The sequence below is a fragment of the Notothenia rossii genome, assembly GCF_949606895.1.
Source record: "Notothenia rossii genome assembly, chromosome: 8".
Classification (NCBI taxonomy): Eukaryota; Metazoa; Chordata; class Actinopteri; order Perciformes; family Nototheniidae; genus Notothenia; species Notothenia rossii.
In genome coordinates this window covers 55,073,610-55,145,698 of record NC_136906.1, presented here as the reverse complement: position 1 = coordinate 55,145,698, position 72,089 = coordinate 55,073,610, and the positions used below count along the sequence as shown (strand labels likewise).

At 40.7% G+C, this 72,089-nt stretch overlaps 1 protein-coding gene and 2 long non-coding RNA genes across 3 annotated transcripts; 2 read left to right on the top strand and 1 right to left on the bottom strand.

Moving 5' to 3' along the window:
• Positions 1-17,137: 17,137 nt before the first annotated feature.
• Positions 17,138-19,290, top strand: LOC307016114 (E3 SUMO-protein ligase ZBED1-like). The gene is made up of 4 exons (XM_079645146.1): positions 17,138-17,518; positions 17,663-18,170; positions 18,380-18,566; positions 18,714-19,290. The coding sequence occupies exons 1-4, from the start codon at positions 17,155-17,157 to the stop codon at positions 19,185-19,187; spliced, it is 1,533 nt and encodes a 510-aa protein (XP_079501272.1). The 5' UTR covers positions 17,138-17,154; the 3' UTR covers positions 19,188-19,290.
• A 2,687-nt stretch (positions 19,291-21,977) lies between these two features.
• On the bottom strand, positions 21,978-24,234 carry LOC307015317. The gene is made up of 2 exons (XR_013801469.1): positions 24,090-24,234; positions 21,978-22,117 (listed from the first exon to the last, which is right to left on the bottom strand). It is a non-coding gene; the product is annotated as an uncharacterized lncRNA (long non-coding RNA).
• A 9,330-nt stretch (positions 24,235-33,564) lies between these two features.
• Positions 33,565-43,646, top strand: LOC307015985. Its single transcript, XR_013801704.1, has 3 exons — positions 33,565-33,906; positions 34,366-34,506; positions 36,235-43,646. It is a non-coding gene; the product is annotated as an uncharacterized lncRNA (long non-coding RNA).
• The last annotated feature ends 28,443 nt before the right edge of the window (positions 43,647-72,089 follow it).

Genomic DNA, 72,089 nt, shown 5'->3' with positions numbered 1-72,089 from the left:
CATTCTTAAAATGTATAAACGAACAATAGTTAGATTAATATTGATTAGAGTGCACAATAGAAATAAAATAATTGAGAAAAGAAAAAGAGATATGTTAACTATCAAGACCCAGTTAGATTAACATTCATTGGATTGCACACTTTGTTTAAAATCAACATTTTAAATAGCACTTAATGACTGACTGAATGGAAATGACAAAAATGAAAATGTAAAACCAAAAAAGCGATCATGAAAATGTTTCCAATAAATGAAGAAAATTATTTTTGACCACTTTGTTGTTCAGATATATTGCATATTTGTTACTAAATGATACATTAATTGAAACAAAACACAGTATAAACTGAGGAGTGACTCTCGTGAGTTTAATGTATTTTCTTCACTCCGCTGGGAAACTGCTCTCATGTCAAGAAGCATCAGATCAGTGCATGCACTGCATCGTCCAATCAGTGAGCGATACACAGTAAGGGGGCGGGGCGAGTATCTGGATTTAATCGGAGGATGGTCTGGTAGTTACTCCATTATCGCTCCTCCATTATCGCTCCTCCTTTATCGCTCTTTGATCCTCAGTCCTCCGGCAGAAATAAGCGCCATGGGACGCTACTCAAGATGGCCCAGACAAACAACTTCCGGTGATACCGAGGAGCGAGGAAATGAAAATAACCGACTTGAGATGCAGCCGTAATGTGTTCTCTACCATGCTGGCTTTCACATGCTTAACCTCTGTGCTAACACATCATCAACACCATCTGTGTTTTTAAGGATAGTGCTGAAACAGAAAAAAAAGAAACTAGCTTAAGTAAAATGTGTTTTTTTCCAAATAAGTTTTGCAGCTTGCAAAGGAACTACTGGCTTCCTTATAGCAAAATGTTATTAGAGGGATTCCTTTTCTTATGGAACTAGACAGAAGGAATCTTCCCTGATGCATCACACTATTATTAATGCCACACAGCAGTCATAGGGTGTTGTACACAGCCCACATCACACACACCAGGGACTATCACCTACGCACACACAGCAGTTCCTCAGTAGCAGCATTACACAAGCTGGATGTTGACAGGGGCTGTGGAGAAAACTAATAAGAGGCCAAAACTCAATCAGAGGGAAGCTGCAGATGTCCAGGATTACATTTTTTGACATCATTTGAGGGCATGGGCGCTAACAGGAGCTCTGGTGACACGAACACAGAGGGCGAGTTCAACATCGCCCGCAGCTGGATTATACTGAGGTCAGAAAGAAAGCTGGAAAGTAACCATAAGAGTTCTAGTACACTGTGTCTTAATTTGCAGCATTTATATCACTTTCAAAGTCTTGTGAGACGTGCCAGATGCATCATATGTTAGCCCTAGGCCACAGTATCAAGCTACTTCACAGTGATGTGTTTGATTGAGTTTCAGCAGTGAGTTCCAGTACTTTCAGGTGAGCAACAATGTATAAACATAATGACTGTCGCAAGCGTCGACGGGGGGGGGGTGCTAGTGGAGCCTCGCAGCGGCGCGCTTACACTGTTACACGCTTACACGCCGCAGACGGACCCGGTGGAAAGTAGGGGTTACTAGGGGTCTGCGGCGCGTTACGGCGCGTTGCGGCTGCGCCCCGGGGTCCGCAAGGATCGCGGCCATAGGCCTACTTGTCAACCCTCCCGATTTTCGCGGGAGACTCCCGATTTCATTGCCCTCTCCTGGTTTCCTCCCGGGGTCATATTTCTCCCGCATTTCTCCCGATTTCTGACAACATCAGATTTACACACGACTGTTTCCACTCGGATTTTAATACAGCTACACCATTGTTCTTTGGTAACACGTCTCTTTGCGCGCGCAACTCAAATTCTGAGAGGGTGAGGCAGATATTCACAGAAAACAGAACAAGACTCGACAACCACTCTACTCTCTGCTCACTCCTTTCCTGTAAAATACAGGTCCAGCCCACACATATGCTCCACCAAGGACGGTGCTACAGGCCGCAAGGCAGTGCACTTACAACTACAATAAGCATGTCAATGTTAATCTAACAGCTCCGGCGATCCACTAGCCCCCCCCCCCCCCATTTTGCATTTTGAAATGCTCCCGATTTCTGAGGTCTAAAGGTTGGCAAGGCCTGGGCTCCGATCAAAATAGGATTGAAGTCTATTTTTCGACGCGACGCGGCCGTAAGGTAATGTCGGGCAGGAAGTGGAACGGTGACAGCATCCGGCCCACCCCCCAAATAAACTAATTTGCAGACCCCCCTTCACATCGTCTCCACAACGACACGCACAATGGACGATGAAGTTTTTATATTGGAAGTGGAATTTTTTTTTATTTTATATGACACAACGCATCTTTTTTATAAGGACAACACCAGAATAAATATATATAAATATAAATATAGATATGTAGAAGTACAAATGTCCAGGAAATATGCCCAAATCAACAAGAACTGCGAGCCGGCATGCACGACGCTCCGCTTCCGTAATGCCTCTGAAAGGCTCGTGAAACGCGGCCGGTAGGGTATGACGCCGGAGGAGGTCGGACCAAAACCGCGCCGCAGCCGTACCGCGCCGCAGGCGCACCCGGTGGAAACTAGTTTATCGCAGATGAGGCTTCAGATGAGGTTCCCTCCGCAAAATGAAGCACCCTCCGCAAGATGAGGCCCCCTCCGCGAGGTGAGGCGCTACGCAGTCTGCGTGATCTGCCTGTTGGGAGGGGCGGCCCTGGCGGTAATGTACTGTATATGTGAGATTTTTGGTGCATTGTTATTGTAGTTTTACCGATGAGTATGTCATGCATCATCTGTTTACTTACATGGACGAATGCCAGTAGTCTTTTATGGGTTAATTGCAAGCTAACTTTTGGATATTTTATAATTAACAGCTAACCAGGCAACAGAAAAACGAGATTTGATGATGCTGGGCTAATATGCTATCGACTCAATTGTGTTGCAGGTTACTATATTTCAGCGTTAGACAACAAAACATTAAACTACTAGATCTAGAATGAATAAATGAAATGCATACAAAACGTTTTGACATAAAGCTGCACATTATGCATAACTCACTCACAGTTTGGATAGATTCAGTCTCTCAGTATCTGTCTGTACAATAAACCAAAGCTGCATATTAAACACCCGTTTTCCCCAACATTAAACTTTCAGACAAAATTATTTTCCTCTGCTGCTGTGATCAGGGACATCAGCTACTTCTATTTATTTCCATTACCTCTTCCCATATGTTGTATCTCTTGGAAATGAGGTTTTGCCATGCCCCTAACAAAGAATCTATGAAATAGGTCTTTACTTCAATATATCTAATCTAAAAGAAACATAACAATGAAACCAATTTGAAGAAATCCTACTTTTGTCATGCTCTCATTCTCCTCCACCATATTTCTCTCCCACCTTCTCCCTCCTTGAATCCTTTCCATTCTTCCTTTCACACCAGTGTGAGGCTCTTATCTGCGCTTCTCAAAAACGCTGACAGACAGTTCTCTAAAATGGCTTTTCCCTGTGAAAAATCCCACCGGTCGCTTAGAGAGTAAAAGGGCAATCATCCCCAGCTGGTAGCTTGATGACATATTTTTTATCACACATCTTGCAAAGAAGCAGCTCCCTGGGAAAATCCATGGGAATACATGACACAACATAGTGAAATTCCATGTAGCCTAAGTGGAGACAAAGATTGTTTGTCCATCCATCCTTTGTTTATATATCTATCCATCCTAAGGGGTCATTAATACCTCACAGAAAACTAACTGTAGTCTCTTTTCCAAAGCCACACCACTGGTATATCATGTTAACTTAAATATTATTTCAAAGCACACCTGTGGAGTTATTTTCTTTATTAACAGTATGACAAAATATGACAAGATGAAGATACCGGGCCAAATGGCTCTTAATGAGCTCTTTTTTTAAATATGGGAGATTTTTATTTCTCTATTTCATGGGCCAAGGACAATGTATTACCACCATTTGCAAGTCATTTAATTACCTTCCAAATAAATTGAAAACATGGGAATTTTTTTGTGATACCAGGACTTAAGAAATGTGCATTCACATACTAAAAACCTTACAAACACTTTATCTCCATGTAACATTTCAACTTCCTAGGGTAAAAACTGTGGCCCCCAAAGACTGGGGAAATGTTGTCTGAACGATTGACATTAGATAAACCGGTCGCGGCTAAAAAATGTTTTATCAGTGAACACAATCCAGGCACTAAGGAAATGTACAATGAATTAGATCATCCACAAAGCATATAAATCAAAGGAAAGAAAAATAATATTTCTGAGCGACTCTTTTTACTTTTCGGTATGCATCGAATCAGTTAATGAACCGAGTGCTCATGAACTGCTGACGTCCAATTACATATTAATGTAAGATACTGCTCATGCATCGTGCTACAATTGTGCAGTTTCTTAAAAGGAGGAGCGAACAGAGCAGCACTGAATAGCAAGCAAGGACCAACAGAGTGGTGCAGCTGTGAGTCCTAAAACCTGCAAAAGAATTAGCATTTCACAATTTCTGCTACCCTTTTCTCTGGGTCAACTGTTTTTTTCTATTGATTTGGATGCCTGAAAAAGGGTCTGTGGTTAACAAAAGCTGAGGACATTTGCTAACACGTGAATAATTCAGACTATTAAACATCAACACACCCAATATTAATCCGCCTACAGCTTAGCAATGGTAATGCAACTAATATTTACATGAATAGTTATAGCAAATGTATAGCTTGCAATTGTATATACGCTTCAAACATTTTACAGGATTATAAATATGTGGAGATTATCCTGCTTAACAAACCGTGTTTCATACTGTACATGTTTGATTAGCACAGATATGGTTTCCTCTAATATGAATGAAAAAAGTACAATTGCTTTTTGTCAAGGGACCCTTGCAATGCTGATCTCAGGGTCGGTCTACAAAAATACGTTATCGCTGTAGCAACAGGTCTCATTGCAGGTCAATGGTCCCAATTTCAGAGTTGGACAATCATTTTCTGACTTTGATAAACTACGAATTCAAGCTCATGAATACACCAATTTCCAGTAACGAAGATAAAAGCAAATGTTGAGCCTATACATAGCCTTATGATACAAAATCAATGCATTACAATGAGTGGCAATGAATGGGAGGGACAGGGGGAAGCAATGTCAAATGTGCGTTTACGATAACAGTGTCAACGAGAAAATAACGGCATCTTTTTAGTATCTAAACCTATAATTGTAACATATTTACGTGTATCAGCTCAAAGGAACCGGACAAGTGAGAAGGGTTGGCCTGCACATCACTCACCAACTAGTAGTTTTGCTGATGTTGGCAGTTAATCTATCATAGTCCAACAACAGTGGCGGCTCAAACTTGTTTTGCTCCTGCCTTTGCTCGTGACTCCTCCTCTGTGAATAACCTCAAAATAGAGTTAATTACTTCAGTGTTGCTCCAGAAAAAAAATCTTTCAAAGATAAGGGCTGAAAACTGCTGACATAGGCTGATATGGGTAATAGTTAGCTTTGAGACCAAAATCGTCCCTGCATCATTATCATTCCTCTCCAGTTTTCCATCAAAAGCCCTGGTTTTATGAGAGAATTTCCTAAATTAAATATTAGTTCATAGCAGATGAGGCGGCAGAAGAGATGATGTGTGTAGAGCAGCTGGAGCAGAAGTAGCACTGAGTTCAACTGTGGAGTTAGTAACTCTGACATTGGGGCCAACACAGTTACATTTCTACATTTCTTTACAGGCAATAACTAAATGATCCTTGTCTTCCTTCTTTGTAACTGGAACAGACTTGTATTTATCTACAACAAGATGCATGTTGTTAGCTTAAGCTACTGTAAGACTACTGTGAAGTGTTCAACATTTATGTCTCTATTAGAGACAGATCGAGGGTTCTGTGTGGAGTCTGCATTTTCAACCTGTCTCAGCATTGGTTTTGTCTTGGTTCTGTTAGAAATTAAAATCAATGTTTTATGGCATAATGTAGTTTAAACATACTGTCAAGTTAAATGCTCTTTTATACTGAAAAACCAGAAATTCTTGTGCACAAGCAGTTAAGCTTTTATTCTGAAAATCCTTCATCTACGGTTAGCATTTAGCATGTGGCTAATATACGATTTCCTAAAGAGGTGAATTGGGTAGCGAAATGACATGGTGTGGTGAAAACCGAAACCTACTGATTTAACACTACAACTATAGATGTCGAGATACTACCATGCTGAATATTAAATGAAGGTACAGTTTATTTGAATACAATATTGTTTACAGACGAGAGTAGCATGTGACAACATCCGGAATGACCGGAAACCAAACCAGCCGTGAAGTATTTTCTGTATATTTTAGAGTATTGATTACAGCGTTTAGAATGTGTTACATGAAAAGTGATTAAAGAGAATATGAGGAGAAAAGGCGTGTTAAGCATATATTGAATGTGAAAAGTACCAATCCTCTGTTTAAATGCAACAACGGACATTAGAGACGAGGCGAGCCGGCTGGCGGGGAGGAGCCAGCAGAGGATATAACAGCACCGGACGAGGGATTCCCCCTCTGATTGATTGATTGATTGATTGAAAAGTTTATTAACAGCTTGTATATTGGGTACAGTACAGTACAGCTCAAAACATACAATTGTTAAGGGGATGCAGACCAGAGAAAGACTTTCGTCTTGTTTACATCAGGGTCCCCCATTTCCAATTCATCATATCATTTAAGACATATAAGACATATTTGACATACAGATGGCTTATTTACAATTTACATACAGGTGTTTTTTTACATACAGATGGCTTACTTACAAATTTCATTTTAGATTTCGTTCTAATACATCCTAACCGGACATTTAAGACATACCAAGTCTACAGATATACAGTTAGTAACAGAGTCTAAAATGCGAGTATATACATAGATGGGGGGGGAAGCTGTCCATTGTACGACAGATTGAGATTTGTACCATTACCGGAGCCAGTTTTGCAATGCTCTCCCCCGAAGGTGCTCTTTAAGAGAGGTTTCGAAGGTAAGTATAGTTTTACTTTCCTTTACAGTAGTGGGAAGAGCGTTCCACCTTGATGTGGCATAATTGCGAAACGTGTATTCCCCTTTTTTTGTGCCAAATCTGGGTTTTACATGATTTGTGGAGCTCCCTCTGGTGTTATGATCATGATATTCCTTGACCTTTGGGAAGAATTTTGACATGTACATGGGTACCATAGAGGTGTATTGGATCTTGTAGACCAGGCCCATTGCAAGTAGCTGTACTCTGTCGTCTACTCTAAGCCATCCTAGGTTGTCAAAGTGGGCAGAGGTGAGGTGGGTTCTAGATGAAAGGTCAAGCAGTAGTCTGACCAGTTTATTTTGTGATGTTTGAAGTTTTATTTTTAGCGCCTTGGAGGTGCTATGGTACCATGACGTGCAAGCATAGTCATAGTACCCTTGAATGAGTGCTCCTGCCAGAGTTTTCAGGGTGTTTTTGTTTACCAGAGAGGAGATCCGGTATAGGAATCTAGTTCTTTGATTGACTTTTTTTATTACATTGGATGCCATTTTTTCACAGGAGAGGTTTGCCTCAAGAATAGATCCTAGGTATGTAATTTCCTTCTTACTTGTGACAATAATGTCACCCACTGCAACTGAGAAGTCGTCGGATTTGCTGAGATTATGTTTAGAACCGAAGAGAATGGACTCTGTTTTACCCAGGTGTAATGACAATTTATTATCGGCGAGCCAGGTGCAGATTCTGCCGAGCTCGGAGCTGAGGGTTTTTTCAACCTGCAATCTGCTCCTGTCAGAGACCAGCAGGGCTGGTCATTTGCATAAATTAGGAACAGTAACGGACCTAATATGCTTCCTTGTGGAACACCACAGCTCACTGGGAGGGGGGGGGACAGAGTACCGTTTACCTCCACCATCTGTTCTCTCCCCTCCATGTAGGATTGCATCCAGCTCACCGATAGTTTATCAAAACAAATTGCTTTTAGCTTGTCAATCAGAATGGGGTGATTGACAGTGTCGAAAGCCTTTTGCAGGTCCAGCATCACCATGCCGCAGTATTTGCCCTCGTCCACCTCTTGTTTGATGTGGTCGTTTAAATAAAGAAGGCATGTGTCAGTGGAGTGGGATGTTCTAAAGCCAGATTGAAATTCATAGATTAGTTTCTTGTCCGCGAGGTACTTTTCGACCTGTTCATATACTATTTGTTCCATGACTTTCGAGATGGAGGTAAGTATAGAAACAGGGCGGTAGTTGCCTGGGTCCAATTTGCTGCCCTTTTTGTGCATGAGAGCCAGATCACAGCTGTTTTCTGCCTGAACAATATTCTGTCTGTAACACTACCGCGCCTTTTTTAATTAAAGTATCCCATTTGAATCTTCTCAGAGACTCAATTTAGTCTCATTTTAAAGCTTCTCTCCTGGACGCGAGAATAAAGAACATGTAACAGTTCCCATCGCTCCCTTCCAAAGTCTAATGACATGCAGGTAGTTGGCCACTCTAAATTGCCAACAGGTGTGAATGTGAGCATTAATGGTTGTCTGTCTCAGCACTTTGAATGATTGGAGACCTTTCTATGCTAAATGTTTGCTGTGTTGATTGGTGAACGATAATGAATGGGTGGGGGTACCTATCACAATTCCGTACACAGGAAGATAAATATCTAGATATAACAAATACATCAGCAATTGCTGCAATATAAAATCTCTACATTTCTCTTCCTCAGTGTCCTTGTCTATGTTCTCCGTCTGTCATTGGTAACAGAAAGGGCCTACTGATCAAGCCACAAGCAGGCGATCATACTCGTCAAAAAACATTAAAGCACCTCACTGATCTTGACTTTGCTGACGACATCGCAATCCCTTCTTCCACTCTCACAGATTCTAAAGCCCCCTTGCACACCCTTGACTACACTGCTGCGTTCGTGGGGCTTAAATGCAACGCGTCAAAAACTGTGTTAATTTCAAAAAGCTCAAACCCAACCATGTATGCAAGGAATGGATCTCCACTGAAACTCTTCAATGATAACAAATACCTAGTGTGGTGGAAACTTCTGAAGCAATGGAGAGGACTCAGAGAGACAGGAGGAGAGCAGGAACTTTGATGGCAAACACTGACGGTTTATTTGGAGTTTCGGCCGGAGAATTCACAAGACATGTTCTGTGCTACGAGTTGACACAGCGGAGGCCAAACCAATTCTGAAGATCACTACCCCAGACCCATGTATTTAGCTGGTTCTGAGAGAATAATCAACATGCTGCATAACAAGATAAAATAGGCAAAGCACAATAACACATCTATCAGCTGATGCCAACAGGCAGGACCAGGGAGACAAAACACTGAGAGCACAGCAGCCAAGGCTGCAGGTGCCTGAGCTCAGTGAGGTCAGTACAAACTGATAAACTGGGTCAAAGTTATGGGCCTTGGAAAATATTTCTCCAACACCTAGCATCTTTCAACACAGACTCCATGAGAAAGACTTTCTCTCCCGTAAAGCCAAAGCCTGGGCGACATGCAACAACCTGGGCCAAATATGACAATCTGGTCTGTTGAACGCAGAGAAATTTTCTGAATGGCACCTGATCAAAAAACCAATATCAACTGGTATAGCCCGTGTGGAAGTCCTTCACGGAGGAGGGGTTTATAAATCAATATAAACTGGCATAATTCGATATCTGTGCCCCCAAGAGCAAATAAATCTTCTAACTCATTTGTTCTTTATCGCTATTGTTCATAAATTCTCCAGAGAGTGAAACCAGCTAACAAAATGCATTTTATTTGAATCAATACAGCATTATCTCTTTCAAACAGCAATTATCTTGCAGCACATGATGTGAAATGAAACATTTATTTCATTCAGTGAAAGCAATAAATGGAAAGGGTATCTGCACCACCATATTACAGGTGATATATTATATTCATCCCGGTATCACTGCAAGACGTGAACATGTGACGATTTACCATGCTGGGAGACGTGAAGAGGTCACGATTTCGTCCCTTCAAACGTGACAGTTACACGGTATTGTTAACATGGACCAACAAGTTGAGATATACCCTGAAATGCCAAGCAAATGCTACCCCGACGGTCGGTTGTTATTGTCAATATTAATATAATAATGATTTATTTTGTAATAGTCACACTTGATTTCGCCGATTTTCTTGTTGCCCCAGCTGGTCAACACCTCTTTTAGCAGAAACAAAGGCTACATTAATGTATTCAATCGATGTTAATCCATGTGTGTGGATGTGGAATTAACGGACGTGATGTTGTGCGATTGCGTTGTCAGGCAACAGCTTTGGTTCATGTTAATTTACAAACTCTTCAACTAGAAAAGCAGTTATATTTAAAAACATTTTAGAAGGCCTCACGAAATACTTTAATGTAAATTAAAATGTAAATGTGAAGGAATGTGTGTTTAACAAAATACATCCGTCATTAACAATACTGGAAACAGACGTAGGCAAGGTCCTCAGCTCGGTGGTTCGATGGTTTAGCCGCAATGCACGTTGGCAAAGGGTGTTTATGCGATATGAAATCCGAAAACATTTTTTTAAAATAAAGTAATACTTTATTCCGAGTGTGCTTGCTTTTCTCTTTGAAAGTCATCACATAACGGCATTGTAATACACGGTTCAGCTGCATTAAATATGACATATCTGCCGTAGTTCTCTATTTATAGAGCCCTGATTAGAAGACTTCTGGACAAACAGGAAGAACTGCCGCCAAAACTGAAAACGTGACGTGGATCATAAATATATCAGCAATTAAACAACATCTTCAATTTCTCTTCACACAATACGTCTCCTTGCAGTATCAATACTAATTCGGCTGACTTTCATATTTGATCCAATTGGTAGACAGGTTATATTTACAGCATAACGGTGCACAGCTGATATACAGATGTAGCACTCCAGATAGGACTCACATGGGTGTGTCCCAGTCAAAAGCCCATCGGATCCCAGTGGCTGGGGGTGTTGCCAAATTGCTAGAGGGCGTTGCCAAATTTCCCCATTTGTTCAATTAAAGGATTTAACCATGAGATGGCGCTTCATTCACAAATACACAAAGACAACTGGGTGTTGTAGAACTTATTCTGTTTGCAATGTTTGCAGCTCTGCAGTTGTGTTTGCTGAATACTGTAGCATTTAATCACTTATTTGTTATGGTTTTCACAGGCTACTATAATGAAAAAACATCAATATTTTAGATCAAATAAAGTATATAGTTTGCTTTATGCAGTATATTTTTTGTAATATTGTTGGGGTGTTTTTACACAGTACAGTAGATTGAATTAAATCAATTTATACATTAAGATAAGATAAGATGGACCTTTATTAATCCCCGTGGGGAAATTCAGTAGTTCAAACAGTAACAGGGTAAGAGTGAAAAACAGGATAGCACAAATTCACACAGATTAATAAAATCAAAAATAAGATGAGCGATAAAAATAATAATAATGAGAAACTATGAAATAAGAAATGAATAAAACTAAAATATAATTATCATATCATATATTATAATGTATTGTATTATTAAGTAATATCATACATTAACCCCATTATAGCAGATGCCACATTGAATGGATGAACACATTTATGCATCAATAATTACAACAGAGTATTTCTAAATACAAGTTGTAAAAATACAATATGTATTTAATATGAATAACATAATGATTAATTTCAGATGATAATACTTTTCAGGGTTAGGTCCGGTCTGACAGCGCTTAGCTCTCTGCTGAAGATCACTGCTCTAAACAAAGTCACATTCATTGTTTTTCACTTTTATTAAATGTTCGATATTTCCGGCACAGACCCTTTCATACCGGCAATGCGCGATAGAAACAACAGAACGTGCGACAGTTTAAAGAGCCTGTGACAGCATCCCAACAACTGTTGTGCAATGAAATATTGGGCTACTAGTCATCTCGAACCGTCAGTTTAAAAAAGAAGGTGCGATATCGTTCCGATAAATATCAATAATTTCGAACATCGCGGGGAAATTCCTTCGACTCATTTTGAAGTTTTGGGGGAAGCCGGAAGTGACGTCAATGCGGAAACGCTTCACTGTGCAGCGAGAGAACCAAACACGGACAAAGTGTGTTGTCATGCGTAGAAATGGTGAATTACTGAGTTTAGGCACGTTAATAACGTTTTAATGAAGTTGACTACAGTATATTCATATTTGTCAGTGCTTTCATGTCAATTCGGTGAACATAAACATAAATGATCGTGGTGAAGATGATGATTAAATTAGGATTAAAAATCGGTAGTGAGAGCTGCTGAATTTCCTCCCCTAGGATGTGATATAAAAACAAATCGATTATTTTTTTAGTTGTAAACTCAAGTGGATGAAACGACATTTATTAGCGCTTTCATGACAATTCGGCAAACATATGATACATTAAATGATCGTGAGGATGATGATTTAAAAATCGTTTGTTTGAGCCGGTCTGCATTTCCTGATCAGAAAACAAACCGATGCTTTTTGTAGTTGTAGTACACCAACATGGATTAAACGTGTGGTTTTTTTACCACAATGTTGGGGAAATTAATGGATAAAATGCACGGATTATTATTATTATTATTATTATTCCCACTCCGATTGGGACACTAGGTCCACCGTTCCCCCAGCAGCGAGGCTCCCCCCGTTGAAAGTTTACGTGGGCTGGGCTGGGTGCAGTGGCGGACTGGCCATCTTGCCTGTCAAAATGCATCTTACGTTTCTAACTTGCAATATCATTATTTCCGCTCTCTTAACTCCAGAAGAGCGATCTCCCTGTGTCTCTCTGTGTGCGGGGGGCGGGGCCTAACAGACATGCTGCAGCGAACACAAACCTACAGACTGGGGGTTGGGAGATCACAGGAGGGGGAAGTCTCCCCCTTGGGAGACTTACTCCACACATTCCGATGGCCAATTAGCTTTAAACAAAGAGTTTGCAACATGGGGGGTGGGGGCTTCTCAAAAGAGAAAATGCAGATATAATTCACTCTCGACTCGCTGGTATCTCGAGCTGAGCGCTCATTGGTGGTTTGTACCCCGTGCTGCTGATGAAACTCTCCATTGGCTCGGCAAAAGTTTGTTGTTGTTTTGAGTCAGTTTTACGTCGCCACTTCCATTCACATTTTTCATCATTGTTCCACAATGTTTATCATGAAATTAATATCAATATATTTTATACTATACTACATTCCAACCCTACCGATTTGGGCGGTAGTCTACCGCTTTTTACATGTTTCTACCGCCTACCGATTTAGCTGGCTTTCCCTACCGATTTTCAATCTTCCCAAACTATAACAAATAAAAATGACACTCCATAGACACTGGACTCGACCTTTGGTGGACACCGTTTGCAGCGTGATCGCATCATACAAACAGTAGTCGTCTGTGTTTCTGAAAGAGAAACAACGTGCAGACCGGGGGTAACGCTGCGGGAAAGGCAGCGTTACCCCCGACGAGGCATTTGAGTCCTGCAGGATTTCCCCGTTAATATCAGTGTCTCGAAAACACATGTTGGCGACTGAAAGACATCCAGTGTTTGGTCTTTTCCGGAAGCATCCTACAGTGTCTCAACTGAAAGAGGACCACAAACACACACAAAATATAATGCAATTTTGAGATTTGGGGATATTTATCTCCCATTCTTTCACTTTTTCTGACATTTTCAACACCAAACATGTCGTTAATGTGTTTAGTGAACTACAGCAATCTGAGAGCCTGTACATTATTTATATCACACTTTATCAGTATAAAAATGCAGGAAATGGCTTTTTTTAATGCAGTATTTTCTGATTTATGGCGCAACACAAAGATATTTCGCTCTGGGCAAACCTTTGACTCTAATATGTCAACAACATGAAACAAGAATATGAACCTGGCTTTATCCAATGTTCACACAAGAGTTCTACATCCTGACACATTCTTCATCTACACTGTCTCAACTGAAAGAGGAACAGAAACACATTAAAAATATAATAAAATGTGGAGACTTCGGGATATTTATCTCCAATTCTTTTACTTTTCGGGCATTTTACAGACCAGACATGTCATTGATGTCACTGTTTACCAAACTACCACTTTTTCTGAAAAATGCATAAAATGATGCAATATTTTAAATACATGGTTTATACATGTAATTACTGGGGTTCCATTTCTTCTGATTACCTAATTTGGGCGTGCACATTTGCCACGCGCAAACCTACCTCTTTTGGATTTGGAAAGGTTGGCATGTATGCTATACTTGCACTGCTTACCGTTTTCATACTTTATATATCTTAGCATATTCATACACACTGTTAATACTGCTCACAGGCTGCTGTGTATATCTAGTGTATTCATACCCCTCACTGTTTATTCATAATTCAATTAATTATATATTTTATTCTGTAGATTATTACTTTTCACTCTACTGCTTGTTGCACCGTTAGAAGCTAAACTGCATTTCGTTGTCTCAGTACATGTAATCTGTGCAATAACAATAAAGCAGGCATCTTTATTGTGGCCTCAACAATCAAGTTCTAAGTAGTAAAAATATGAAATAAAAACAACTACACTCTTTTGGCAGTGTTGTGGTGCCGAGAGATGGGAGTCGGAGGCGGGGTATCAAAGGTACAAGCTAGACTTTTATTTAGCATCTGAAAACCATTGTAAACAACTTCATGCCCGGGAAGCGAAGAACGGCGGAAACAGGAAGTCCGGTTCACTAAAATATCCGTGCAGAACAATACCCCAACCCATAGATCCGTGGGTGAATAATGTCAATCACCTCAGTGCACACATTAACAACAACTACACTATTTTGGCAGTGTAACAATTAAACAAGAACTACACTCTTTTGGCAGTAACAATTAGATAAATAATAAACGGTCAGACTGACACTGAAGACAAACAAACTATTTTCAGCAATCAATCTGTTTAGTTGACTCTGGGTGACATGTGGCGATTTAAAAAAATCGTTTTTTGGCTGTTTAGATGGTGTTGCTCCATCTGGGTCACTGCCGGTGGTTGAGACGGTGGGGTCTTTGGCGACTTCAGGAGATCGACATTGCTGTTATTCGATGTGGACAATGCTTTCTGTCCTGCACACAGTTTACATTTGAATGTAATATGTTGTGCGTCCTTTATCCCCACAAATTGAAAATAATGGTTATATCTCTAAGTTGTAAATGCGCTGCTGCTCTCGCTGATACTTCAATCTGCCATAGTGTGTGTGCTGGTGGTGGGCGTTGCCGTGTATGTGTGTGTGTTAGCCTTAGCAAGTGTTTGTGTGTCTGTGTATTTTCCCCATAAGGCAAGACCCGCCCAACTCTGCCTCTGATTGGCTTACCCTGAAATGTTACCCCGCGTTAACCAATCATCACTCCTCTCTGGTCACTTTCACTTTCCATTGTATTGTGAGAGGACATCGCTGTATTCGCCTGTAAATTACATCCGCAGGGAGATTCGGTTCAGTTGGATCACATAATGTAACGCAGTAACACACCCATTTAAATCACAGTAACTATAACGGCGTTACTGAATGGGAATAGTTAACTAGTAACGTTATTAGTTACCGCAAAAGGTAGTTGTGTGCGTTAGTTTGTAACACGTTAGTCCCAACACTGGTAAACACACACCTGATCACCTGAGAGCTGCCGTTTCATTCAGACTGTTTAAAAAAAAAAAACAGTCCGATTTTAACAACTCAATGTGTGATTGTTATAGCAGTAATACTAGACACTAATAATACAGTAAACTATTAACACTGTACATATTATTGTTTGCCCGTGGGATTAGGATTATCGGTAGTGAGAGCCATGCTGCATTTTCCTCCGGTCGGATGTGATATAAAAACAAAGCGATTATTTTTGTTGTTGTAAACTCACGTGGATTAAACTACATGTATTAGTGCATTCATTTCAATTCGCAAACATATGATACATTAAATGATCGTGAGGATGATGATTGAAAATCGTTTGTTTGAGCCGGGCTGCATTTCCTGATGAAAAAACATAGCGATGGTTTTGTACTTACACCTACGTGAATTAAACAACATTATTTTGTTAAATAAAAACATGGTGATGTTTTGTAAATGATTACATGTCTCTTATTTAGCACATAATATGATCCTATCCGTGACATATGGATCTTAACAAATATCTGCTATATCAGACACCTGTAGATCTATCAGCTGTTTATTTCACATGAGTTCCAGTGTGGCAGCTTTTCACGGATCCCCCTGGTGGATCCATGATCCATTGCAGCTGGTTTCATCAAAATTACATTTATTTATCAAGGGGGCGTATCAAGTCCTGCGGGGGGGTTTTCCTTTTCAGCAGGGGCCCACCCCGTGCAGATCACGGACCCGCACAGGGAGGCGTCTGAAATGAAACGCTACATCTGTAAAAGGACTTGTCGTTTTTAAAGATATTACTGATTTTCTTTGAATATAAGAATGTAAATACTGAGTTGAGAGAACAGTCAGGGGTTTTGGGTGATGGGTGACACATCTATGGATTCAGAATTTCAATAGCTTACTGTTAAATGACGGATATACCTTTCTGTTTGTGATGTTTTACAAATCAGATATTAGAAAAAACATGTGAAATAATACAGCAATATCATGTACAATTATGTGAAAACATGAATAAAATGACAAATCTTCAAATGTTATACATACATAAGTGTCCTACACTAATAATTAGTGGTGGGCCGTTTTCGGCGTTAACGTGCTGCGTTAACGTGAGACTCTTGTCGGCGATAAAAAAAAATATCGCCGTTAATCTATTCTCAAAGTTGGGTTGGGAGCTGGGTCTATACTACGCAAGCGATGATGACTTTCACCTTGATAATTTAGCGCGGATGTATACCTAGCCGAATTGCACTGTAGGGGGCGAGATCGAGTCTTTGACCTGTGTTTCTTCTACTGTCTATGGATCTGACCCCGGTCAAATCAGCCACATTAAACGTGACATGCTAACATGGAATCAGCAGGAATGAAGCCGCGGGGTTTGCTTCAGGGGAAATTTATTTTTAAGAAGCTTCCCGATGGAAACCTCGACAAAAATAAGGTTGTTTGCACCTTGTGCAATGCAGAATTAGTTTACTGTAGGAGTTCATCCAGTCTCAAGTACCACCTAAACGCAAAGCATCCCTTAGCTAATGCGGAAGATGCCGGGCCGAGCACTGATGTAGCGCGGAGGAAGACTCGTCGTCAAACAACTATGTTTGAGTGCAACCGAGGCAAGCCCGTCAGCACAGCTCTATCAGCCAAGCTAACTAGTCTCCTCGCTCAGTGGATTGCCACCAGCTGCAGGCCCATTAGCGTGGTTGAAGATGACGGGCTCGAGCTTGTTCTCCAGGCGGCCACAGGTGACCCATCTTACAAACTACCTGCGAGGCGAACTATCATGAGGAGAATACATGACCAGCACGCAGAAGAGAAAGCTATGAAAGTTGAGAAGATGGTAGAGGCGAGGTCTGTAGCACTGACTGGGGACCATTGGACGTCCGTTAACAACGACAACTACCTCGGCGTTACAGTACACCTCATCGATGCTAGCTGGGAACTTCACTCCTTCGCTTTAGGTATGCTACGTTATGTCATTTTAAATTACATAATTTAATTTCGTAGCCTTTTAATTACCACCACGTTATGTTTGCTTCTTGATAATTGCTAGTTGTTTACTACTAGTAGTGAAATTATTCTAATTTACTTTGTCTGTCCGTTAGGTGTGATGAAAACAGAGGAGCGTCACTTTGCAGAAGCGTGTGCAAGGCAGTTCCTCGACGTCGCTAATCAGTGGGGGATAACTGACAAAATAAGCACTATTGGAACAGATAGCGCTCCTAATATGGTGGCAGCAGGGAGGATACTTCCATTCGAGCACTTGCCCTGTGTTGCGCATGTTGTACAGAGAGCTATTGTAATGTCATTTCGGGAAGGTGGTTTTGATGGTGCACTGGCCAAGTGCCGTAAAGTGGTCGGACATTTCAAACACAGTCCGGCCAACTCAGACGAGCTAAATGTCCAACAATCCTCCCTTGGACAAGTTAAGGAGTCACTCGTGCAAGATGTTCCAACACGTTGGAATTCCACTCTTGAGATGATAAAGCGCGTGAGGCGCAACAGAGACGCACTGCACACAACGCTGTCGCTGCAGAAGCACAACCTGGCCCTCCCAACAAATTTGGATTATGAGAAGTTGGCAAAGCTAGAGAAACTGCTGGAGCCATGCAGGTATGGTCTACAAAGATAGTGTGTTCATGAATTGGCATACAAGTTTTTAAATGTCACTTTGTATGTAAGAAACACCTGCCCTTAAATGTGTAATCTGAGTTAAATTAATCTGTCACTAATAATTTTTTGCTGTCTGTGTCTGTCTGTCTGTCTGTCTGTCTGTCTCTCTGTCTGTCTGTCTGTCTGTCTGTCTGTCTGTCTGTCTGTAGGTACATCACTGAGCTCCTTGGTGGAGATAAGTATGTATCCTGCTCTGTGGTTCTACCTGCCCTGTGCCACCTCCAGCATGCGATGAACATCTCAGATGATGATCCTGCCTATATTGTGCGATTCAAGGCTGCCTTCATCAAGGACCTCAACCAGCGGAGGGAGAAAATAAACCTGGAATGGCTTAAGGTATGTCAGAGTGACCAGAAGATAACTACATTGTATGACCATAATAGACTGTAAAGCCAGATGAATAAGTCATGAAGAAATATGGAGGTTGGATTTGGAAAGTGACATTTTCATTAATCAATAATAATTATTTTTTATTCATCAAAGGTGGCGACTGCTCTAGATCCACGATTTAAGGACCTCAAGTGTTTGCCCAGAGCAGAGAGGGAGCCAGTGTGGGCAAAGCTAAGTGCGTTGATGAAGGGAGAAGAACCTGCTCTGCAGCCACTCAGGGAGGAGAACCCTGAGCCACCCAAGAAGAAAACAGCCCTGCTACTGATGGGATCCGACTCAGAATCAGATGAGGAGACACCAGAAGATAGTACAGTGGAGAGGTACAAGGTAGAGCCCAGTGCCAGTCTAGATCAGTGTCCACTGAAGTGGTGGTCGGAGCACACTGCTGTCTATGGTAAGATGGCCCAAATTGCCCGTAAATACTTGGGGACTCCTGCCACAACTGTCCCATGCGAGAGACTTTTTTCTTTAGAAGGCCATATTGTGCAGAAGAGGAGAGCTTGTTTGTCACCAGAAAATGTGAACAAACTGGTCTGCCTGAGTGACTGGTGGAAGAAGGAGAAATAGAGCTTTGACTGACACAAAGCTACTGACTGTAAACAGTTCATTACAACCTGTTATATAGGCCTACTGTTCAACTAAAAATAAACAGTTAATAAACACAAGTACATCTCATTGTCATTGATTTATTTTCATCACCAATTATCATAGAACAGCTTTCTCAAGCAGTTTGTGATGCATTTTGGAAACTGGAGATGAGCCCCTGGTCTAATGCACCACCTGGCTTGAGAAACCCGTTCTCAAAGACTTACTTTTAGTCATTATTTGGGTAGCACACATATTCTGAATGCCTTCGGCAGAATTCAAATGAGCCATTTTAATCTAGATTAATCTAGATTAATTCCAAGAATACAGTGAGATTAATCTAGATTAAAAAAAAAAATCTATGCCCACCACTACTAATAATACAAAGTTATTATTAGTAGGCTCTGCTGTGTGTACCTTGTGTGCACCGTCTAGTGGTTAAAGCACGTTATTGAATTAGTTGTGTATATGATATGTCAATAAATCTTAGAAAATCTTGAAATCTTGAAGGGGATGTGCAAAATAGCCATTATTTACAGTCTTTAATTAACTATTAGTAGAGAATAACGAGTAATGAATATAATTTATAGGGATCTGCAGATAAATGTTTAGTCTTCTCAAGCACCAACTATCAAATATCTCACCTGATTGTTGGCATCTGACAATCACCTTTCCCTGAATTGTACTCAGGTTTAACTAAAGCCTGATTTAAGGGTTGTTCATATTTCACATCATTAATCAGAATCTGCAAAGTAACTCAAATAAATGTAGTGGAGTAAAAATACCAGGTTAACCTCTGAATTGTAGTGGAGTACAATTGCTGTTTTGTTTAGTAATGGAAATTTAATATGGAATAAAGGGTTTGACAAGACCTGGTGTAACAATAATCAAAAAGGACATTAAAAGAGCTCCAGATGTTAATTATCTTAACAAAGCAGCACACAATGTATATTTAAATACTTTATTAACCTGTTAAGCCCCGAGCCTGTTTTTCAGGTCTCAGGATCGAAAATGACATTTCCAGAACAAATGACCATATCTTCCCTTCTAAAAGGGTTAAATTAATAATCTTTTTTCTCAAAGCATGGTTACATCTGTGAGTTGGATGTAGAAGTGTTAGAATCAATACAGATGTTTTTATCTTAAGGTAAATTCAGATTGAACACAGTAAAAAAAAAAAATTATTGTGTCCGTCCAAAAAAATATTGTACTTATAGTGAAAACCACCCTTGAATGATGGGATGGTAGACTAAAAGCTTTAGGAATCCAAACTACAACATATAATACCCTGTATCAAAATTGATGCAAAACAAGTTAAATTTGACCTTTTCAGAGAGATTTCGCAAAAAAAACCCACTTCTGCGGTCATTTGGGTGGATTTTCCATATCTCTTGCCCCCCTTGGTCGATTTTGCTTATTGACATCTCTTTCTAACCGTCAGAGCCAATGGAATCGAGGGGAACTCCCACATTCTCCTTATTTGGTAATGTGTGTGTGTGAGACTGCCGCATAGCCAATACCGGAAGCTGCGATAACTCTGGTGGCTACCATTAGCAGCTAACTTTTACTCTCCGATTTTTACATAAAAATTGAATTATGGATTATAAATAAAAAAAGTTATTACCCAGAAACATTATCAACCTATGGATTAACCGATTCAGCCACGTTTTTTTCTCATTTTAATGCCATTGAACAAGTCTTTTTATCAGATTGACAGCTACGGTGAGACGATATCCCTTAAAAGCTCCGTAAAGGTACGTGTTGTGATGTCTGTGTTTGCTTCCTCTGTCAAGAGTTCGGATCACTCAGTGATGATATATATACCTAAATAATCTGTGGAACCTCAGCTTTAATCGGATATCTTGTATGTGCAGCTACGATAAGTAATAAGGGTATCTTTTATCTTGAGTTCTGTGCCATAGTGCGTTCGCTCAGGGGTCATTTAGATGCTTCTTATGAGACTTGTGTTTTGTTTTGGTAAAAATGGTTTCTATCGTCAGTTAGCTGAGATTATTCCCGTTAATCTGGTATAACACATTAATAGGTTCTTAAATATTAAGATCCCCCTGTGTCGTGAAACAACCTTGGATCTTAACAGGTTAAGGGCAGTGATAATTTTTTTCTGTATGTTTTTCAAATCAGTTTTATAAGTGTCAGACGGTGTTACATCGCTATTATTATCCTTAAAATATATGTAAAACAAAACCACTTATGATCTTTTTATTTGAGTGGTTTACTAATGACAGTTAATTCTGTTTTTGCTATTGATAGTTTCATTTTTGTGAAAAATAATAAAATAACAACATTCAATAACGTGCTTTAACCACTAGGTGTCCCTGTCTATCAGCTGTGCACCGTTATGGTGTAAATACCCCACATGGAAGGAATATATATGAACCTATATATTTTTAATATATGTCACATATATGTTTAACATATATGTGACATATCCGAAATTGGACCCCTACATATAGGTCTCTGAACTTATATGTACATATATATCCATATATGCACATATATGCAGACACTGTACATATATGGGTGCAGTGTATATGCACATATAGGTTTCACATATACGCACATATAGGATGCACATATAGGTTTTACATATAGGTTTCACATAAATGCACATATATGTAAAACATGTATGTGCATAAGTTTCACATATATGCGCATATAAATTTAGCCTATATGTGCACATATGTTTATTTACACCTATGTTCAAGGATTATACATAGCCTACCTACATAAAAAAATACAACACACAAAATGTATAAGTCATTAACATTTATTGTCAATAAATGTCAATTATGTAGTCTGCTTTTGGCGAACCCTGAGCTCTGTCAGCTTGTTGTTGATGGCTGTACCCAGCTGGCCCTTCGTTGTGTGTGGCCACTTCTTCATTGTTGCCTCTACAGAGAAAAGAAAAGGACATAATGAGATGACAGTGTAAAAATGCTCCCAAGTGTTCTACAGACTCCAAGCATTCCACTCCAAAGTTTTGCCAAACCACCTGGTGTAGTGTACGAGCTCCCCTGTGAGTTTATTGGCAGATAAAGCCCAAAGCCTTTATTCAAAAAGATGATCTATTTTATTAGTGATTTGTTTCATATATCATTACTATTATTTTTGGATTATCTGAAAAGTCAGTGCATTTACCAAATCTGTCTAAGAAGCTGCTAAGTTTACAATTATTAGTTAGAATTAGGTAAAGTTTGGCTTTTCAAAATACTGTTTTAAAAAAAAAAATGACATCACATGAACTTCACTTGTATACAAACAACAGAGATCATCAGCACAGGTTGTTTACCAGAAGAGCAATAAGATATGCATTGGAATCAAGAAAATTAATTAAAGACACGATATGGCACAAACACAGTACAAAGGGCATGGTCATTGATTAAGGGTGAAGATGCTGGTTATTTAACACTGCAGAGGAGAACAATTAGTGTCATGGGGTTATTAACGACTACATATTCTATACACCGGCCACTGTCTATTAGCTCCCTTGCGTCCATGGCGCCATTCCAACAAAAACTCCTCAGGAGTTTCTTCGTCACCATTCAAGTAATCCTCTTCATTAAAATCTCGAACACAGTCAATCGGCAGAATGCTCCTAAGTCCCTTGTCACTACCTTCTGTCCACTCTACCAAGGCAAACGTGCACATGGTGACATTAATGTAATTTAATTTGTATGTTTGTTCTGTCTGTTGTGTTTTCCTGTATCCGCGAGCGGTTGGAATTTGAAAGAGCGGGCACTCTGGCAGCGCGTGCACATAAACAGGGGGATGACGTCATGAATGCGCGCTCGTTGTGAGTGGCGCTTTTCTATGACGTCACATTCTGCAGCGAATGTCTCTATTATTCTCTAATAATATAAAAAAACTTAAACAATTAAAGGAAACATTTAGTGAAAACTTGTGGTTCAGATTATGTGTTTTAACAATAATGTACAATTATCAAATATTTAATAATTTACTAATCTTAAACTGATCAGCTGACGTCGAGCGGATATAAACATCCGGTTCCGGTCCTGGGTGAAATATCTAAACTAAAAATGTTGCTTCATACAATAAAACATACCGTAATCAAACAATATTGTCTTTATACATTGAATTGTCTTGGGCAATCCGCAAACCTCAATCTGCATTGAATGGAAATAAGTACAATGATTAATTAATGTAGTTATATAGAACTTTGAAATAATATGTACATTACCACATTACCTTGCAAAGACCTATATATACACTGAACAAAAATATAAACGCAACACTTTTGTTTTTGCTCCCATTTTTCATGAGATGAACTCAAAGATCTAAAACATTTCCATATACACAAAATAACCATTTCTCTCAAATATTGTTCACAAATCTGAAAAAATCTGTGATAGTGAGCACTTCTCCTTTGTCGAGATAATCCATCCCATCTCACAGGTGTGGCATATCAAGATGCTGATTAGACAGCATGATTATTGCACAGGTGTGCCTTAGGCTGGCCACAATAAAAGGCCACTCTGAAACATGCATTTTTGCTTTCTTGGGGGGGTCCGAAAACCAGTCAGTATCTGGTGTGAGGGTTAGGGTAAGGGTTAGGGTTCGGGTAATGTTGTGAATCGAGTGGCCTGTGTTCGTCGTCCATAACATACGCCTGCCCATACCATAACCCCACCACCACCATGGGCCACTCGATTCACAATCCTCATTACCCTAACCCTAACCCTAATCCTAACCCTGCATTCAAATGCACGACTTGGGAGACAGAGGTAAAATATAAGTAATACACTTTATTTCCAAAATATGTATACAAAAGATGATCGACGCACTCACGAGGTGACAAAAAAAAGCAAAAAGAAAATCGCTCACTGCGTGAGGAACAAAACTTACAAAGAGTTTCAGGAGCATGAATCAGGCTTGAGACAAGATATGCAATCGCTGGGAAGCAGACTACTGGCATGGAGACAGGACAAGACGAACTGACACAAGACAAAGGAAAGCTGGGGAATTTAAACAAAAGGTAATTGGCACAGGTGGAAACAATCAGGGGCGGGGCGGACGCTGATGAGAGCGGGAGACACACACAAGGGTTGCGTTCCGATAATCCAAAAATCAGCTCCTAAATTCTAACCCTATCTCCTATTCCTTGACCTCTGAGTGAAACGTCACGGGGTTAAGGGATAGTGGATAGGAGAATTCAAAAGGACTTAGGAGAAGAGACTGCAGTACTTTAGAGAATCCTATCTGACGTGTTTATGATGCGCCAGCGGACGTCATTGTGTGCGTCTGCTGCTGTGGTGAAACTATGGAAACTACAGTTTTCTATACAACGGAATACAACATGGATGTTTAATAAGAACGAGGGACTCATCTAGAGACTCTGCACCGTGCTCTGATGCTGTTGTTTTTAACACAAACAATTGTGTTAAAGTATTATGATACTGTACTGATATTTTCCAACTTTGTTCATTACTTTCTCCGTCTTTATATTTAGAAGATATTAAGTTTTCTCCGTCATGTTGTTTCCATAGCAACAATAACTTCCTTGCCTTCAAAATAATATATGATATCCTTTTTAGTTTCACAGAACACAAATTGGGTTATTTACATAATATGTTTACATGATTTTGTTGTGCAATAAAACAACCAGATGGACACACGATAAAGGAAATGTTCAAATTCTGCTCTGATCGTAGCAACATCGGGCCATTTGTGAGGGCATTTTAAGCCATCTTTGGCATGCCAAAGATTTTGCCACCGCTCCCGAAGTTGCTGCCGGAGCCTGATAAATTCCACCGGCTGTCATACGATGGCTTAAGAAAGGGGTTCCCAAAGTGGGGGTCGCGAGACCCCGAGTGGGGGTCGCGAGATGATTACAAAATTAAAATGGAAAATAAAAAAAAAAGAACTATAAAAAAAAATTGATTAATTTTTTTAATAATTTTTTTGCTTAATTATTATTAACAATAACGTTTGCATAGACATTTTTTTCTTTGACAATCCACTAGCGCAGTGTTTCTCAAACTTTTTTTTGTTTTTTACTGAAATTAATTCACTAGCACTACCCCCCGTCGACAGGGGGTCGCCAGTCTCTGGCACTGTTATTTTGGGGGTCACGGGCTGAAAAATTTGGGAACCCCTGGCTTAAAATGCCCTCACAAATGCCTTACGGGGGGGAAAATGAACACACAAAGTCAACACGAAAATGAACCTTCGGCAATGCTTTGTGATGCCAAAGATGTTGCCACTGCTCCCGAAGTTGCTGCCGGAGCCTGAAAAACTCCACTGGCGGTCATACGATGGCTTAAGATGCCCTCACGAATGGCCCGATGTTGTTACGATCAGAGCCGAATTTGAACATTTCCTTAATCGTGTGTCCATCGGGTGTCAATTTCGGGAGAGTGTGACAGGGGTTTTAGGGAGATCCAGTGGTTCCTAAGCTAAAGGAGGTTATAAAGGAAGTTTGAAACCTCCTTTCCTTTCATTTAGAGAATTGGAACGGCACTTAACATGGCTGCCACTGACATACTTCCGGGTCATTTCATTTTGTTAGGAAGGTTCCTAAGCTAAATGGAGTATTGGAACAGAACCCAGGATAAGGAGTGAAGGGACCTGGGTTGCAGTCGATTAGTCCATTTAGTTTAGGAACCTTCCAAAAAAAAATCCACTCCCCACTTATAAAAATAGCACTTTACCACTGCACCCTCTCTAATCTCAGATGCACCCTGAATCATTTTGTTCTGGAACCGGGCCTGAAGGGGCGGTATTTCATCTCTGCTCCTTGGTCAATCTAATTCAAATGTACAGTCATCAGTAAAAAAAAAAAAACAACTATAGTATGTAACGCAGTGTATATATTTGAGTAAAATAGGAACATTTATTGTATTGTAATGTATTCCTTATTGTAAGGGAAACTTCTGCAGCAATGGAGAGTCAGGACTCAGAGAGACACGAGGAGAGTTGGAGCTTTGATGTCAAACACTGATGTTTATTTACAAGTATCGGCCGGAGAAAATTCACATCACAAGTCACACAGCCAGAGACTCTGACTGCCCTGGTGGGTTGCCATGTCAAATCTGACCAGCCTATCTCTCGATAGACCATTTAACTATAGTTTACCGAGAGTTAATCCACATATTGGGGGATGGTGCGTAAACACTGGGAACACTGGAGATATCCCCGATATCTGGAAATACTCAATCACCTGTCTGTGGGGCTTAGAAAGCCAGCGTTCTCACAGTCATAAAACCCTCCATGACCGATAGTAAAACTGAGAATAACATTACATAACTGCATTATCACATTCCTTACTCAGGGTTGGTCGTAAACGTCAACAGGCAGAAAGGTTAAATATCTAAAGTAAAGACAGAAATAATTTCCAACACTTATATTTTAATGTACAGTATATCTGTATAGCTCTCTCGTCTAAAAAAATAAAATAAAACTAAATTATATTTTGAAAGATTTCATATTCAGCAGTAACACTCAACATAATATGTGTTATGCCGATGTCAATATTGCTTGTTTCAATGTTCTTTTGAAATACACATCGTTAGAAAAAAAAGCCTTTTCTTTACCAAGATTACATTCTTCCTTCAATCCTGGTGGGCAGAATTAGTCAAAACACTGAGATACAAGGATAAGTGTGTTTGCCTGCATAGTAAAATTGTGTCGGTGTGGCGTGGTACACTCACTATGTATTGATCTAATTTTCTTTAATGCCACGTTGACCTTTCTTTTATCTGGTTAACTAGAAATGTACTTCTCCATTCTACTTCAGACAAGGCCCATTCTGCATTCACATGCTCCTTGGATAGTCCAATTTTTTCTTGGCCATGTAGTAGTTCATCCTTCTTCCGTGTGATTATCAAAATACATAAAAAATGTTACATTGTTCAAATCTTTCAGTCAACATTGTCAAGACTGTTTACGTGAATTGACCAAATTTCTCTGACATTTCGAAACAACAAAAATTCATCACAAGTGCCCCATCTCCCAATGTTAATGAAAGTCAAACATATTTGTGTTATTCGGATCAAATGCACATATTAATGGATTCTTCTGTGGCTTTATCTTTGTACCAAGTTTCACGAGAATAGGGACAGGTACTTTTTTCTGTAATCCTATTTACAGGCAAACAATCCAACAGATAAACAAACTCATCTGTAAAAAATGACATCATTGGTGAGGGTAAACATGGCTTAACTACTTGGTATTTCAATCATTTCTTACAGTTTTTCTTAACACGGGATACAGAAAAGTGCAGCTCTTTTCAGTAAGAAAAAAAAAATTCTAAAGTAGACAAAAGGAATACAAGCATTCTATTACAGAGTCATCTGCTTCACACGTGGAAAATAATGTTACAAATAAAAATAAAGGTTACTGTTCCAATCACTCCACATGACACCCTTTTCACTGCTCTCACTTCACTTCCATTGGGATTATGTGTTTGTGTGTGTGTGTGTGTGTGTGTGTGTGTGTGTGTGTGTGTGTGTGTGTGTGTGTGTGTGTGTGTGTGTGTGTGTGTGTGTGTCTCAGCAGGATATCCATTTTGTTCCCACTGTGTATCTCCGGTGTTGGAGGAAGACCTTTAGATAAGCTTTACCAGCTCTACATGGTGTCAGGGAGTACATATTACCAACCTCAGTATGGCGCACACACACACACACACACACACACACACACACACACACACACACACACACACACACACACACACACACACACACACACACACACACACACACACACACACACACACACACACACACACACACACACACACACACACACACACACACACACACACACACACACACACACACACACACACACACACACACACACACAGCGTCATTGAAAAATCTCCATTCAGATTGGATTGTAGGTACACCTAAGATAAAGGTGCATTTATTCACAGAGCTGAGTTAATTTGTGTGTATTAAACTGAAGTCAACCATAAAACAAATTAGTTGAAGAGCTTGGAGTTATGGGGTGTAGTCTACAAATAAACATTTTTAATTGACTTAAGGAGGAGGCTTCATAATGGCTATTGTTTAACATGAAAGGTTCAATTAAAATATAAATGTTCAATAGTGATAATAAAACAATGAAAACAATTGTAAAGCTTTTTTCTCTCTGTAATGGATGTATAAGGCATTGGAAGCAGGGCGCCATTCATTCCAATGAATGATGCTCAGTTATTCCAGGGATATTTTGCGATTGGTCCTATACGGTCCTATAGCACATGCACCATCCCCTTAAACTCCACCTTCAATCTGCGGAGGTCTCTTTTCCAATGTAAGAACAAAAGTATGTTTAGGCCCAACGATGTCACTTGAAAAAACACCAACGTTGTAGTACTACTGTTTGGCCACTAGGAACATTTGACGCAATGATTTTTACAACAGAAAAGCAAGCTACAAAATTAGGTGTAAATAGTCAAATAAATGTGGAAATGGGAAAAACCATCTGATTTACACTGTTCAGGCAGTGAGGATTTAACTTTGCACTGTACATTCATTCTGCACTTAAAAGGGTTTGACTTAAAGCTCAGCTGCTGTTGCATTGCACCATCTGCTGCATTTTAACTCGTGCTCTCAAGGCTTTCTCTTTCGGCTGTGTTCTTGTTTAAAGCATCTGTGCGTCACATTGCCTCAAGTTGAATAAGACAAGGCTAAAGCAGAATCCTGTGAATATCTATGCAGCGATCAGAGCACTGGGAGAGGTAGTCGCCATAGCTGCTCAGATGATGAATTTGAATAAAGGGTGATCGCAAGATTCACAGCGGGTTATATTTCAATGTGCTTAGACTTGATTTCTCTGTAGAAATTGTCCTTAAAATGATTGTGGGTCTGTGTGTGATTGTGGGAATGGCAGCAGTTTAGCCTTCAGAGAGGTCAATTGACTATTTTATAGCAGCTCATCAATTTTATCTGTTTAAATTTTTGTTACATTTTGTCTGGTCGATTTGACTGACATCATCAACCTACTGAAACATACTTAGATAGGTTATCAAGAAAAAAAGAAAAAACATATTTACTTAAAGGGGACCTATCATGCAAAATGCACTTTGTGATGTCTTTTATACATAAATATGTGTCCCCGGTGCGTGAGGGAACTCACGCAGCGTCAGAAAATAAAACCCTCTCTCTTTTCCTTCCGTACCCAAATCTTTTAAAAACGGGCGTACAACGAGCGGATACGTGTTTAAAAAGCAAGAAATAAAAAAAAGAACTCACCTAGTGATAAACCTGCAAGAGAAAAAGCATTTGAGCTCCATACTGTTCCAGAAATAATCTTTTACGTGGTTTAAATAGGATGGCGTTTTATCACAACCAAATGTAACTTTATCTCCGGTAGAATTCTGATCAGGCATTAGCTCCGCCTCCTTTTCTTCTTCTTTTTTCAAGCTAAGGACCCAAGATCCACATTTATCTAACAGGGCTGCAAAAGAGGGGTTTGAGCGTACCGTGGTGGAACAAAGACTTTAATGATGCAATCCGAAACAAAATCAGGCTGTTTGGAAAGCTAAGAAAGACACATTCATTACATAATTTATTAGAATATAAAAAGGCACAGGCTCAGGTAAGGAACATTGTTAAAAGAGCAAAAAGTGAGTGTTGGAGAGGATTCTGTTCAAGTATTGGGAGAACTACACCATTAGATAAAGTATGGGGAATGATTAAGAAGATGAGGGGAATAAGACATCAGAGTAACCTGCCAGTATTAGAGATTGGAGGGGAAGTTGCCACTGGTGCTTTGGAGAAGGCAGAAATTCTAGCTGAAAATTTTGTCAAAGTTCATTCTTCGGAAAATTTGACAGAAGAAGGTAAGATCAGGAGGCAGGAAGTGTTAGATGAGCATCCTAATGTATATGAAGAAAGACATTCGTCGCAGAGTGTTGTAAATATACCTTTCTCTATTCAAGAGTTGAGAAGAGCATTAAGTAAGTGTAAAATGACTGCTCCTGGGAAAGATAATGTATGTTATATAATGTTGACCAAATTAAGTGATTTTGCATTAGGAAAGCTGCTGGAGATGTACAATAAGATCTGGGAGAAAGGGAAGCTGCCAATAATATGGAAAGAGTCAGTCATTATTCCTATTAGGAAACCTGGGAAAGATCCAACCAGTCCAGGCAGTTATAGACCTATAGCTCTGACATCACACTTGTGTAAAGTTATGGAAAGAATGATAACAGAAAGGCTAACATACTACATTGAGAAAAATGAACTAATGACTCCTCATCAGAGTGGGTTTAGAAGAGGGCGGAGTACTTTAGATCCACTGCTGTGCCTGGAGTCTGAAGTCAGGAAAGCCCAGGCGAACAAGGAGTGTGTTGTAGCTGTATTCTTTGATGTGGAAAAAGCTTACGATATGATGTGGAAGGAAGGATTATTAATAAAACTGGACATTATGGGTCTGGGAGGTAATGTATATAATTGGATTATGGATTTTTTGTTTGGCCGTGCCATCAGAGTCCGAGTTGGCAAGTCATATTCTCGAAGGCATGAAGTTGAAAATGGAACCCCGCAGGGGAGTGTCATCAGTCCTCTTTTATTTTCTATCATGATCAATGATATATATACACAAGTAGGATCTGATATTGGTAAGTCACTTTTTGCAGATGATGGAGCTATTTGGAAAAGGGGCAGAAATGTAAAATATATTGTAGCTAAGATTCGGGAAGCCATTAGGGAAATTGAAAGCTGGTCTCTGACATGGGGGTTTAGATTGTCGGTGGAAAAAACTGAAACTTTATTTTTTACGAGGAAAAGGATAGGTGAGGAGGTTAGGTTAAAACTTTATGGACAAGATCTAAAGAAAGTGAAGACATTTAAATTTCTGGGAATATGGTTGGACGAGAGAGTCACATGGAGTACTCACATTGATAAAGTCGTAGATAAATGTAAAAGGGTTTTAAATGTTATGAGGTGCTTGGCAGGCACTAAGTGGGGGGCTGATAAAGCTGCTTTGAGGAACGTATACACGGCCTTAATTAGATCAGCCATAGAATACGGACTAATAGTGTATGGGTCAGCTGCATACTCTTCTCTTCAAAAATTAGATAGAGTCCAGGCACAAGCACTAAGGATATGCTGTGGGGCAGTAAGATCTACACCAGTGTCGGCACTTCAGGTAGAGGTCGGAGAAGTACCTATTTCTTTGAGGAGAAAGCAGTTAATTGTTAATTACTGGGCAAATCTACAGGGTCATAATGATACTCACCCTACTAAACAAACTCTACAAACAAGTTGGGAAAATAACAAAATAAAAAAAGAAAGTTTTTGTTTTTGTGTTTCGGAAATATGTAAGGAATTCAAAGTTAAGGAATGGAATATTAGTCCGACGGTGTTGTTATCAGCTGTTCCACCATGGTTGCTACCTCAACCCATAGTAGATTTATCACTATTGAAACGGGTACATTCAATGAAAAACAAATTCAATGTACAGGCTTATGTGAACACTGTTCTACATGAACAATATGGGCACTTTATAAAAATATTTACTGATGGATCCAAAAATCCAGAAAATGGTCTAACGAGTTGTGCATTTTATGTTCCTGAGTTAAAAGTCAAAGTGGGAAAGCGTACAAGTGATCACATTGCAGTATATACAGTAGAGATGATGGCTATCTCTCTAGCACTTCAGTGGGTAGAGGAAATACAGCCAATGCGAGTGGTCATTTGCTCTGACTCCAGTGCAGCTCTGGAGAGTATAAACAACTTCTCTTCAGAATGTCGTCAGGATATTTTACATAAAATTTTACAAAGCATGTTTAGGTTAGTTCATTTGGGAATTGTTGTTCAATTTGTGTGGGTTCCAGCGCATGTGGGCATTAGAGGGAATGAAGTAGTGGATCAACTGGCAAAATGTGGTTTGAAAGCAAACCAGATTGATATTATGGTACCCATCAGTAGAGCAGAAGTCAAATCTTTTACTAAAGTGGTTATCAAGCAACAATGGCAAAAACTATGGGACAGTAACACCAAAGGAAGACATTTATATCAGATACAAAGGGAAGTAGGAACAGGAAGCACTTGGGGGAGTAGTAGAAGAGAGCAGAGCATCAACAGCAGGATAAAATTGGGACACTCTGGACTAAACTCATCACTGCATCTGATTGGAAAACATCCAAATGGCAATTGTGATGGTTGCCAACAACCAGAGACAATACATCATGTATTTTTTAGCTGCCCGGACTATAACAGACAACGATTCATTCTGAAAACTGCACTGGAACAACTCAACATCAAGGACATGGATTTCAAGGCAATATTTGAAAGTAAATCAAGAAATGAAGCAAACAAGCTGATCTTCAAATTCCTCAAAAGCACTGGTCTGAGGACAAGGATTTAGTATGAACATTTAATAACTAAACAGTAGGTGGCGATATATGCTCCAAGTGGAAGCGATTCGCCATTAAAGAAAAGAAGAAGAAGAAGAAGAAGAGGGGTTTGAGCAGTAAGGGGCATGGCTACAATGGGTGATCTGTTTGGTATTTTGAAAACAAAACTTAACAGACATGTTTTTTATAGGTATGGCCCTACAATATATTTGTCAAATATAGCATGATAGGTCCACTTTAAACAAAAGTTACTGTGGTCAAGTCCTGAGAAAAAAAACAAAAGGGAGATCCTAGCACAACAATAGTGAAATATAGGAAGACCAGCCACACAGTAGTCTTTCAGACCAGTGCATGTTGACAATGATAAAAATAGCCTTACTGTTGCATTTAACTCTATATTAGATTATATTGGTTTCCGTCAGCGTAAATAAACCAACCCACTGTTATAATTGCACTTTTGACCTTGTTCTGACTTATGGTATTGATAATATAGCATAATCCTGCTTTATCCGACCATTTTTTGGTAACATTTGAAGTACTGTTATACTAGACTAAAAACCATTTGTCAAAAGCTCCTGCAGCAGAAACCTATCTGTTAGTGCTATAGCCAAATTTAAGGAAGAGATTCCACCAATACTTAACTCGATAGCATGTCTGCATGTAAGGGAGGAAACTTATACAAAATGTACGCCATCCCAAATTGATCATGTTGTTGATAGTGCTACAGATGCGCTGTGAATACAATTAGACTATGTTGCTCCTTTTGAAAAAGAAGAAAATCAAACAACATAGACTACCTCCATGGCATAATGCCGGAACCCGCAAAATAAAGCAAAAGTTGAGACAACTTGAAAGGATATGGCGTTCCACTAAACTTGAAGAATCTTGTTGCATTTGGCATATTACTCTCAATGAATATAAGAAAGTACTGCGTAAAGCGATTTAATTTCAGCACTGCAGCCAGGCTGACAGAGAGCCACAGCTCGACTGAGCCTTCTATTCCCATAGCACTAAGTAGCAATGATTTTATGTGCTTTTTTAATGATGGTGTAACCCACTGGATAAATCAATGTTACAAGGTTAACTAAGCTTAATGGTTCATAATGCAATCATGATTGCAGTTGGACTAAAATCCGCCAAGTCCCGCCTCCTCACTCAGGTTAGTGAGGGCACGTTGAAGACGTGTGTGTGAGGGAGCAGCGTCATGCTGGAAGAACGGAGACACTTTTGATCATCATATGCAAAAAACAGCTCAAATTGAGAGTTAGCGGGCGGCGGTGGACCAATCTCTGAGGCTGTTGCTGGAGGTTGGAGCTGCTTTGGAAAGCGGGAGTTTTCATTGTTTTATTTTCCTCGGTGAGTGAAGCAACACGCTACATGCTACATGCTAGTTGCTGCCTGCATGCTGCGGGCCTCGTGGTGTGTTAGCCACCTAGCTCTTTTGAGAGTTCAGTTAAATTGAGCTAATATGAGTTATGGTTGATAGTTACAGTAGCTATATAGTGTGTATTACTATACAGTGCTAATAAGCACTAGAAGTTTATTTTGTTTACTACAATGTTTTGAGCATTAATGTTTAAAGTGTAAATGCTTATCTTGATCTACATTTCATGATTTCATGGTTATTGACGTCAGTGTGTTTTTAGTAGTGCATGTAGAATGAATTTTTATTTACAATGCAACAGTTTTCCATATTATGGTATCTAAATGTGTTGTATATTTGCATTGATAATTTAGCACTGCACAGTTATGATATTTGATGCACATGTGTTGAAGATACATTTGCAATGTTTTAAGCTGTGTTATATTACACAGGCTGGGTTTTTTATGATACCCTTGGATTGTGGATTGTGGATTTTCTGGATTCTGGATTGTGGACTCTGGATTTTCTCCCTGACGAGGGGGATGGCGAGCTACCAATGACGGCCTGAATACCTCATCTTTCCACTACCAGTGGTAGGATTTTGAGAGGACCTTACAGGAACTGATCAAAGAACTATTTTCTTTTGGGGGTTTATTTTAATTTTATTTGGGGTGCACCCAAGTGTCAAGCGCTTTATTTAGAAGAATGTTGTTTATTCCTGTGCCAATATATATATTTTTTCCTTTATAAAATCTCAGTATTCACTTCATTCACTCTGGTGTTCGACTTCATTTATTACCCATCCTTTAAGAACCTGGAATACTGGTCCAGTTTTCACACACCTGACAGACTGGTTACACAAAGTGGCGAGCTAGCCAGGAGAGGTTTTAAACATAGTTAAAGGGACACCTTGAGTGACTGAAGTGTGACTTAATTTGTATGTGTTATTTTGAGATTTCAGTGATAATTTGTATTGCATTTTTTCATTGAGAAGGGGATTTACAGTGTTTGAACCACAAAGATGGATATTATTGTGAAAGAAAATGTGAAAATCTGTTAGTCAGTGGCTTTACCAACACTGAAGTAGATGAGGAGGTTTTTAATTTTCTCAAGTAGTATGGGTCTTTCTCTAGAGTAATTGAAGTACCAATCACAGATCCTGTAACCCCGGTAATTGTAGAATATATGTCTGGTGCTGCTGTGAAAGCACTAGAAGAAAACTTCTTGCCTTACAGAAGACCATGTTCTGCCGATTCTCAAGTCTCTCACTTCATTCAGAGTCTTTCCAGTGTTTACACAAGTGATGCAGGTGCCACTGCAACAGAGACCTATCTCTCTGGTTTGAAAAACTTAGCTAAGCTGAGCGGCAGACAATTTGAAGCTATCCTACGTGATGAGTTGGGCAGGATCAGTGAGTCTGTTGCACACAAAACTCCACTTGAGAACAATGAACATGGAGATCCTGAGCCACACATTGCACAAACTGATATCAACCTCTCGGAGCATAGCTGACGGCAAATCAAGCCCCTTCTGAGCCCTTTAATGGAGCAAAGGGCAAAAGTTTTTCCCCTATGATAGGAAGTAGAATCAGCTCTTCTTTGACTTACCTTCAGATCAACTCAGCACGCCTGAAGTGCAGCGTGTTGTAGTTGAGCACATTGTCAAGAGTGAAGCTGCATCACAAGTCCATTCTCCTTACAGACTGAAACCATTCTCTGGGAGAATTCCACATCCCAACTTCGAGGTCGACTATGACACATGGCGTAGCCATGTGCAATTTTACTTGAACGATCCATCAATCTCTGACTTCCAGATGGTGAGGAAAATCATGGAAAGTCTTTCAGCTCCAGCTGCAAACATAGTAAAATGTTTAGGCCCACATGCCTCTCCAAAAGAGTACTTGAATTTACTTGATTCTGCCTATGCAACTGTAGAGGATGGTGTAGTGGCAATTTCTTATGTTACTTTATATGGTAAAGCCAAATGATTATATTATGCTTAGAAATTGTATTGGAGCAACTCGACCTGTTGTAACACAAGGGAGCATCCCGCCAAGGTCGTACCTGAAGAATGCGGCCCTCCCTATGGGAGGATTGTAAGATAACAGTTTTCTGTCTAAGTCTTTAACTTTATTACCTCCTGCACAGCATCAGTCCTCTATAAAAAACACACACACACATTATACCCTGTGTGCACTCCTGCAGACTAATATATACTCTGTGAGACATGTACCTTCGAGGCTTCGAATAAAGATCTTAAAAGACAACGCTGCCTGCTTTCACCAGTTTATTATTGATTACTCTCATTGTACATCTTTACAGTATTGACGAGTTTAAAATATCCACGACAAATTGGTGTCAGAAGAGTGGGATCTCTGAAAGCTCCATCGGGGACACCTACGGACGCTGGTGGTCGCTCCGGGATCCTCGGATTCTCCTCTACCTCGACAGAAAACGTACGGGACGAGAGGACCAGCGCCGGGGTGAAACCGATTGACTTCACAAGATCCAATGAACTCAAAAGGCCTTCAATGCTCGGTGAGATGTACAATTTCTAATTGTTTAAAAGTCAAACGTAATTAACCTCCATGACATTTATTAAGCGGGTTGCTCAAAAGTAGGATATTTGGTATATCCGTAGGATATTTGGTATATCCGTCGTAAAAGGTTTTATGATCAGTTTTTGTGTGATTTGTACTGAGGAACAAATATCACATCACCGACGGGTGAAAAATAGTGTTTTGGTAACACGGGGTGTTTTGGTAACACTTAAAGACTTTCTCCATGGGGACCAAGCAAAGTAAGGGGGCAGAGCCTCCTGAGGGCCCAATTGTAGATGTCATGCGAGCAAAATATGGTGAAAGCAGTCTGTCTAAATTAAATATATGGACGGAAATGTTCGGATTTCCAAAGGGAGGATCTTTGAGTAAATAAAAAATCAAAGACCTAAAGGACAAAATTACAAGAGTGTGAAGATGGAATGAGAAAGAAGAGTACAATTAAAGTAAAAGAGTTAGAAAAGATAGAAAGTCACAGAAAGTGGTTAAAATACTGGGAGGGTGAAGCAGAATGCCGTGAAAGGAGGCAGTTGGCCTCGGCAATAAAGAAAATAAAGGTGGATGATGAAAGTGAAGGTAAAAGGGAAAATAAATGGTGTCCGAAATCACACAATCCATTCCACCAGACATCCACTTCTCTGTATCCGTCTCTTACAGGTACGAGGGACCCTCTCCTCGACCACGGATTTCCGTTCCACCCTCAGGTCCATCCACCTCTCCTGACGTATCGAGACCCAAACCATCTGGACGCCGGTGACGTGGGTGGGGATCCAGCAGAGGCAGTTCCACCTGTCGGGGAATCTCCATCTACACCACCCAAAACGGGGACACAACTCAGCCCGAACACCTTAAAAAAAAAATCATAGAGAAAGAAGAAAAACGCCAAGAAACGCCGCGACCGCAAAGACAAGGCCCAACTGACCATGGTCCAAGCCGTTACAACCGCCTGGTCACACCAACCCTAGGAGACGGCCGTGGCAGGGGGGGGCAAGGAAGCAGGGGAGGTGTCCGAGGCCGTGGAGGTTTCAGAGGAAAAGGCAGAGGACGAGGAGGCAACTACACTGGCAATAATGGTGCTTGTTTCCACTGCGGTGAAATGGGTCACTTTATCGCTGAATGTCCGAAGAACACCCAAAATAAAGACACTCAATCTGCTCAAAACAATGACAATTCTTCAAACTGACATCGTCTGCGGGAGGAGGTGGAGGAAGAGGAGGGAATTCGGTCGAGTGAGACGGGACCTCTGCCTGCAGCATCAAAACAGGGAAGTGCCATACACACACACATCGTGCAAGCTATTGATACATTAGAAAAATTAGAAAACATGCCTGTGGTTAAAGAGGGTACATATTTGAAATATAACATTGAAACAGCATTTAAGAAATTTCAGACGACCATCTCCTATGATGTTCCAAAAGCTCTCATTTGACGAAGAATTGTTGTATGTGTATCAATGGCTGGCAACATTTCCTGATTCTCAGAAACTGTTGCGTTTGGCCCGTCAGCGTGTCTCCTCACTGGCTGTGTTTATGGAAGCTCCTCATTTGCATTGCACTGCTAGTGTTTCTGATGATAAATGCAAATACTATGATGAACAGTTTCTGTTGGAATGTGTGAATGATGAAATCATGCTTAAAACGATGTATTGGAGCTCGCTGCGCAGCGCTATTTCTGTCACACTCACACCCGCACAACACCAGCTGTATCAAATCCCAGGGGCGGTCCCACACATTTCACTAGCAAGGGGCCCCACTGATAAATGGAGGGATTTGGGTCCATTCGTTAAAGATTGGGAATCTATTACTGATTGGACAGCCACACACACACCTCAGATCATGTACTCTATGTCACATGATGTGTTTAAGTACGATGTCAACTGTAATTTACACGCGCTGCGTACTCTGGCTCTGATTGGGGATGATTCTTTTAACCCTGTGCCAGGCCCAGGGGAGCCTGTGTTTTCAGGTTACTCTCATATTTCTGAGCTTCCTGCCGCGCTAAAAGATGTGCCTCCGACACTCTGGGCAGCTCACAAATATGATGTTGGTCTAATCCGTTCTGCCGAACCTATTGTTATCACCCCAAAGTCTACCTACCGCCCAAACCAACCCCAGTACCCATTAAAGCGTGAAGCTGTTGATGGCATCCGGACAGTTTTTACCTCTCTGCTTAAACAAGGGGTCATTGTTCCATGTAATGATTCTCCGGTACGTACTCCAGTGTTTCCTGTTAAAGAGATCCGGGACAAACCTCCTGACGAATGGAGATTTGTGCAGGATTTACGAGCTGTAAATGAAGCCGTACATGCACGTGCGCCGCTCGTTCCAAATCCTTATCTCATTCTCTCTCAGGTTCCAGCCTCTGCAGCTTTTTTCACTGTTGTAGACCTCTCAAATGCATTTTTCAGTGTCCCTGTACACAAAGACAGTCTTCGCATTTGAATATGAGGGTAAGCCATACACATTCACACGTTTGTGTCAAGGCTACTGCGAATCTCCCACTGTGTACAACCAAGCATTGTGTACAAGTTTGGCCTCTCTACAAGTTTCCAAAGGCACCGCTCTCATACAATATGTTGATGACCTCATGATTTGCGCACCCACAGCAGAACAGTGTGAAGCTGATACCATCTCCTTGTTACAACACCTCGCAGCTGAGGGCCACAAGGCCAGTTTGTCTAAACTTCAGTATGTGCAAAAGACAGTTACATTTCTGGGTCACATCATTTCAGGAGAGGGAAAAACACTTTCAGATAAGCGTATTGCATCATTGGCTGCTCTGCCAAAACCTGTCACTAAGCGACAGATGATGTCATTTTTCGGTATGTGTTCATACTGCAGGTCATTCATTCCTAACTATTCTCCGCTCGAACAGCCACTCCGTACAATCATGCATGTCACCGGTTTGAAACCTGCGGATCGCCTTATATGGACGCCGGAAGCCGACGAAGCCTTCATTAACATGAAGCTGGCTCTCCAATCCCCGCCGACGCTAGGTCTGCCTGATCCTATCAAGCCTTTTACACAGGCAGTAGATGAACGCGATGGGTGTATGACCTCAGTTCTCCTTCAAGATCATGGGGGAAAACAGAGGCCTGTTGCCTATTTTTCCTCCAAGCTGGACACTGTAGCTGCTGGCCTGCCTAAATGTCTCCGTGCAGTTGCTGCAGCTGAAAAACCTCTCAACTCCTCACGTGACATTGTAGGTTATGCACCTTTAACACTGTTGGTTCCACATGCTGTTTCTCTCATCCTCTGTGAACAGAGAACATCACACCTCTCTGCTGCACGTTATCTTAGGTATCACACATGCCTGTTAGACATGCCTAATGTTGAAGTCAAACGCTGTACCACTCTGAACCCAGCATCTCTTATGCCTCTCCCAGAAGACGGTGACGAACACGACTGTGTTGCCGAGCTTCTTATTGTATGTACTCCCAGACCTGACTTAAAAGATGTACCCCTGACCAACCCTGACCTCATTTTGTATGTTGATGGGGCCCCCCTCTGCACACACCAGCAACACCGACCCCGTTTCATTAGGAAATGCTGCTGCTGACTCAGCTGCAAAGGCAGCCGCCCTGATTCCTCTCGCACCACACGCACACTCGTTTGTTAACATCCCTGTTTCCTCCATCACTGACAATATGTCGTCACTAACTGCCATGCAGCAGTTAGCTCCACCAACAGAAAAAGCACAGTGGAAAACTGCTGGTGCTACCTTTGACCCCACCTCCAGCATCTGGATTGGTCCAAATTCCAATCCATGTCTCCCGAGGCATTTTTTCTCACATTTTGCTAAATTGACACATGGGTTGGATCATGTGTCAAAAGGGGGGATGTTAGAGGCTATCAATCAACATTGGTTCACAAGGGGATTCACAGTAACAGCTCAAAAGCATTGTGAAGCATGTTTAATTTGCATTACACAAAATTCTGGTAGACCGGTAAAGGTTACAGGAACAGGTGCACACCCACCCCCAACTAGACCATTTGAGCACCTAATGCTGGATTTCATCAAACTTAGTCCATCCGAGGGTAAGAAACACTGTCTTGTAATGGTTGACATGTGGTCCAAATGGGTTGAAGCATTTCCGGTAAACGCACAGACAGCAAATGCTGTGGCTAAAGCTTTACTAAGGGAAATTATTCCTAGATGGGGGATACCAAGCAAGATCTCTAGCGACAATGGTTCACATTTTGCTAATGAGGCCATTGCACAGATAGGAGAATACCTTGGCATGGACATCAGAAAGCATTGTGCTTACCATCCACAGAGTGGTGGTGCGGTGGAAAGAGAGAACGGTACAATCAAAAACAAGCTAGCAAAATGCTGCGCAGACACAGGTTTATCCTGGACACAAGCCCTGCCCATTGTGCTGATGTACATGAGGATGCGGAAACGAACACGGAGTCAACTCAGCCCGTTTGAGATCCTTTTTGCAGCTCCTCCACAGATTGGGATCAAGGCGCCAGGATGTCCTCTCCCCTCCACAACTTTGTGTGAGGATGCTATGTTGTCATATTGTGTTAACCTGTCATCCAATTTAGCAGATATCAGACGCCAGGTGGCGGCAGCTCTACCTACCCCTGCTACTGGTCCACTCCACCGTATCCAACCAGGCGACTTCGTGCTGGTCAAGGACTTCCGGAGAAAGAGCTGGAGATCCAGCCGTTGGCAAGGTCCCTACCAGGTGCTTCTCGTCACCCAGACAGCGGTCAAGGTCGCCGAGAGAGCCACGTGGGTCCACGCCAGCCACTGCAAAGCTGTCATCTCCGCCCAAGTCTAGCCGGTCCAGTAGAAACAGACGACGACAAGTGACGTGCCAAGTCACCACCAGCACCACACACGCAGCACATACACCCTAGTACCACACACAAGACTCATGGGCGACGGCCAGCTGTGCTTTTTCATATGCCTCTGGTTCCTCGTCTGTTCCGTCATGGTGTGGGGTTTAATTGACATGGTCATGAAGGCACGGGCTCAGTCAGACTAGACACATCCACGAAGCAGACGACGACACCAACATAAACTGTTTGCCTGATCGCTGGCGAGTGATTGAAGATGGAACCCCTCGGACAAGAATCGGCTAACGCCCACCTGGAAAGACGACAACGCAACCGTGAGCGATGCAGAAACTGTTGGAGGGTCTGGACACTAGTAGAGTGGATCCTTTGCATATTCCTTATGGGTTTTGTGTTTGCCATAATCCTATACTTCATGTATCCATGGTTAGTACACAACCCTCTAATCAAAGTCAAAGTAGCAAAAAGGTACGTTGGGGAATCCGGGGGAACCGTATGGTCAAAGGGGCTTATCAAAGCAGGGATTGGTAACATTACTCTGGGAGAAGGGGAAGATAGCACATTGCAGTTAGACCCGTGTAACTACTTCCTTTGCCCCAACCCTAGGAAGCTGGGGCGGGCAGACGGCTACATCTGCTATGTAATAGATGGCAGTTACACTAGCACCATGTGAGCACATGGCGAACGCCACACTGCGCAATAAACTCCACCCAGATGATGACTAACTCCTTCGAATTGTACGACCCGGTGGCACGCGTTCACCCCAGCCGTCTAGAAAACCTTACCCATAGTCTCTGCATTAGTAGAAGGGAAAACCGCATAGGCTTACACCTTGGCACAACCACGGGTTGCACTCGTATCATAAAAAACACATGCGGCGCTGAAAAATTCAATCTCAAAGACTGTCTAGTAAAAGGATTTCCCGATAGAATCAATTCGTCCCAAGCATTCCCTAATGTCACGCATACCTCTCTTCTCCTAGCATGGCCTACCGATGCTGGGGCAGGGGCTCCGCAAGACTATGTGTGGCTGTGCGGAAACAAGCTGTATCAAGTCTTAGCACCCTTTGGACGGGCACGTGCACCTTAGTGGATTTGACTCCAGCAATCACCGTTCTCGACTCATTGATGCATACCACACACCACTATCCAGAATTCAGACATCCCGACCACCATAGGGCTAAGAGGGCTTCAATGACATCTCAGGGCGAGAAGGGTTTCAGCGGGGCGTTCCCCTGGTGGGGCTCCGTGAATAACGCTCATAATATAGACAAAATACACACACGATTGGAAAACCTCACTTTCGAAGTTACTCAAGGTTTTCAGGCGCTGAATCCGTTTATGGTAGCAACTAGAAATATGCTAATGCAACATCAATTTGCTCTAGATATCCTGTTTGCCTCAAGGGGGTGCCTATGTCATGTTATTGGAGACTCTTGTTACACATACATTCCAGACATATCAGAGAACATGACTCGCACCATACAACACCTTAACACACTTCTGGCAGACATGAAGGCTGACGATGTGGACTACGACCCTGTAGGCTGGGACTGGTGGTCCTGGCTCACATCGGGAGGGTGGGAAGCTTGGCTGGCCAGAATAGTCACGCCACTCCTCACCATCTTAGCCTTGCTCCTCTGTTGTACATGCTGTGTAGTTCCCCTCATGAATAAATGCTTTTCTAGTATGATCTCCTCTGCATTCGTACAATACACCGCTCTACCTCAAACCATTGACAATGTTACGACCAACCCAGATTCAGCCCCCACTGATTCCGACACTGAAGAGTCAGACACTGAACTGTAAAATTGTGTGTAAAATTGCCATTCCCTCTTTTCAGTATTCTTTTGCTTTCCACATACGGAGTCTGTCCTCCACAAAAACAGCAACTTTCCATGATATGTTTATGATGTGTTTACTTAAACCAGCGATGGAATGTATTCATTGATGTGTTATATCAGTCTATCCTGTCTGATATTTTATTTTCGTGATTGATCATATATGATCAAAAGGGGGGGAATGTAGTGGCAATTTCTTATGTTACTTTATATGGTAAAGCCAAATGATTATATTATGCTTAGAAATTGTATTGGAGCAACTCGACCTGTTGTAACACAAGGGAGCATCCCGCCAAGGTCGTACCTGAAGAATGCGGCCCTCCCTATGGGAGGATTGTAAGATAACAGTTTTCTGTCTAAGTCTTTAACTTTATTACCTCCTGCACAGCATCAGTCCTCTATAAAACACACACACACATTATACCCTGTGTGCACTCCTGCAGACTAATATATACTCTGTGAGACATGTACCTTCGAGGCTTCGAATAAAGATCTTAAAAGACAACGCTGCCTGCTTTCACCAGTTTATTATTGATTACTCTCATTGTACATCTTTACAGTATTGACGAGTTTAAAATATCCACGACAATGGAGACGAGCTTTTCGCTAAATTCTTGAACAACAATCAGAATTCTGGAGAGAAAGCATCGGATTATTTGCAGCGCCTGCATACAGCATTGAGTCACGTGATCAGCACAGGAGGTATCACTGCAAACGATTCTGATAAACAGCTTCTCAAGCAGTTCTGCCGTGGGTGTTGGGACAGCACTCTGATCACTAGTCTTCAGCTTGAACAGCGCAAGAGTAATCCACCACTATTTGCAGTGAGACTCTTCTCATACTGCGTACTGAGGAAGATAAACAGGCCAACAAAGCCAGTAGAATGAAACAACATTTCGGCTTCACAAAGTCTAAAGCCATCTCAAACATGCAAGCTGTAAACTTGCCCTGGACAGATGATGTCGAAAGTGTGTAAAAAAAAACTGATGACGTATTCTTAGACATAACCACAGACTTAAAGAAGCAAATTGCTGAACTTCAGGTTCAGATGGCGACACTCAGGGCATGCAGTTCAGAGAAGCCTGTGAAGAAAAAAACGGTGAGTGCAAAAGAGAAATGCAATAATAAAGACAAACAAGCAGAAAATCAACTGCAGCAAGTTACTACAAGGTTGAGGCCGAGGCCATGGTATTGCTTCAAATGTGGTGAGGATGGCCACATACTATCCGTGTGCAGTAACTTGCCAAATCCCATACTTGTAGAAACCAAGAAAACAGTACTTCGAGAGAAGCAGCGTGCCTGGGACAGCCAAAACCGTCCTGCCACAACTCCTTTAAACTAGAACAGGCTTCTGTTGAGGGGCAAATGGAAGCCAAGAAAACAACATGTTCCCCATCTACAGGCAAAATAGTGATTCACAACCACGGAGTCACAAAGAACAGTAAATTGCCAAAACGTCTAGTAGGAAGCAAATGTACAGGCGAAGTTAATGTGGGTGGGGTGGACTGTAGTTGTTTACTAGACACAGGATCACAGGTCACCACTGTAACCAAGTCCTTTTATCAAGCTCATTTATCTGAGCATCCTGTCAAACCAATAAGTGACATACTTGAGGTAGAAGGAGCTAATGGACAACAAGTTCCTTACTTGGGCTATGTAGAAATCGACTTGAAATTTCCTAAAGCCTTACTTGAATCAGAGCCTGAAATGTCAACCTTGGCTTTAGTTGTCCTTGATAGGCGGTCAAACCAAGGTGTTCCTTTGTTAATTGGCACCAACATTTTGGACCCACTGTATGAAAAGTATTGTACAGATCATTCACTTACCTCACCTTGCTATGGCTACCAACAGGTTCTTCACACACTGCAACTGAGGAGAAACCAAGCAACAAGTGGAGAACTTGGTTTTGTGAAACTCAAGGGAGGAAAGCAAGTAGTCCTTCCTGCAAAGCAAAAAGTTATTGTTGAAGGTCACATGTGTGTCGATTCAATCAGCACAGAAAAGTATGCACTGGTAGAGCAACCATCCAACTCAACCTTGCCAGGTGGCATTTTTGTGGAATGTGCTTTCATTTATTTAACAAAGCATGGTGCAAAGAAGTTACCTGTTCTCTTGAGAAATGACACTGAACATGACATAATTCTACCCACCAACTGTGTTATTGCAGAATTAACAGTTGTAGATTCTGTCCTGGAGGGTCAGCAATCAGTTGAAAAAGATGGTCAGAAGACTCATGTTGACTGCTCTAGTCATCAAACACAAGACAAACATACGAAAGAGGCATTTTCCTTTGGCCCTTCTCTTCCTGAGGAGTGGAAAGAAAGAGTCACTCAGAAGCTGAGCACATTTTCCGATGTCTTCGCTCAGCACGATCTTGACTTTGGCCATACAAACAAAGTTCAACACCACATCAAACTGAAGGATGAGACAACATTCAAACAGAGAGCACGCCCAATTCATCCACATGATTATGAGGCAGTGAAAAAACATCTCAAAACTGTCCTTGATGCAGGTGTAATCCGAGAATCTGAATCCCCATTTTCATCACCAATAGTTGTGCTAAGAAAGAAAAATGGTGATATACGTTTATGTAATGACTATAGGAAACTGAACCTGCAGACGATCAAAGACGCATACGCATTGCCAAACCTTGAGGAGTCATTTTCTGCTCTCACGGGTTCCAAGTGGTTCTCAGTAATGGACTTGAAGGCTGGATATTATCAGATCGAGATGAACGAAAGTGACAAGCAAAAAACTGCCTTTGTGTGTCCCTTTTGTTTCTGGGAGTTTAACCGGATGTCCCAAGGGATCACCAATGCTCCAAGCATGTTCCAACAGCTAATGGAGAAGTGCATGAGTGACATCAACCTTAAGGAAATTCTGGTTTTCCTGGATGACATAATTGTCTTTTCAGACACATTGGAAGAGCATGAGAGAAGGCTCAGTCATGTACTCAGCCGTCTCAGGGAGTATGGTTTGAAGCTTTCCCCAGATAAATGTAAGTTCTTCCAGAATTCCGTCCGTTATCTGGGGCATATTGTTTCCAGCGATAGAGTTAAAACTGATCCTGAAAAGGCTGAAGCCTTAAAAACTTGGCCGAGACCGCAGAACTTAAAATAACTCCAATCTTTCCTTGGATTTACCGGTTATTACCGAAGGTTTGTTGAAGATTATTCAAAGATAGTCAAACCCTTAACCGACTTCACTGCAGGTTACCCACCTCGACGAAAAGGGGTCAAAGTCAGCGTTGGTGATGGTAAATACCTCAACCCGAAAGAATCATATGGTGATCGCTGGAATGAAGTGTGTCAGCAGGCCTTTGAGGACATAGTACACAAACTAACATCGTCCCCTGTCCTTGGCTATGCAGACCCAAAACGTCCCTATCTGCTCCACACCGATGCCAGCACAACAGGATTGGGAGCTGCCTTGTATCAAGAGAAGAACGGAGAAATGCGTGCGATTGCTTATGCTAGTAGAGGACTCTCTCGCAGCGAGGCGAGGTATCCAGCGCACAAGCTCGAGTTCTTAGCCCTTAAGTGGGCAGTTACAGTAAAGTTTCACGACTATCTGTACGGCAACTCCTTTACTGTTGTTACAGACAACAATCCGTTGACTTACATACTTACCACAGCCAAACTTGATGCTGCAAGCTACCGTTGGCTAGCTGCATTATCCACATTCACCTTTGACATCAAATATGGAGCTGGTAAGCAGAATATGGATGCGGATGGTCTGTCTAGACCAGGGGTTTTCAAAGTGTGGGTAGGTGAGCCTCCCCTCAGAGAACATAAGAACAGCCGCGCACCCCCTCCCAATTATTATTGCTGTTATTATTATCATTATTATTATTATTGTTGTTGTTGTTGCTATAATGCAGGGTTATTCAATTGCATTTCAAAGAGGTCCAGTAAGAGAAAATGTAATTAAATGCTCTGTTTTCGCTGTCTACCTTCCGCCATTCGAAATTACTCCGACTGTTTCTCTCCTCTTGTCTCATCTCTGTGTGTGTGTGTTTGAATCTATCGCGCTGACTGCACCGATTTGATTGGCTGAGTAGCGTCACCTCCTTAAAACATTAAACAATAACTTTTTAAAACCTTTTTATTTTTATGTTTTAAACATATTGTTGTATAAAACTCCCCCACTACTTGGATTATTCCTTGCACCCCTCTAGAATAAGCCCGAATGGTCTCAACCATATTGCATCAGTAACGTGCACTTGTTATTATAACAAGATCGCAAGGACGCTGGTAGCGATCGGAAAATTGAGTGTTGTTCAGTTTGTGTGTTGTGGAACATGCGTGTCCGTGCAAGAAAATATACCACACACCCAATTACAATTGCATGTTCAATTCACTACCCTGGAAGTTAATACAGTTGTTAAAGTTGGAACAGCCTGTGGACAGCCGTTCTTCCTTGCATGTCAGTCGCCTACACCTTCTTACAGAGGACAGGCACATCTAGCTGCAGCACGACCCGTATATTTCCGCACGCCGTGTTCTCAAGACATATTTTCTTTTACATTTTCAACATGGTGGATAAATCCTTATATGCTCCCGGCAACACACTGAACGTCAACTTTGCCTCCTTATTAGACTCACCCCTATTTTAGTAGGAACAATGAGTCTGCGTCTTTGATGCACACAGGAATAAACGCAGATCATCCTCTGGCTGCAGCCTTGACCGGTACTTGCTTTTGATCAAAGTCAATGCGGAAAACCTGCACTCACACAGGTAGGTGGAGGTGAAGGGAATGAGCAGTTTTACAGCCTTTTTGGCGAGGTGGGGGAACTCACTGTCCACAGACAGCCACAAGTGTGCAAGTGTCACTTTACTCGTCTTTTTCTCGTTCTTTTGTGTCTCACGCTGCGCCTCCCCTGAAGCTCTCTGGCGCCCCCCAGGGGAGGCGTGCCTCACACTTTGAAAACCGCTGGTCTAGACGACCCCATGGTGCACTGAAAAATGATGCCATTTCAGAAGAGGAAAGCCAAAGGATTGGCAGGTTCACCTCCCAGCTGTTGGCATCCAAGAAAGAATTTGAGCTCTTAACCCCAGACATTGTTAAAGCTACTTGCCAAAGACACACTGTTGGACTCAGTCAGGAGCACTCCACTTCCTTTGGCTATGTAGAATCACTTGTCATTAATGCTGAAGAAAGTCTTGCTATCTTTGATGAGAATGAGTCAAATGAGGGAGTCTTTACAGTGCCAAAATACAGCGAGTCTGACCTTACAAAACTTCAAAGAGAAGACCCTGTCATCAGAAAGGTCCTCAGCTTGATGGAATGCAGCAATATCTTACCTGCAAATTACACAGCAGAATTCCCTGAAATGCGTCTGATTCTCAGAGAGTGGAAAAGGTTTCAAATGAAATCAGGCCTTTTTGTATCGGACATGTGAATCTGAGAGAGAAACACGATTTCAGCTTGTACTTCCCGAAGTTCTAAGAACTACGGTTCTCAAAAATCTCCATGACAACATGGGACATTTAGGGATCGAACGTACCCTGGAACTTACCCGATCACGATTCTACTGGCCGAAGATGGCTGCTGATGCTGAGAGAAAAGTGAAAACATGTGAGCGATGTCTTCGAAGGAAGACCCAGCCGGAAAAGGCTGCTCCATTAGTGAAAATCCAGACCACCAGACCAATGGAGTTGGTCTGTATGGATTTTCTATCATTAGAACGAGACAGTCGAAACACAAAAGATATACTTGTCATTACAGATTACTTTACCAAATATGCTGTCGCTATTCCTACCAGAGACCAGAAAGCAAGCACCGTTGCTAAAACCTTGTGGGAACACTTCCTGGTCCATTATGGTTTTCCTGAACGCCTACATAGCGATCAGGGTCGAGACTTTGAGTCTCATACCATTAAAGAGCTATGTGCATTAGCAGGCATACGGAAGGTGAGAACAAGTCCTTACCAGCCCAGGGGAAACCCTGTTGAACGCTACAATCGAACACTACTCAGCATGTTGGGTACTCTGAAGGACAAAGAGAAAGCACAGTGGAGAGAACATGTCAAACCTCTCACTCATGCTTACAACTGTACCAGAAATGACGTCACTGGTTTTTCCCCATATGAGCTAATGTTTGGGAGACAGCCAAGGCTACCCATAGACATAGCTTTTGGATTGCCAGTAAAAGACAAAGAGTCCCACTCACACTCTCAATATGTGAGGAACCTTAAATCTAATCTTGAAAAAAGCTATCAAGTTGCGAAAGAAAACTCTCACAAGGTTGCAGAGAAAAACAAGAAGCGATTTGATAAAGCTGTCAGAGAATGTACACTGGATGTTGGAGATAGAGTTCTGGTTCGTAATCTCCGCCTGCGAAACAAACGTAAATTGGCAGATCATTGGGAACCTACAGTTTATGTAGTTAACAGACGGATGAGAGACTTACCTGTTTACTCTGTGAAACCTGAAAGGGAGGAAGGAGCAAACCGGACTTTACACAGAGACCTTCTACTACCTTGTGGATTTCTTCCTGAAACTGAAAAAGAGGAAGAAAAGACCAAAAGTAGTTCCAAGAAACCCAGAACAAGACAGCAAAGTGCCATCCAACAGGATGAGGGACCATCTGCTTCAGACACCGACAATGATGACAGTTGGTACACTATACCAGATGTCCTTGACAGGAGGTTTGTCAAAGTGTATCAAGTACCAAAACGCAATGAGTACCTGTCAAAGGCGAACACATGAATAGACCTGCGAACTCTCCCCCATTTTGTGTCGATGCGAGTTCAGTTCCAGAAGCATTAATACAAAATGAGGGTCATCACTTTGAAAGAGAAAGTTGTTTGAGTATGCATGACCCACCAGAAAGGGAGGATGAAGAGGGTAACATCTGTGATGAAACATCTGTCATACGAGCAGATGAGCACCCAAAGACACCAACACTCAATGAAACAGAAAACTTGGATCCACAAATCATTCCTGAAATGGAAATTCAAAATTTACCTGGAGACCTACTTGATGTTCCTTCAGCTGGAGCCAGTTCCGAACCTATAGAAGTAATTCCTGCTGAACTGGAAGCTGCGGATTTCCCTTCTGTGGAAGATTTAACAAACCCAGACGAGGCAACTGTTCATGAGGAGATGGAGTCAAGTCAAGGAAAGACAGAGGAACAGACAGAAGCAAAAGATCCTGTCAGGAGATCAATCAGACAACGTGAGCCGTCACGTCGGTTCCATTATCCTGAGCTTGGAAATCCACTAGTTTCTGTTGTTACTTCCTTGTTTCAAGGATTGAGTACTGCCATTGTTAACTCTCTTAATGATCGTAACAGTACAGATTGGTTTACAGACATTCCTAATGCAGTTACAGAACCAGTTACCCAGCAGCCCTTTAAGCATGCACAGGGGCGTGCATCTATTTAAGGGGGGAGGGTGTAACCCACTGGATAAACCAAGGTTACAAGGTTAACAAAGCTTATTGGTTCATAATGCAATCATGATTGCAGTTGGACTAAAATCCGCCAGGTCCCGCCTCCTCACTCAGGTTAGTGAGGGCACGTTGAAGACTTGTGTGTGAGGGAGCAGCGTCACCCTGGAAGAACGGAGACACTTTTGATCATCATAGCAAAAAACAGCACAAATTGAGAGTTACCGGGGCGGCGGTGGACCAATCTTTGAGGCTGTTGCTGGAGGTTGGAGCTGCTGGAAAGTGGGAGTTTTCATTGTTTTATTTTCCTTGGTGAGTGAAGCAACACGCTACATGCTACATGCTAGTTGCTGCCTGCATGCTGCGGGCCTCGTGGTGTGTTAGCCACCTAGCTCTTTTGAGAGTTCAGTTAAATTTAGCTAATATGAGTTATGGTTGATAGTTACCGTAGCTATATAGTGTGTATTACTATACAGTGCTAATAAGCACTAGACATTTATTTCGTTTACTACAATGTTTTGAGCATTAATGTTTAAACTGTAAATGCTTATCTTGATCTACATTTCATGATTTCATGGTTATTGATGTCAGTGTGTTTTTAGTAGTGCATGTAGAATGAATCTTTTATTTACAATGCAACAGTTTTCCATATTATGTTATCTAAATGTGTTGTATATTTGCATTGATAATTTAGCACTGCACAGTTATGATATTTGATGCACATGTGTTGAAGATACATTTGCAATGTTTTAAGCTGTGTTATATTACACAGGCTGGGTTTTTTATGATACCCTTGGATTGTGGATTTTCTGGATTCTGGATTGTGGACTCTGGATTTTCTCCCTGACGAGGGGGATGGCGAGCTACCAATGACGGCCTGAATACCTCATCTTTCCACTACCAGTGGTAGATATTTTCTTTTGGGGGTTTATTTTAATTTTATTTGGGGTGCACCCAAGTGTCAAGCACTTTATTTAGAAGAATGTTGTTTATTCCTGTGAAAATATATATATTTTTTCCTTTATAAAATCTCAGTATTCACTTCATTCACTCTGGTGTTTGACTTCATTTATTACCCATCCTTTAAGAACCTGGAATACTGGTCCAGTTTTCACACACCTGAAGACTGGTTACAATAACATTTTTACTCTTAGAAACAAAATCAATGACCTCTTGCCTTTGACCAGTATAGTGTTATCAACACCTCCCGGAAATGTAAGTTCTAATATAACACTAGATAGTAAATTAGAATGCTTTTCAGCCATAAACTTTGAAAAATTAAATTCAATGATTCTTTCTTCTAAACCAGGGGTTGGCAACAGGCGGACCCTGGTTCGGATCTGGACCAAGACGCCAACCTATACGGACCCGGACCTATAATCAATACATTAATAGGGGATTTCAATTTTGACGGGGCGATTCTATTTTAACCGCCACCGACAGGGGGCGAAAGAGACGAGTGAGCGATATAGGGAGAGAAACACAGAAGAAGAGACGAGAGAGCGGCAGAGAGAAACGGAGAGGAAAGTGAGTAAAGAGAATTGTTAGCGATACAGGGAGAGAAGCGGAGAGGAGAGTGAACAAGCGTGTTAGCGGCAGACAGGGAGAGACAAATAATTACACATGGCGCTCTCCAAGAAGAGGAAAGTGGACAGTGAGAACAGAGCTTTTAACCCTGAGTGGACGGACTCATTCATTGTTCATCCTGCCCACTGGGAGCACAGAACCAGTGTGTCTCATTTGTTCAGAGACCGTGGTGCTCATTAAAAGTGCCAAAACGCCACTATGAGACAAAACACAAAGTGTTTGACCGAACATTCCCTCTCAAGTCAGGACTGAGGTCGCAAAAAAAAAGCTGCCTCAGAGCCCAATATGATCAGTCCACCAGGATCAAAACTAAAACTAAATATTGTTCCAGGGCAGGCTAACCGAGGCTAACCAATGAGCACCTGCATGTTTGTATGAGAACGGCCCTGACACCATTTCAGCCCAGATTTAAACTCCTGGCAGGACAAGCTCAAGCTCAATTCTCGCACTGAATTAAAACAAAGTGAGTGAGGGACTGCAATATAAGAGGGAAAGAAAGAGAAACTTTAAAACTGTTCAATTGTTACGGTAAAGACAGATATTGTTCTATAATCGGCTGAAACTGTTAAGTCATGATGTGAAACGGTTAACAAAGAAAAAGGGAAACTCAAGCTGCTGCTACACTTTATTTTTATTTATCTAAAATCAAGCACTTTTAAGATGCACATATTTTCAAAAAGCTATTTTATTTATGTTCTCTATTTTATTTTTGCAGCCCGAGAGGAACATTACACATATCCACAGTATTTACTGTATATCTGTATAGTTCAATGTTAATAGACAATAAATATTGTTGTTTTTGAATTGTACTTTCTTTATTTGCTTGGCTATCAGTTGTTGACTACATGCAGACGTTGATAAAGCTACAGGCTACTTCAATATATATCACACTAATTCATAAAGCAAGTTAGACTTTTTGATGTTCCGGACCTTTGCATGGGGGGATTTTCTCTAACTGGACCTCGTTGAATTGTGGTTGAATACCCCTGTTCTAAACCATCAACGTGTATCTTAGACCCGATTCCAACTAAGCTGTTAAAGGAAGTTTTTCCATTAATTAGCACTTCTTTATTAAATATTATGAATATGTCTATCAGGCTATGTTACACAATCATTTAAAGTAGCAGAAATACAGCTTCTTCTTAAAAAGCACAACCTCGATCCAGAGTTTCTAGCCAATTATAGACCTATTTCTAATCTTCCGTTCCTCTAAAAAATTATTGAGAAAGCGGTCGTAAAACAGCTGTGTGATTACTTAAAAAACAATGATTTATTTGAAGATTTTCAGTCTGGCTCTAGAACACATCATAGCACAGAGACAGCTCTGGTTAAAGTCACAAATGACTTTCTAATAGCCTCTGACAAGGGACTTGTCTCTATTCTTGTTTTGCTCGATTTCAGTGCTGCGTTTGATACTATCTACCAAAATATCCTATTGCAAAGACTAGAGCACTTAGTTGGCAGAAAGGGAACCTCCTCATCTCCACCGCTCCTATGTTTTTTTTTGTGTTGCCATAAGTTATTCTCTCTCTGTTGGTGTGAAGGGCTAATGCTAATGCTAATAATGCTAATGCCACAAATACAATGGCGGCTTCACAAAACTTTTCAGAGTTTTACGGGGCGTGGTTTGCAATGTGCCCTGCCAATCAGAACTGGGGTACTTTTTGGCACTTTTTTGGTACCACCTCTCTAGCAGGCATTAAAAATGGAGGTAAAAGTACTCTTTTTGGTGTGAACGGGAAAAAGTATAAGGCGCATTCACACCGGAGTACCGGAGTACTTTTCCCAGTATAGTTCCGAAAATGTGCGTTCACACCAAAAAAATCCAGAACTAGAACTTAGTTCATGAGAACATTTTTAACCCCTTTTCAGTCCCTGCTAGAGAGCAGGTAGTTTCATGGGAGAAAAAGGTTCCTATGTCTGATTGGCTGGGCAGATTGAAAACCACGCCCCGTAAAACTCCCAAAAAGTTTTGTGAAGCCGCCATTTTATTTTCATCGCATTAGCATTAGCCCAGTGCACAAACGGAAAGAGACAAACTTATGGCAACACAAAATAAAACATGGGAGCGGTGGAGATTCTGGCGATTTACTCGGAAGGCTTCAGAAGCCAGTCCCCAACTCCGGGGACCTCCGGCCGGGGACTTCGGGTGGTTCGTGAAGTTGTTTGCAGCCTGCCAGTAAACCCAAAGCAGAAGAAGAAGAAGAAGTGACGTCAGCGGCTTAATTTGCCTAATCTTCCCTCAGGGACTTATTCCGGTTTGAACGCGTTCTGGTCTTTAGTTCATTATAACTCTTTAGTTCTGATTAACTAAGTGCGGCAAATAACTTGGTGTGAAAGTGCCTATAGTCATTTGTTCTGGGAATGTCATTTTCGAGCCTGAGACCTGAAAAACAGGCTTGGAACTTAACTGGATAAAAAATGTATCCAACAATCCAGGGGCACCATTTGCCTGACAGGCAAGGCAGACAACTGCTTGGGGCCCCGGACCAGAAGGGGGCCCCCAAAGAAGGTCGATTAAAAAGGTCCACAGCAACTACAACCTGAAACCCCCTTTAATTTACTGCAATGCCATGTCGGGAAACCCCCTGTAGGGGGCCCCATGCATAGCGCGCCGACAAAATCTGCTTCATAATTTCAGCATTAGATCTCAGCACCGCTGTCTTGGGGCGCCACTGCAACCATCATACTTTCTGGTGGATATATTCAGCCTGTGTTGGGGAATAGGCCTACCAAAGCATTTTCCCCTGACCCAAAGAGGGCACCAAAAATACCACAAACATGTAGCCCAAAGTGGACAGGAAAACACCAAATGTGATGCACATGCTCCGGTGGGAAGTATTAACCATAATCTGAGGGCAAGGCAAGTTTATTTATATAGCAACTTTCAACACAAGTCAATTCAAAGTGAAGCGTCATAACGATGGATGAATGTGGTTGTGGTCTACGATACATTCGAGTTTTTGATTATATGTTTGCTAGAGTCCCGAAACGACCATGTTAATGTTAGGCATGCGCCATACAGTAAGTGTTAAAGGGAACTCATAATTGAAAACTGTGGCAATTTATAGAATACAATGTGAGTTTAATCGGATCATCCAAATAGGAAACATTAATATCACAATGGCTGTTGTGGCAGTTGGACAAGAACCATAGGCAATCCTGCCATTTCTCCCAGGATCCACGTCAATTGTCCCTCCTCTCTCCCCCATTTGTTATGCTTCTCTGCACTGTCATCCGTCAAAGAAAGCATGAAGTCACACACCAAATAAGGAAGACAAAAGATACTATTTTTGTGTATTTTTATCAAAAGGATTGTAAAGTGTGAGTTTGTGTGTGTCCCTCTGTCTTGAACCGACGACTCATTGCTCTAATAGCAGACTGCTGAGGGAGTGAAGCAGCAAGAACATAGAGCTACATTCACAAACAAGGATTCTATCTGTGTTCTTCTCCTTTTGGATGGCAATTTGGCTGAATAAGATGAAATGAACAACACTTATATGAGACTGACCTGAGATAACTGACCTAAAAAGGTTAAACCAAGGTTTCACAGCAAAACTCAAGACCGCTTAGCCTGGAAAAGAGGGAAGCAGTTAGGGGTTTGGACAGAAATCAGTAAAAAAGAGTCAAAGCACTGGTTTAGCAAAGCACTGAGAGGATTTTACCAAACGTTGTCAACAGTTTGGTGAACTGCAGCTAGACCAGCTTCTCCCTCCAACCTTAAGCACTGTGCTGATCCACGGTCTCTACCACCCTGCTTCAAGAACCCAACCATCATCTGGGTCCCCAATAAACAAGGACCACAGGACTAAACAACTACAGAACTATCGCCTTAACAGTGGCGCTAGATTCATGCAGCTTGCCAGATCCAGTAATGATTGACCGACACTAAAGCTTGTTTAACTTGTTTGATCTCTCTCCTGTTCAATTCTCCCTCACTCATGTTTATGTTCGTATGGATCAAATCTAGCTAGCTCTAGATCATGATATGACCGCCGTATCAAAAGACACCTGAATATAGGCAAACAGATGTGGTGCCAAAGTTTAGCATATTATTATTCCTTTGTTGCAGTGAGGAGTAAGAGTTACCCCCTTTGCGGTACTAGGTATACATCATCATATATGTTTTCATTTTAATCCCACACCCCAAATGTACTAGATGATAAATTAACCAATTTTAGGAAAAGTCATGAAGTTAAAGATGTATGGGTTTTAGTTTAAAATAGTAACATGTATTTGAAAACACGGGGTAAAAATCACTGATGGTTACTATGGGACTTGGCAGCAAACAAAACAAAAAGATTACTTATAATTTGTGGTTTCTGAACGTTAATTAGCAATTAACAAGAAGGGAAAGAGTTTTCAGAGAGTTCAGTAACCTGTTAGAAATATCAGTGAGGAGTCTGGATAAACTATGATGTGCCTGTCATAAGAGAGTTCATTGCAGATCAGCCCTACTTAAAGTACTCAAGACATCTATCTGCAGTCTGTTCTTAGTTTGATATATTCCATAGTCTATCTTTGTGAAGCAGACTTCAGGTTGTGACATCTGGATGACAGTTGTGCATTAAGTTGAGGTGTTCAGATATGGGAATGGATGTTTTGGGTAAGGGTTAGGGTTGTGCAGAGGAGCAGGAGCAGGAAAATTGTGCAGAGGAGGAAAAACCCAGCGACGCTCTGCAAAACTACACTTTATTGTTACCAACTTTCGGACTAAAAACACTAATGATCCAAGCATATGAGAGGAATTTTATAATAATGCTATGGTGCAGTTGTAATTCCGACACACTAAGCTGGTGGCAGAATGGCTGAAGGACAATGAATACATTTAATAAGTCCCACTTGTGCTTCTGCAGGAGCTAATGAGATTTCATGTAACTAATTTAGTGACTGTAATGCACTGACTTGCCTCTGTTTTTAAACTTCAAGGGGACACACAGCGTTCTCTGTTCATTAGAGAGGAGTGGAGGACACACACACATATCCACACACACATTTGCAAACGTACATTTGTCCAAGGCGATACACACTGATGCACAGATGTGAATGAATATATGAAAATATTTTTCACAAGTGCTACGATGCAGAAATACCAATGCAGATGGCTTGGTAACTTAAGTTTGGTTGGCCAACGTTAGAGTGCTGATACATTTTCTATGGAGCTCACTGGTGCACCCCCCCCCCACACCCTACAGTATCTGTCCTCATTTCAGAGACGACAGCAACACATGGAGTGATTGAGAGGGGGAGACGGAAGGAAAGCTAGGGGGAGGAGACAATGTATGTTGGAGGAAACCGATGACAGAGAGTAATAGATATAAACTAACCTGACTCATTTATTTTTCCCTTTGTAGGTATTTAGTATTTCCCCAAAGTATGCATCCTGCATTTATAATGTGTAATGATCTTGAAAGTTGAAACTAGTAAGTACAATTCTGATGTTGGATGCAGACAGTGGAAGAAATTATCCTCAGTATCTATACAGACAGGGAATAGAATGTTGCAGGAATGGGTCTTAAAATCCGTAACTGGGTTTGTATTTTTACTACTTCATTCTATCAAAATCAACTATTTTTAGCATGTGTTTTTATTAGGATGCCTGAAATAAGGTCACAAGTTCAAGGGGATTTTCAAGTTTGTCTGTTGTAACATAAATAAATAAGTAAATACCCCGCAAAGATGTGCTGCTTAGAGGTGGTGACATGAAGTTATATGACCATTATAGTTTGTTTTTAGCCAAAAGTCATCTTTTTAATTCTGGCAATTTAATTTACTCACAAAAATCACAAACTGTATTGCTAAACTAAAGCTTATTTTCTGCAATATTCCTAAATGCAATGGAAAAATCCCATTATCAATACATGAGAACAACACTTTTATAATATTAAATTGAGTTAAATAACTCAATTTATAGTAACCATCATTAATGAATAGGAATAGGTAATTCAAATGAAGTTAATAGCTATTTTACTTCACAAACCATTTAAAGGTAGGGTAGGTAAGAATGGAGAAACCAGCTCGAGTGCACTTGAATTTGAAAGTACACAATTTACACAGCGAGTCTCTTTAGACATTGTAATGCTTGTTATTAACGATCTAAAAATGCATGAAAATGTGTTTTTTCTTACAGAAATTAAATTATTATTATTAACAACAATTTGTTGTTATGTTTTTGCTTTTTAACAACAAATGTATTTTGTATGTCATATGTAAAAAGATAGTCTTTTATATTTGTCTTATCAAATTTGACATACAACGTAAATTAAAATGTACATTTGTAGTAATAATGATATCATCTATTTATAATTGTAAATGTATATTGTATAAAAGAAAACAAAAATGTTAATTTAGTTTTTGGGAGAAGGGGTGGGATTAAATACTTGTAAACTCCTTCCCACGCCTTTTCGGATGTGTAATTAGGTAGATCATTTGTTTATATATAATTTGTAAGTCAATCATATTTAGTTTATCAATTTGATACTGCTTACGTTTCTATAATATATTATAATTCTCTTGTTTCATTTCATTAGTATATTACACGTTCGAAACAATCAAATCAAATGTGTCTTTGAGGTGCTTGATTACTCAAAAACTAAAACAACTGTACAGTGTGTTTATGCACCTGGCTGCCAAAGATAAACATGCAGTTTGACCGAGAAGCATTTCAGTGCAGAATCCATTTTTATTTATTTAGAAGACGGTAACAATTTCCTTAACACGGACACGGAATGACCTCTGGAGTCCAGCATGTCTTTGAGTTCCTCTGACCCTTCCTCTGAAAGTGTAGAGGACACTGAGGATTCTTCACTGGGGTGAGGTGGGGTTTGTTGTTCCCACAGCCACCAGAAGACAGCTCCAGCTGCAGCACCCCCGTTTACTTGAAAGCATATAACTCTACGCAGAATGAAACCCTCTGTGTTCCTCCGATACTTTTCTTTTCTTTGATTTATCCATAGTTCTCTTATCGAGCCGGGGGTCAGGTTATTCGCCTGCAAGGAAAGGCGCTGGTGCGGGACCGTAGCAGGATGCAACGCATATTTTAGTCGACCTAATTAAAACCGTTTTTTTTGTTGTTGTATGTGTCACGGTATCACCTCAAAATACAAGATACGAAACATTTTCAACCGTGCAACAGCATATACATAGTCCTACAAATATTTTTATTTTAGCTCAAGGGAGCCAGAGTAGTGGGCTTAAAGAGCTGCATGCGGCTCGGGAGCCGCGGGTTGCCGACCCCTGCCTTAAGACTATCATAGTTAACGTTAGCTACTCACACTTCATTTCAAGACACCGGAATTGTTATTAATGTTAAACAAATACAACTTTAAAAGCACTTCACATTACTCACACTTAGTGCATTGTCGTTCATATTCATGTCTCCTACTCGCTAGGTGGCAGTGTCACGAAAAACTAGGGTGCCAGGACTGCGGTCCCAGGACTGCGGTCCCAGGACTGCGGTCCTGAAACTGCAGTTTCCGACGCTGCAGCTTCATGCTACTCATGTGGAGCGGCATCTCACCATTTCATAAGGAGTTTAACCGTGACACTTTTCAAAATCCCGTTGTGTCCCCCCACTTTACAAATAGGCCTTTGTTTATTTTATCTTTTTAGCGCAAGCCGTCATCAGTAGCACACAGCCTCTTTGAGCGAACGGGACAGAGAGAGAGCTAGAGAGCTAGAGAGCACACCTTTATCTATTTAACCTAGTTGTAAAAAATAAAGTAAGGAATTATTCCAATGTGTACTATAGGACAGTAAAAAAAAAAAACAGCATAAAATATGCATACATAAAAATAAAGAATGCTAACTAGGTAACATAAGATAAGAATAAACAAGTTGAAATGATTTGTCATTGGCTGTGATCATATTCTAAAGATGTTTGGATTATTGAAAAGTATACAGCTCTCTTTCATATGAGTGTTGAGAGCTGTATCCATAAATTCATGTTGTGCTCAAAGTGCACCAGATTGATGCATTTAACTTCAACATTTAAAAAAAAAGATGTGTGGGGAATGACAGAAAAAGTTTGATAACCACTTAATTAAAGACACATTGGCTAATTCCAGTAGATTTGGTGCTACAGTACTTTAGCTGCTCTTGTAATACAGCGAACAATGCAAAAAAATCAGAATGAGCGGCTTTTTCCATAAACAATTTCCCTTCAAACATTTCCCTGTTACACCTGGAGACAAGGTTAAGAGATGTGTGAGTGAACGAGACTGTAGGATGGAAAACTAGCTGAAAATAAGCTAAAACTGCACTTTCCACAAGCAGAATTCTTCTGTAGTTACACTAAGGTAGGAGCAAATATTTATTACTGCCTCTTGGAAAAAAGAACGTATACATTTTGAACATCTGTCAAGAAACATCCTGCTGAGACTGTTTGTGGTTTTTCGGCCAATCTGAAAGTCAATATTCGCTCTTGTCTGTCTATTTTTGTTTTCTCCAACACCCGTGGTCTTTAAATCATCAATATGTGTTTTTTCTTTTGGGCATCGAGTGCATTCATAAGAAGTATCTCTCTTAGAAAAGGAAGAATGTATACATTCTGAACATCTGCCAGGAATGTGTCTCAAACCATCTCCTTAAAAATGGTTTGTGGTTTTCTGTCAATTGGAAAAAAAATCAATACTTGCTCTTGTCTGTCTGTTTTCGTTTCCTCCATCTCCTGACAACTCTTGGTCTTTGATGGCAAAAAAGTGTTTCCTTTTAGGCATACAATGGGTTTATGAGAAGAGTCTCCCTCAAAATATCTGCCTGCTACACTTGGAATTGAATGTGTAGAGTGAACCAAAACAAATTGAGGTCTGGAAAACTAAATGATAATGAGTAGAAAGAAGCTAAAATGGCAATTTATATAAACTGCTTCCAGCTGAGACTATGGAATGGTTAAGTTTGTATAACTGCATTTAGAACAGAAGGAATCATTCATACATGTTGAACATCTGTGTCTCAACCCCCCTCCCTGTTTCGGCCAATCTGATGGATGAAAGTTGAATGTTTGCTGTTTTCTGCTACAACAGCTGACAAATCTTGGTCTTTAGATGGTTAATATTAGTTTTTCCTTTTGGGCATACAGGGGTTTATCTGAACAATTTGCCCTAAAACAGCACCCATGCTACCCCTGGAACGAAGTTGGAAAGCAAACTATGGGCTGAAAAACTAAAACAATGAGCTTAGAGATGCTAAAACAGCAATATTCTTTATTTCCTCTCGGAAAGAAGGAGACATTTCTAAATTTGAAATATCTGGCAAAATGTGTTTTATGTCAATCTTTCTAACACAAGTCAAATATTCGCAGTTGTCTGTCAGTTTTTATTTCCTCCAACTCCTGAGAACTCTAGGTTTGTTTTCTTCCTTTTGGGCATACAGTGGGTTTATAAGAACAATTTCCTATTAAAACATATGCCTGATACACCTGGCAACAAGGTGAATTGTGAGAATGAATAAAACCAACATTTTGCTGGAAGAAGCTAAAACGGAAATGTCTTAAATCTGCTTCCTGATGTAGTTACAACATGGAAGGAGTACATACTTATAAATGCCTCTTGGAATGAAGGAAGAATTTTGAACATCTGGCAAAAAATGCATCTCAAACCCCCCTCTTTCGGTAAACCAGCACACAAAAGTTTCATTTTTGCTGTTTTCTTTCTGTTTTTGTTAGTTAGTTAGTTAGTTTTTCCTTTTGGGCAATCTGAATAATTCTCCCTAATACATTGTGCCTGCTACACACAGAATAAAGGCGTACAGTGGGTTTATAAGAACGCTTTCCTTTAAAACACCCCCCTGATAAACTCACAATGGAATAACCTAGTAAATGGAATCTATGGAATGGAGAAAACAACTATGAGAATTAGATAGCAAATGCATATCTTTGAGGAAAGATGGGGAAAAAAACCACTATAATGAAGATTTATAAGGAACATGAGAAGAATTGACAATGAATGTATTCCTGAGTATTAATATTGTATCCATTCTTTTATTTGTATTATTATTATTATTTCATTTCGGATTTGTCAACTATTATGTAGTTAATGTATGTATCTATATGTTTTTATTTTGTTAAGTATGCTTTGCGAATAATTTCTTAAAATGCTAATGAAAAAATACAATAAAACACCCCTGATAAACCTGATCCCTAAATTGTACGAATGAACAAAACTAACAATGGACTGAAAAACCAAAACAATGGGCTGAAAGAAGCTAAAACGGTCTTTAAAGCTAAAGGAAACTGCAGAGCTAAGTGATAATTCTCTTTTGGTTTGCAACTATTAGGCACTCATTTGACATTACACATAGTCATTTGATCCATTGTTATAAGGAAAATATTGCATCTGTTTTTGGCTGCGTAGGACGACGGTACAGTTCCAATCTGCTCAGCCAGCTGTGATCCCAGTGTTAGATCTGTGACCCCACTGTATGTCATAGTGTTTTGTAGTAATAATGCCACAGCCTAGTCAAGCATGAGGACTGCAACACTGACCTCTCATGGGTAATCATCCACTCCGCTGGTCAGAAAAACTCACCCAGTGTGTGGGTTGGCACGCCTGCATTTACAGTACTTTGAATGTCTTCATGCCCACTTCAAGGACAGATCATGTGACTCACTGAAAAGAACATCAAGTACAATGTGTAGTGTCAGATCTGATCAGAAGATGTAATGACACGGGAAGATAAATGGAGAGCTTGAAATAAACGAGGGATTCAGTATCGAGGAGATGCGAGTTACACATCTACGAGGTTGGGAATGTTCTTTTGAGAAAAATGTCCATCGAGACTATTGAATCCATAAGCAAATAACCCATTTTAATATGAGTAACGTTATCTTGGACATACAACTAAGAAAGAGATGACGTTTGGTACAATCATCAAATACAACAGATAAGCAGGAGGAGAGGAAACAAGAGAAAAATATGTGAATATGAGGAGAAAAGGAAGTGAAAGGCTTCATGTATACCAATTAACCCTAAATGTCTTCATCTGCACATGACATTTTGTGGCATATTCCAATGTGTGAGTTGAAGCTCTTTGTTTTGTACTGATAATTGTCTTTTGATAGAACTCAATGAGGCTGTCGACTGGGAGAATTCAATGATGTTATAGTTATGGAAGTTCTACATGGTATTTTTTAATAAACAAATTATCTTACTGCCTATCCAAAAAAAAAGTCACCAACTGGATTTAACTAAGCCAATCTGTGAGAGCCTTTCATTTGATAACTTCTGCAGTGATTAAAATGTTGCAGCTGGCAAGTTATTTAACCCTATTGATGCGGTGTTTACATTACATTACATGTCACTTGTTAGACGCTTTTATCCAAAGTGACTTACATACATTCAATACTGTGGGCAATCCCCACAGGAACAATTTGGCGTGAAGTGTCTTGTCCAAGGACACAGCGGAATGTTTTGACTGCAGCGGGATTCGAACCAGTGCCCCTGTGATCGGAATATCAGTGCACTAACCACTGAGCACATCCTGGGGTCGTGGAAAGGATGTTAATCAGTTCCAGGAAGGTCAAATTATTGGCCAATCAAGCAAAGAAAACAACTTCTCAAATCAAAGAATCCAGATATACCCTGTTCCAGAGTGATGGGCTAAGAAGATAGTCTAGGGCAGGGGTCGGCAACCTTTTTGATATGAAGTGCCATTTAAAAAAATAATTGTTATCAGCGTGCCAACGATCGAGAATTATCAACGGGGGGGGGGGGGGGGGGCGGGGGGGTTGAGGAGCTTGACGCTCGTCAACTATCAGCAGGAGGGCAGGGGAGCCTCGCTGCGGGGAAGCAGTGTGTGGACCTGTCAGCGCAACTCACATGATGCCGAATTTAACAAACACATTTAAATAATTGGTTTAAACGGCATAATAATAAGGACGATCGTCCGTTCTGTGATTCTCCAGAGCACACATGCTATGATATTAGGGTCATGCAGAGTGAGATGAGATCGCTGTCCCTTTAAGAGAGAGAGAGAGAGGGGTGTGGCTTGTGCATGTGTGTTTGTGGATGGGAGAGCGACAGTGAGAGAACCTATGGAGAGAACGTGTGTATGTTTCTGGAAGTGAAACGAGGAAGCAGAAAAACAGAGGTCTGTGATGTATTTTGTGAAACAGAAGAACAGCTAAATAAATGCAACGGCCTCCCAAGAAGAGCTCGCCTCTCTCTAAAGTGGGTTATTGAACCTGAAGCTTGTTGCTTCTGCCCTCCTCGACTACGGTCTGGGAGCCGACAGGAAAGTTCAACACACAGATGGCCAGTCCGCCCCTTTGTAGGATATTATTTCGATGATAGATGAGCAGATCGCCACTGGGCTTTCAACTAAATACACAGCCACGCAAAAACTGCGGCATTTGTACTGCTCCTTATGGGTACTGCAATTAGTGAAGTGCTTTCCTCCGTGGTGAAACGATCAGCACTGCACCACGGAGGAAAGCGGCAGAAAGTCACCTGGAGATAAAGAGAGCGGGGCTGCGTTGCGTGCATGGCTTCCTTCTGCAGGTAACGGGGGGACGCGCTCTGGCGGCGGTCTCGTTCAGGATCCGAAAATACAATTTAAAATATTTTTGCACACTTATTCCACTTATTCCTAGTGTGCCACTGGTTACGGTGCCGCGTGCCAGGGGTTGCCGACCCCTGGTCTAGGAAGATATGCAGATGAAGTGATGTTCCCATCATGCCTAGTGTCTACCGTACAAGCCTGTGGGGGCAGGGTTATGATCTGGGGTTGCTGCAGTTGGTCAGGTCTAGGTTCAGCAACGATATGTTCCGAAACAATGAGGTCAGCTAACTACCTGACCAGGACTTTCCATCAATGGAGTTCTTCTTCCCTCACGGCACAGGCAAATTCCAAGATGACAGTGCCAGGATTCATGCGGCTCACATTGTGAATGAGGGGTTCAGGGAGCAGGAGACTTCCTTTCCACACATGGACTGGCCCCCACAGAGACCAGACCTCAGCCCCATTGAGAATCTTTGGGATGTGCTGGAAAAGAATTTTCGCAGCGGTGCAACTTGCCCATCATCATTACATGATCTTGGCGGAAAATGAATGGAACTCTGGACAGAAATACATTTTGTGACATTGCAGCAGCTTTTTGAAATGATGCCAAGGCGACTGCATACTCAAAGCTAAAGGTGGTCCAACAAAATGTTAGTGTGCAACTTTTTCAGTGAATACTGAGAGTACTTTAATGAATAATAGTGTATTTCTATTGGAATTTCTGTCTTCAAAAAAAAAGTTTTTACACAAACTTGTACTTAAAAAGGTAATAGGGAGGGAAGGTAATACAAGTAGCAATATTAGAACATCATAGTTACGCATCTACAGATAATTAGTGATATTGGTGAAGTGCCTGTGCAGTGCCAAAAGGATTTCAAAGGACAACCTTGAAAATCTTCTTGAAAACATATAAGTTACAAAAATCTGATCACCTAAGCGGTGTGCATTGGTTTATTTTAGTTTTCAGACTTATTTGCCTTTGAATGTATGTACTTTGTATCATCTTATTGAACCAGGTGGCAAAAACGACTAAATAAGGAATTTCAATCAAAAACGCAACGTTGAAAATGTTCCAGATGTCTACTAATTTCCAATTTACAGGAGTTTGTCCCTAGAAGTTTTCTGAATTTACAAATGAATTATCTCCCATAGCAAGAGGGCTCTGATTACTATGATTGAGAGTAATTGTGGCTAAACGTACTCCATTTGCAATCATGCTGCTGTTGTAGATGCAACATCTGCAAAGTAAAGTATAGATTAGTGTTTCTTTGCAGCTGCTCGGTGTGAATTGCATATTTATAAATGTTTTTCATGAAGTTAACAATTGTAAATGCTTGACAAGTCATTTGGGTTGGAACCCATTTACTAATTGTTAGTGATAACAGTAACGGGCCTGTGCAGAGGCAAAAGGATTTCAAAGAACATAAACCTTGAATTTATCTTCTGAAAGACATAAAGTTACAGACAACTGGTCACGTAGGTGGTTTAGATTGGTCTTCTTAGTTGTGGGACCTCTTTTCCTCGTGTAAAAGTACGTTGTGTCACTTTATTGAACAAGGTTTGCAAAAATGTTGCTGTCTAGCAGTTTGGACGATGACTAAGTAAGGAGTTTTAATCAACATTGCAAAGTTGAAAAGGTTTGCAATCCAGATGTTTTACACATATTTTTTATTTAGAAAGCCTCTAGATTGTCACTAGAAGTTTCCTAAATTTATATTTAGTTACCTTCCATGGCAGGAGGGCTCTGATGATGATGATTGTGAGTACATTTGGCCAATTTTGCAATCATGCTGCTGTTCTATCATGCAGATATTTGCAATGTTAAGTATATATTTACATTGCAAATATAAAAAGCTGCACTTTAGATTTTCTTTGAACTCCTGCTCCAAACCATTCCATAAAATTACCCCACAGATTGTTATACTCATACTTCTCAGAGTTGTTCTGACCTTGAGTTGTTTAAAATGTAGCTTTTTTTCCTCTCAAATTATACCCACCCTCTCTGTCTACGAACAATGTTTTTAATTTCCTAGGAAGTAGATTATGTCTTGCTTTGTACATGATTTGTGCCGTTTTAAATTTAACCAGATCAATGAACTTCAATATGTGACTTCAAAAATAATACATTAGTGTTCTCAAGATATCCAACATTATTGATAACTCTTATAGCCCTTTTTTGTAATGTGCATAACGGCTGTAGGTTGTGTTTTGTACGTGTTTCCCCAAATCTCCACACAGTAAATCAGATATGGCAATATTAGTGTGTTATATAGAGTATACAATGAGTTGTAGTCCAGAATGTATCTGGCTTTTCCCAATATTGCGTTTTAGCTAGTTTTGGTTTTACATGAGTGATATGTGGTTTCCAGCTGATTTTGTGGTCTAAAACCACACCAAGGAACTTCATTTCATATACTCTTTCTATGTTTATGTTATCTAGTATTAATTGCACCTGTGGATTTGTTTTATGTTTTCCAAATAACATAATCTTTGTTTTGCTTATATTTAATGATAATTTGTTTGTGTGAAACCAATGTTTTACTTTAATCATTTCTGCTGTTATCACTTCCATTAGCTCTTTCAAATTGTCACCGGAACAAAAAATATTAGTGTCATCTGCAAATAAAATACATTTTTATTTGATACTCTGCAAATGTCGTTGATGTATATTATGAACAGCTTTGGACCCAACACGGACCCCTGAGGTACTCTACAAGTTATGTTCATGTATTCTGATTTATGTTCACCAATTTCAACAAATTGTTGTCTGTTGCTTAAATAATCTCTCACCCAATTTAATCCCACCCCTCTGATGCCATACCGTTCCAGTTTTATCAGTAAAATATTGTGATCTATGATGTCAAATGCTTTTTGTAAGTCTATAAATATTCCCACTGCTTGTTTTTTATTGTCCATGCAGTTTGCTATTTCCTCACTTAATTCCATTAGTGCCATAGATGTTAATCTATCTTTTCTGAATCCATATTGACTGTCGTCCAAAGGCTGATGTGTTTCCATGAAACTGTCAAGTCTTTTTGTAAAAAGCTTTTCAAGGATCTTGGAAAACTGAGAGAGCAATGAAACAGGCCTGTAATTTGTGTAATGGTGTTTGTCCCCAGTTCAATCAGGAGAGACGTGATGTATGGAATACATGTTTATTATCGGGTCACATTATATAAATGAAACATAATGATGACAGTTTATAACAAGTGAATGAAATGGTGTTTGGCGATTAGGCCCGGGTTTTGTAGGATGTCATTCGGGAAGGGAAGAACCGTTTCCGATGAACCCCCCCGGGTCTAGACACTGGTGGTGGTGATAAGTGGTTAGGTCCGGTTGGAAGGGAGAAGGTTGAGCCTGGCCCTGAGTTGGAAGCGGGAGGCGAAGGGGTGGAGGAGGGTTGCGCGTTGACACCTGGAAGACAGCTGATGGAAAAGGGGAGAGCATATATAGAGGGATTAACAGGTGCGATGATTAGGCTTGTGAATGGAGGGAAGTAATAGGTTAGCTGAGGAGTGGCGCTCCCTATCATTTAGTGAAGGGAGCGAGTATTGCCATGACGCGCAATACAAAGTGATAGGTCTTCCTGCCTGAACTTGCGCTGAGCTTCATTTTTATATAATGGTATAACTTTTGCTATTTTCATTTTATTTGGGAATTTACCAGATTGAAAAGACAAGTTAAAGAGATGAGTCAATGGTTCTGCAATTTCTTCAATAACGTTTTTTACAATAATCATATCGATATTATTCCAATCGGTCGAGTATTTGCTTTTACATTTTCCCACAGTATCTATGATTTCTTTTTCTTCGACTGGTGTGAGGAAGAAAGAGCTATTGTTTTCATTCCAGAGGTCCGTATCTTCCCCTTTAGTTGTTTCTACGGTTTTAATTTGTTCTGCCCGATCTGGCCCCACATTTACAAAGAATTCATTAAAACCATTAACCACATCTTCTGTATTATTAATAACATTATTTTTGTCCACAAAAAACTCAGGGTAACCAGAGCTTTTTGCTCCATTTCTAATGACACTATTTAATACTTTCCATAAATCCTCAGAATATGGGTTAATTTAATCTTATATCTTTTATATTTATTTTCTGCTTCTGAAGTTCTATATTTTATGAATTGTCTATATAGTGTATTTTTCTTTTTGCAGGCATTTTTTAGGCCATCAGTGATCCATGCACTGTGAGTTTGTTTGTGTCTCTCTCTGCATTATTTCACAGGACAGTTTTTGTCATCAAGTGCTTTAAAGATGTTTAGAAATTCATCATAGGCCTTGTCAATATCGTCTCTCTCATATACTACCCTCCAATTCTGCTTTAGTAAGTCATTCTTAAATGCAATTATGTTATCTTCAGTTCTCAATCTTTTGTATTTGAAATGGCTGGCGACTTTCGGTTTCTTAGAACTGCAGTGATAGACAATAAAAACAGGTAAATGATCACTTATATCACTATATAATAGTCCGCCTACTGTATTGTTTTCCATAATGTTTGTTAATATGTTGTCTATTAATGTAGCAGAATGAGAAGTGATTCTACTAGGTCTGGTAATTTTAGGATACAAACCCATACTGTACAACGTATTGATGAAGTGTTCTGTCATTTTATGCTTATTTGGATTCAACAGGTCAATATTGTAATCCCCACAGATAAACATAATTTTTTGTAATGATTTAGTAAACATGTTTTCTACCCTATCTGTAAATGTGTCAATACAGGTTCCAGGAGCTCTGTATATACAACTCACAATAACATTTTTAGACTTTTCCATACATATTTCTACTGTAACACATTCAAACTAATTATCAACAGCTGTTCTCATGCTCTCCACCACCTTATAGTTCATTCCTTTATCCACATAGATTGCCACACCCCCTCCACTCTTATTCCTTCTGTTTGTATAATTCAGTTTGTAGCCATCCATCTCAAAGTCCACACCTTTCTCAGCACTGATCAGGTCTCTGATATTGCTATGACGTTGAATGGGTTCTTAAACTGACTTAGATATTCTTTAATGTTGAGGAAGTTGGCATATAGGCTTCTGCTATTGAAGTGGATAATTGATATGTTCTCTTCTGATTGAAACGTTACATTGAATTGCTCTTCTGTGAAATAGTTGCAGCTGTTGTTGATATTGTTCAGTAAGTTGTTTACCGGATCAATGTAATTGTCCATGTCCTGTGCTTTATGCTCTGTATATGCAAAAGTTTCTAGTCTTGATGGAGATATGTGTATATTATCTGGAATTGTCATGGTAGTGTTTTATTTTCGTTACCTTGTCTGATTTGTTTCATTGGTATTTTTCCAGTTCCTCCAGGTCCCTGATGATTAACACTTTGGCTTGTTCTAGTGATCCGTTAAGCTTGATGAAGATTTTGCAGTTTGCAGTCCATGTTGATTGTATTTTTTGCTGTCTTCTCAGGAATCGGGCCTTTCTGGCGATCTCAGGATTTCTTTTAGTGAGGTGTTCATTCATATATACATCAGAGCCCTTAAGTCTTTCCTGTTTCAGAAGTTCAATTTTCTGTTTTCTGTTGGCAAACCTTATTATTATTGCCGGTTTATCAGTTTTATTTCTCCGTGGTTGCGGGTGACAGGCCTCGATGTTGTCGCTGTCAATCTCTATTCCCTTGGTGTTGAGGAAGGCCGTCACCTGTAGCTCCACAGATGTAGCATTCTCCTCGCTTCTGTCCCCTCCGGTCATCCTCGTCGCCGCCCGGGCGTATGAGCGGAGTTTCTTCTCCAGTCCAGTGATTATGATGTTGTTAATTTGGGTGTATTGTTCCAGCTCATCCACATGATTTTCCAGCGAGAATATTCTCTTTTCTTTTTCTGAGTTTTCTAGCCTCAGGGCTTTAACTTCCAACACCAGGCTCATAATTGCTATCTGTTGCTGTCTTACAACAGATACCTCCCCCGTCAACATGTCTAACGATCGTTTAATGCGGAGGAATCTTTTTTGGTGGCATTGCGTTTTGTTTAGGATTATTATATACGGAGAGAACGAGGAAATGTTAGTTTCTCTATCTCTCAGACCTCCTCCTCCTTCCTTAGACCTTCCACGTGGCTTTGAGGTGTGTTGGCAGCAGCAGCAGCATTTAGCAGCTGTCAGAACCTGGTGTCAGCAGTGATTGGTTTGCACAGCAGAACACAGGGCCCAGATTTCCTATTTGGTTTCTGAAATAATTCCTGTCCACCCTTATATTGTGCCTAGTGTAGTGTGACTCTGAAAGTCGGCAAATTGACTGTGTTTGTAAATGTGATTTTCCCTGAAGATCTGCTTTGTCAGATTAGTTTTATTTACGGCAACAGACAGTCAATAACAAGCCTTATATCTCCAGTTTGTTATTGTGCTGCCAACAGAAGGCAGACTTATGCACCGCACTATAATTTAATTTTGAAATATTTCTATTTATCTTCTATTCATGTCCCAGCCATTTGTCTGGCTGATTTATTGCTGCAGACGGCCGGCTTAAATCCTGGACTAGATGAATATCTAAGTGAGGAAGTGAACAAGCGCAGATGCTGCAACTAAATGTGACACAATATTTTCCTGGGTGCATTGTATTTGTTTGAGTGTAATTTGTTTATCTAGAGATGAGAATGCAGATTTATTAACCCTGACATTTAAACAAAATCAATTTAAACAGGTTTTCCCTTTGCCTGATCATATTTGTTGTGTTAACTTAAAGGTAGGGTAGATAAGAATGGAGAAACCAGCTCGAGTGCGCTAGAATTTGAAAGCACACAACCGGAAAAAATCTGCCCCTTCCTTCAGACTTCCTTACAGAGCCCCTCCTCCAACACACACGAACGTGCACATGACCAATGAGGGCACGAGATAAGTTTGTACACAGATGGAAGGCTGACAGACAGGTAGGCCATCCAGTTATTTTAGTCAGGCCGGCTCAGATGATTGGTCGTGCTTTTCACAGCGCTACGGCTTCCTTTTTACATTTTATTGTCAAAGCATTTAATATGTATAATAATTAGGGCCGGGACTTTAACGCGTTAATTAAGATTAATTAATTACACAAACATTAACGCGTTAAAAAAATTAACGCATTTTAATCACACTTATTTTTGCCCTGCGGAACGTTTCTCACTGGATGAGTTTCAGGCGTACCGATTATACTGGAACACCAACTAACGTTCATGACTTCAGACAACAACAAACTAAAGTGAACAATAGTCAAACATGAACGAAGAAGCTGATGAGACCGCTTTGGTTGGCCCCGTGGATGGGAAATTTTGTTTTAAAAACGGACGGATGGAAGCGTCGATAAGAGCACGGTTGTATGCAAATTATGCAAAAAGGAATTCGCATATCACCGCAGTACATCAAGCCTCAAGTATCACCTCAATGCAAAACATATAGCAGCTAGCGTGGAAGCTAGCGTGGACGTTAGCCCGACTCCGAGTACAAGGACCCACACCATAGTTGCCCTCAGAAATCGGGAGCATTTCAAAATGCAAAATTGGGGGGGGG

Bases quoted from the DNA above. Each gene is read 5' to 3' on its own strand.
- LOC307016114 (XM_079645146.1), top strand. From the start codon at position 17,155: ATGTTTGAGTGCAACCGAGGCAAGCCCGTCAGCACAGCTCTATCAGCC. The intron at 18,171-18,379 runs GTATGGTCTACA...GTCTGTCTGTAG, and splicing joins AAACTGCTGGAGCCATGCAG to GTACATCACTGAGCTCCTTG. The intron at 18,567-18,713 runs GTATGTCAGAGT...TATTCATCAAAG, and splicing joins TAAACCTGGAATGGCTTAAG to GTGGCGACTGCTCTAGATCC.